This window comes from Xenopus laevis, chromosome 9_10S, assembly GCF_017654675.1.
Source record: "Xenopus laevis strain J_2021 chromosome 9_10S, Xenopus_laevis_v10.1, whole genome shotgun sequence".
Lineage (NCBI taxonomy): Eukaryota > Metazoa > Chordata > Amphibia > Anura > Pipidae > Xenopus > Xenopus laevis.
This window is the reverse complement of record NC_054388.1, coordinates 72,777,690-72,849,778: the sequence shown is the minus strand read 5'-3', so window position 1 is coordinate 72,849,778 and position 72,089 is coordinate 72,777,690. Positions and strand designations below refer to the sequence as shown.

Genomic DNA, 72,089 nt, shown 5'->3' with positions numbered 1-72,089 from the left:
AATAACTGTGGATTTATTTAGTTCCAACAAACAGAGGCTCTATACTCCAATGGCAAGCCTTCTCTTGGTAGCATCCCCAACTAAAAAACCCACTTCTCCTGGCCATCCCTTAATACCCTGCTCAACACAATTAATAGGAAGGTAGTTCTGTATCTTAAGGCAGAATCATTTTCTCAGTAAAAATCAGTAAATCCTCAAAAAGCAAAATGGGTTGTTACAGAGAAAAGCTTGATCTTAACTACTTAATTGATATGTAGAATTAGTCTTGGTTGCTGTTTATAATTTGCCAGTTACTACAAATTTGCAGAAAAGAAACTAGCAATAGCATCATCATTATTCTGATTTTTTGTGATTCTAGACAGAAAAAAACCCAAAACATTAAAGGTTCTTCACTTAAGACTTATAAGATATGTGTCTGATGCAGAACGGAGCTTTCCAAACACATCTAGACATGGATAAGAATAGATTAATCATTAACACCAGCAAAACAGAAGCTTCATTATCATCACAGGGCAACAGCATATAACAATAAATCTTACCTGACTCCAATGTCAAGATCTCTAGTATCTATCAAGCTGGCAATCTGCCTAGATCCGATAAATCTGCTATCTACTATCTGCTACTTACTAACCTTACGATAAGAATGTATTGTATACAGGTGATGGAAAGCCACATAATATTTAACTACTATTTACCAAGTAGGCCAAATTATACACATAGTTTCAGGTAAAAATTGTGGCAATTTAATTCCAGGAATTGTTGTACAGTAAGTTTCTCTCTATAACATTTATTGGAAACCTTTGTTTGTGAGCAATAAGGGTAAGATTATTACTTGCAGGGTTGGACTGGAGCCTTGGGGGCCCACCGGGGCTGCAAAACAAAGGGCCTTCCTGACAGTCCCCGGGGTTCCCTCCCACCCTCAAAACTCCAGGTCTCGGTGCACGCATGCTTGAATGACGCTCTGTGTGCATGAGCGAACACCGATGCGGCGCAACAATGGTACAAAAGCAGCTGTTAATGGGGAACCTGGAGGAGCAGGTCTAGCCGGCGGGGGCCCATGAGGGCCTGGGCCCACCTGTTTTTTTTTGCGGTGTCGAGTTGGCCCAGTCCAACCCTGATTACTTGTGGGATACTAGCAACATTTTTATAGGTGAATAGGTAATGTGCCACCCTGGGCAACAATCATTTCCCATTAAGAGAGCTGTATTTCACGTTCTCCAGTGAGCTTAATGGCTGAGCTATAAGGTAAAGGGCATAGGAAGAAGCAGCAGCCGATAGGGAAGAGTGTTTTGATTGCTTTAGTTGCCTTTAGCCTAATCTCTACATTTCCCTAAAACAATTGTACATTTGTCGAAGAACAGCCTATGACTACAGGGCTGTCCTTGTTGTTCTTTATTTAGAATGTGCAAGCTTAGCCCAGTTGTGGAGCTCAAATCAAACACACATACATAGAAAAGTAATATTATGTACACACAATAAGCTATGCCTTCATACTTTATGGTCTGTTTAAGAGAAAATGAATGGAACACAAACACCACCTAATAACAGGCATTTTTTAGAGCTGTGATTGTTCCAACTGTGCTATTTTAGGCGAATTAAGCCTCTTATTGACAAGCACTTATAGTTGTTTATTCAGTACATTGTCCTGTCCAGGCCTGACTACAAAAATTTACTAAACTTTGTCTTGCCAAGTGCCCAGACCAATAGTCTCCAGGAAAATTAGAAAACAGCTGTGATGTCACAATAGGTCATAGTTGATAAAGAAAATGTATACACAGATTGTTGATGTATCTAATGTTCATAATAGATAATTGGATAACAAAGCTCTTCAGTAACTGGATAACAAAGCTCTTCAGAAACAATTTTGATTATTTATGATTAGAAATATGATTATGAAAGAGCGACAAAAATAGCTGCACTCACTTTTATAATTAACTGCCTGGGTGCACAATGCATATAGGTATATAGTTACATAGTTAAGTTGGTTTGCAAAAAGTCTATCAAGTTCAACCCCTCCAAGTGATCCCCAGTGCACATTAACACACACTCACACCGACCCCTCCATACACTCACATAAAAGGTATATATCAATATCTATACCAGTTGTACAATAGCCTATGATATTATGCTTAGCTAAACTCCTCTTAAAGGAACAGTTCTTGTTTTACTTGTGACAAGTAATCATTTCCCATCACAAGTGTTTTTTTCCCAGAGGAAACAACCCAACCTTGACAGTATACCCTCATAATGCAAATCTTCCATCTCTTTAACCAAGTTGCATGTCTCTGTACTTTCTCCAGCTCATTAATTTCCTTCTTGAAGGGATCCTGTCGTTGGAAAACATGTTTTTTTCAAAACGCATCAGTTAATAGTGCTACTTCAGCAGACTTCTGCACTGAAATCCATTTCTTAACAGATTTTTTTATATTAAATTTTGAAATCTGACATGGGGCTAGACATTTTGTCAATTTCCCAGCTGCCCCTGGTCATGTGACTTGTGCCTGCACTTTAGGAGAGATATGCTTTCTGGCAGGCTGCTGTTCTTCCTTCTCAATGTAACTGAAGGAGTCTCAGTGGGACATGGGTTTTTACTATTGATTCAGATTTCAAAATTGAATATATTAAAATCTTTTTGTTCTTTTGAGAAATGGATTTCAGTGCAGAATTCTGCTGGATCAGCACTATTAACTGATTCATTTTGGAAAAAAAATGTTTTCCCATAACATTATCCCTTTAAGGGCTGGTGCCCAAAACTGCATTGCAGGCCTTGCCAGGGACCCATAAAGAGGCAAAATGATGTTTTCATCCCTTGGATCAATGCCCTCTTTTATTATTATTATTATTATTAATATTATTAACATGTATTTATATAGCGCCAACATATTGCGTAGCACTGTAAAGTAAATGTGATTATACAACTAAATCACATGAATTATATACATAGAACATATGGAGTTACATACATCACAATCAATACAGGTACAAAAAGGTGAGGAAGGCCCTTTGCATAGGCATACACTCTAAAGGGAAGGGAGTAATACACAAGGTGTGGGAGTGGGCAAGATTGAATTAAGTGAGTGAGAAATGTGGTACTGTTTGTGGTGTTGCATTTGGTGGTTAAGCAGAGTGAGGGTAGGCTTCTCGAAAGAAGTGCGTTTTAAGAGATTTCTTGAAAGCAGAAAGGTTGGGAGAAAGTCGGACAGACCGTGGGAGAGAATTCCAGAGGAGGGGTGCAGCCCTTGCAAAGTCTTGAATGTGAGCATGTGAGGAGGTAATGAGAGAAGAGTTGAGTAGCAGGTCAGTAGAGGAGCGTAGTAAGCGGTTGGCTGAGTATATAGAGATGAGTTCAGAGATGTAGGGTGGGGCAGAGTTATGAAGTGTTTTGAAAGTCAGTGTCATTAATTTGAATTTGATTCTGAAAGGTAACGGAAGCCAGTGCAGGGATTGACAGAATGATTAGGCAGAGGAAGAGCAGTTGCGGAGGTGTATGAGCCTTGCAGCAGTGGTCATTATGGACTGGAGAGGTGACAGTCTCTGGAGGGGAAGGCCAATTAAAAAAAAGAGTTACAGAAGTCTAGACGTGATACGATGAGAGAGTGAATAAGAATTTTGGCAGCATCTTGGGTGATAAATGATCGTATTTTGGATATGTTCCTTAGGTGGAAGTGACATGATTTAATAAGTGACTTGATGTGAGGAGTGAATGACAGGGCAGAATCTAGGATAAGCCCAAGGCACCGGGCCTGGGGAGAGGGGGTGATAGTGGAATTGGAACTATGATGGATACTTCAGGGATGTTACTGGTGTTAGTTGGAGGAAAGAGAACCATTTCAGTTTTAGAGAGGTTTAATTTAAGGTAGCGTTGCAACATCCAGGTAGAGATAGCGGACAGGCAGGAGGAGACACCAGTTAGGAGTTCTGGGTTGAGATCAGGAGATGAGAGATAGATCTGAGTATTGTCAGTAGTGGAAATCATACGAGTTGATTAATTTGCAGAGGGAGGAAGTATAGAGGGAGAATAGTAATGGTCCCAGGACAGAGCCTTGAGGAACTCCAACAGAAAGAGGTAGGGGAGAGGATGATACTCCATTGTAGGAGCCACAGAAGGAACGATTGGTGATGTAAGAAGAGAACAAGGACAGGGCTGTGTCAGGAAGGCCAAGCGAATGGAGGGACTGGAGGAGGAGAGGGTGATCTACAGTGTCAAATGCGGCTGAGAGATCAAGCAGTATTAGAAGTGAGAAATGATTGTTGGCTTTAGCTAGGTCATTAGTTAGTCAAGACAGGGCAGTTTCCGTGGAGTGTTGTGGCTTAAAACCAGATTGTAGGGGGTCCAGCAGGTTATTGTCAGAGAGGAATGAGGTTAGTCGGTTGTAGACTAGGTGCTCAAGTAGTTTAGAGATGAAAGGTAGCAGAGAGGTAGGTCAGAGGTTGTCAAGATTGGCCTCTATTATTATTACTTGGGTTAATTTTAGAATGTGCTGCACTACCATACACAGTCCAAACATTTATTTTCTATAAATGTTGGGGTTAATGTGGGTGCTAGGTTGCTGGAACACACTATACTTTTTGGCTGCAGGAAAAAACAGTAAAGGATCCCTGCGCCGACCCACTTCACTGAGCACAAATGGCAATCTGGTACTATATAGAAGCCCACTTCCAACCTGACTTTAACACCCCCTTATCCTGGGGTGAAAACCTTTCCATTTAAAGGTTAACTTTGTAGCACTAAAATGCGGTCAGCATCTACAAATTAACCCTATAGCTGCACATAAGCCATAAGCATCCAAAGTATTTACTCTGTATACAACAGCAATGTATTGTCAGACAGTCACAGACATGTAGTTTACATTAGGAGCGCCATCAGAGTTTTCCATTTGACTGAAAAAAATGAGGATACGGTGGATATGTGTTTTGCAATAACAGCAGAACATTAGTCTTTAAATATTAGACAGCTTAGAGCAGGAATTCCCCATTTGACAGCAGGCCTCAAAGAAGTTCTGATAGGATCTTTGGCCATCAGTTTTCAATGTTTAGGTTAGGATCTGTTCCCCAGTGGTGCCTGTTTTGCTCCTATCCTCAGTACAATATCTTAGAATTGATGATTTATAGCCATTGGGATGCTCTGCAGGAATTGCTTCTCTCCTATTCTGATGTCTGCATCTCAAACCAGTCAGGGGCCATCTGAGCACTCACAACTTCAATACATAATGTTGGCTTAAACTTCCTTAAAGGCCAACTAAAGTCTAAAATAGAATAAGGTTAGAAATGCTGCCTTTTGTATACTGAATATAAACATGAACTTACTGCACCAGCAGCCTAATAAGACAAATTATTTATGCTTTCAAAGTTGGTGCAGGGGGCTGTCATCTTGTAACTTTGTTAGACATTTCTGCAATATCAAGACTCGCACATGCTCAGTGTGGTCTGGGCTTCATTTGGGCGGTTAAGCTTAGGGATCGTCATAAATTATAAAAAACAGCACAAGTCAAATAATATTTGCCATAGAAGCCAATACAGTAAGACTGATTAATAATCAGAATATAAAGACTGCACTGAGTCTCTGGATACAAATCTCTACAGGGAATCCAACAATGCTGCTCGAGTTCTGGGAAGTAAGGTGGGGGGGCTCCCCCTGCCATTTGAAAGTATGATCGTTTACCTGCACAGCAGTTGGGGACCGTCCTATCCACAGCAGTAAAAGAAGGGAGATTTTCACTGCTTACAGTAAGATTTATTATAAAAACAGTAGAAATTTTTTAATTAAAGTATATTGGAGATAGATTTCTTTTTCATTAAAGAAAGTAAAAATGGGATTTTATATTTTTGCCTTTACATCCCCTTTAAGACTGAAATGATCTGATGTACGTTGGAGGGTAATGTATTAGTGCTCTCCTCAAGTTGCTGGCTGTGATATGTTCTTGCGTGATTAAGACAAGGGTAGGAAAACAGCCAAAATGTCTTTTCCAGAAATATTTGTAAACCTTTACTGCATATCTCAGTGATCATATATTTAAACAAAATATATATGCTAAGTAGTGTATATTTGATTTTGGGTTCATCTTGTTTGTTTTTAAATAATCTCCGAGCATTAGGCTGCCACATTTGCCATTTTACCTGCCAATACCATATACTTCAGTTTGTGAGCTTGAAAACACAATGGGGATACATGGGAAAAGACACAAGACCAATTAAGTCAATTGGGGTGTCTAACATATTGCCACCCCTTAGTAATATTACATTTTCTTCTGCTTTATGACTTTCCCACTGAGCTTTTTATATAGTTTGATCGTGAATCAGAGGAGCCCATTGCCTGTGGCTTGGACTTTGTATATATTATTTACTGGGAGCAGAGTTGCTACACCACAAAGCCACTAGACCAAGTTTTATGATACAGAGCAATTAGATTACTACACATTTTACAAAAATACTTGTGAAACCTGATTGAAATGTGAGTGCATTTTTTTATATATTCTTTTAAATATTTATTAAAACATACTACACAATATAAGTCTCTATTCTATGTACGAGTGACTACATGAAGTGACGGAGGAGGAGAGGGGAGCAGTTACCATTATATGCGATCTAAAGATCAACTTCTTGTAAGTAGCCATTTTCGCCATCTCTTGGTGGAAGCCACGCTTGCATGCTGAAAAGTAAAAATAAATATAGTCCCCTAAGTGGATTACAAGAAAGGAACTTTAAAGGGGAAACAATAAAACACAATATAAACTTTGTATACCAACACATGCATGGTGTGTAACTACCATTTTGGAAATACTACACTATATATCCATTTATTTTCTTTTCTCTTTCTGGCGTGCTTAACTCGGTTGCCATATCCTATGTGAGGTCAGGTCAAGAATATGTAATATTTAAAGTGCCACTGAACACCAAAGACTGACTGAGGCTTTATTATTTAATCTGCAGCTACTTAGAAAATAAATACAGTATATTTACACAAACAGGATAGAAATCAATTGTAGATGTCAAATTGGCCATTTTCATTTTTCATATTAAGGGTCATTTATTTGTGCGCAGCAACAAGCCTTCAAAACAAGGGTTACACCCTACCATACTGCATAGTATTATATATATACTTTTCATATATGAATATGTCTTGCAGCTTGGGAATTGCTTTGTAATGTTAAACCTTCTGTTTGACATTTTTGATAAATTGGTACATTCCAGACTTCTTCCACTGCTTATATATTAGTTGGTTAGAGATTAGTTTATTTTGCTTACTTTTTATATTTTTCTACTGATTTGAAGAGAAGAAAGTCTCATGGATTTGTAAAGGAACCACAAAGCATGCCTGCCGGTGCTCTGAGACAGCATTCTTTCTAGCAAGGCAAATAAACTACCCCATACTATAAATAACAAATAAGAAGAATTCTAAATTAGTGCATAGAATGTGGTTATTTCAAAAACGTCCTGCCAGTCTTCTAAATATACAAAGCTCCTCAAGCCCTTTCACACATATTCACGAATGGAAGGTATTGTTAGATTTGCTAAGATAAAGAAATGAATGAATACAAGAAATAATTTCTTTTGATCCATAACCATTTAAACATACTCACTCCAAAAATTTGCATTCATGTCTACGTCTAGCCCCTGGGTGGTGGAACCAAACAAAGAAATTGTAGACAGAGGAAATAATCTAATAGAAACAATTTATTATAATTATGTAATGCCAAAAAAACCACCTTGAAATAAAATCCTTGAGTCCAGACAGCATTGCACTCATTATGCGCATGCGTGCCCTGTGCCCCTACACGGCCGATCCAACCGGGAACTCCCTCCTGGTGCGGTTGGCCTAGCACTAGCGAGGTGCCATTTAAAAAAAGAAAACTAATGTTACCCCTAACTGGGTGTGGGCACTATTAGCCCGCATCATTGGTTGGGCATAATATTTTTTTGCAGCAGGTGCCCTTTAAACTAATAATGTTAAAATGATTTCCTTCTTCTCTGTAATAATTAAATAGAATATTCTACAGGTATGTGATCTGTTATAAGGAAACCCATTATCCGGAAAGCTTTTTTTCTGGTAGGTCATTTGAGGGCAAGTATGTGTAATATCTAAAGAAGCACTGAACACAATAGACTGGTATGGGAAATTGGTTGCGTCAATGTCCATTTCCATATTTGTAATCTGATCGTTTAACCCTAGGGCCAAACAATCGGATTAGCCTGATATTGTCCTGAATTTGGTGGGCATATCAGTAGAAAGATCCACTCGTTAGGCGACCCTACGAAACAAGCGGATCTTATAGTGTACGGTCACCTTTAAGGTGTGCTGATCTAAATTATGGAAAGATCCCTTATCCAGAAACCCCAGATCTCATGCAATCTGGATAACAGGTCCCATACCTGTACTTTATCCTAAGTCAACTGTAGGAACCGATATTGGTGGCAGACTTAAGGTATAGTAATCCAAAACTGCATAATTGTTTCGGATTTTGCACCGGACAGCTATGTTATATTTCGTAAAACCGCCCGAAAGCTACGGTTTTTTTGTGGAAACCCAGCGCAACTCGGAAAATCTTCCATTGATTTTTACATGTTCTCAGCAGGTCTGAATTGGAGTTCTTTTTTTATCAGACTTTTAACACCAACGGACTTTAATAAAACCCGAAGAAATCAAGTGTTTTTTCTCCCAAAAAATTGTATTTTCACATTTAAAAGTCCAACTAGAAAAATTCAAAGCTTAATAAATAACCCCCTTACTGTACAAGCTCAAGTGCATCCAGAGTGTGTTTAGCAAGTATGCATAATTCAACAATATGCTCCTTTTATGAGTTGAGTTTTCTGCTGAGGTTTAATGCCATCTGGATTTTTATAAACCAGTTGAACTGAAATTCTTTCACTGCTGTTTTTTCCTTATCTTTATCATCTAGACTAAAAATAGATGAATGTGTTTTTTAAACAATTACTAAAACTGTTCCAAACCAGAAAGCTATGACAATGACCTCCATTGAGTGAAATATTCAACAGATGTGTATTCATTGTATTGAGAACTTCTGAGCCAGGCTGATCACAAAAACATTAAGTCAGCTTCATAATAGGAATAGGAATTTTTGTCTGAAATATCCATAAAATTCTGTAGGTGCCGCCTTATTATATGATGTGTGTGGGTTGGTCTAGGAATTGTGCGCATTAAGGCTACTGATTGTTGGTTATATCCTAAAATAAAACTACACTCTAGTAAATGTTGTAAAGCTATGTGACAAATTGCAGTTGAGTTGTAACATCTGCCATATACCTTCTTAAACTGATTCATCTGGTCCCATGGCAGTAAACCTAACAATCTGCCATTGCCTGCTTTGTGAAGAATGCCACCCCTTTGTCAAAATTGCTAAAACAGACCAGAACAAGCTTTAAGCTTTTTATAGTGCACATTTTGCATTCTTATGAAATTGGTATTAGCTTGTAGTGGTTTGTTTAAGTCTAGAACTTCTTATGGTTCAATTTGTTATATTTGTACTACATAATAGTACTTATAGAGTTCACACAACAAATAGTACTGCCACAAGGGTAAACAGAAAAAAATAGCCTGCAATGTAAAAGTAGGGAGGGGTGTATGTATGGCTGCTGGGTTTTCATTTGGAGGGGTTGAACTTGATGGAGTTTGTCTTTTTTCAACCCAATTTAACTAACTATGTAACTATGTACCAAGTTTGATTACAATTTAATATGTTGATGTATGAACCAGCATGTTGGGATTTCCTTGAAAAGGTACTCATACATAACTGCACTATGGTGTTACTAAACAGTTAAGAGCAAAAAAGTTCACTGGCACACAGGTAATGATTCATTACCTGTGTGCCAGTGAACTTTTTTGCTCTGCACTATTGATGGGTTGCCGATACCCAATTTGCTGAGCACCAGGGATTCGTTCTTCAGGAGGGCCAGGGTGTGCGTCTGCATTTGGATATCTTCCACAATGTTAGTAAACAGTTACTAAGCTAGTATATTGCTCAAGTGAGAGGAGACCTGCATATTGTCTCCAAATTTTAGAAGAACCAAATGTGTAGTAAGAACTTTATATGATACTGATAAATATATGCACTCGAAAGATGTGAGGGTTCATTTACTAAAGGAGGACAAAGAGTAAATCTTTTCCCACAATGCAACATTAATTAACAAAACTCGAGCATAAATGCACATGCCACAATCAGGTACTTAATTCTGCTCTAGATACTAGAGGCACAAATAGTAACCCATTAAAATATATTGCATTATAATGGGTCTAAGTTGCTCCTGCAAGGGAAGGAGTGGCACACATGTAGGACATGTCAGATATTTAGATTCAGTTTAGATTCAGTTGGGTGTAACTAAATGAGTTACATGAAAAAACACATCAGCTACAAATCAACAAAGTACTGTGATCATCAGCATCTTGTTTTTTGGAGGTCAAGATAAATAACTTGTCTTGATGTTATAAGACCTCCACGGACCTCACCTTCTGGTCTGGCTCATGCCCCTTACAAGCTCTGCTTCCAGACTGAACTTTGAAGTTACAAATGAACAGGTGCTGAAACAGTAGCACAACTAGCAGTGTCAGACCTGGGTGTGGGATGTTCATCCAGGCCCCAGCCAGACCCCCCTTACTTGCATTCCTCATCCTTCAGGCAGTTACCTATGCTCTTCACATTATGGGTCTATTGTGGCTTCAGCAAGCCCAAATGGGATGCAGGCACCCTTGGTGGTTCCACCACTGTGCTGCAGTTTTTCACCTATTGGTTAAATATATTATGTGAAATACTGCCCAGGGAAGCAGAGGATAGAGCTGGCCATAAACGTAAAGTTCCTGTTTAAATGCCAAACTACAAATGGCCAAACCTTCAATTCACATGGTTTGGACAGAGCATTTCAAGCTTTGAAGATTGGGGGTTATAGGGCAGTAATTAGACAACGTGGAGGGGTCAGCAGGAGCTTTCTTAATTTGCTATCCTTGCATAGGAATGTTAAAATCAAAGTGGAAAGTTTCAGAAGATGGAGAAGAATTCAATATGTGTGTGATATTGTAGGAGTAAGGACAGCAACACAACATTTGAGTGAGTAGGCATGGGGGTCAAAGGAGTAGGCATTGCAAGGGGAGGATACACTGATAGTAAAGCAGAGATGAAAGAATGACATGATGAATACGATTTAGGTGAAAAGAGGCTCAGTCTGACATAAGAGATGGTAATGTGTTTGAAGATGGATTTATTTTGCTGATCAAAATGACAAAAATGTCTGCAAACTATCTTTGTGCACTTTTACAACCACTGAAAGTTGTAGGGTACATACAGTATCCTTGTTTTGAATACAAAATTATATCAGTGTTGCTGTCGGCAGTGATTGTATTCACTTGTTATCACCTGTTTGTAGAAAAATGCACTGGCTCAAGGTACTTCTCAGTGAGCAATCCTTTTTTTCCCCTTCTTCTTTCTTCAATGCCTGGTCAAATGCATGTACAGTACAGTGAAAGAGCCGGCTGTTACGTCAAAGTTTGGCTTTTTGTTCTACTGCGCATGTGTGCCTGTGTGAAGAAGAATGAAGCAGGAAAAATATTGCTGCGTGGTGCTTGCTGAGAAGAACACCAGGCCGACACAGTTTTCTGCTAACAAGATCACTGGCCTGGGGTAACATTTGGCACTCCCCAGTGATTTAGACTTTACTTCTCCTTTAAATAGTGAATAAGAAAATATAAGTAGGAAAATAAACCCTAATCCAATACAACCTCAGTTTCCAAAGCAACACTTACACATCTACAATCACCATCTTCTATTTATAGAGAACTGCATTTTCCACAACTCTGAGTTCAAATGGAATAACAACATTTATACTAGAATGAGCAGATGTGTTTAAAGGGGACTTGTTAATTACAGTATGTTCCCTTGTCCCTAGCCCACTCACTGCCCCACAAAAAAACTCACATCATGTCACATCTCCAGCGAGACTCTGTTAGTGTTTTTGTTCTTTTACCTAAGTAAATGCGTTGGCTTTTGGGAAGTTTGACTTCTATCTATTACTCATTCTAAACAAATCCCATTTCTTTGTGCTGCCCTTTTCACAAATGATGTATTGATCAAATATATTCATGAGAAATCCTATTCCGAGGAAAATAATGGAGGGTGAGCTAATTGTGGCACAAGTACATTGAGTTCTCAAGCCCACAGTAAACAACCCAGAATAGTATGTGGAATTAATCTCTGCATAGCCCCAGGGAGTGGACTGCAATGTATTGCATTTAGACCCTAATTAAAGGTGCAGCTCTCCCAAAGGATTGTTGTAAAGATATCTGCAGATAAAGACTGAAAATGATTTGCTTCCTGGCAGTAAAAGGTTGGCCAGGAGCCACATGTTAATGAACCGTGTAATTATATAAGGGGAGGGTTCACAGACTTGGCATCAGCAATTCCCCTGGATGGCAGCTTCAGATTCTTTAAGCAAAAACGTAGGAAACCTTCATTTTGTGTGTGGACTTACTGATCAAAGACTTAGTGGTATCCCGATCTTAAATTCAATCAATGCTATGCTTCCGGACTCCATGTTCTTTGAATGGCACTAATCATCGTTTATTTATATAGCGCTGTCAACTAATAATTCTCTTCTCATATTGCAGGTACAATATAGGCTGTTAAATTGAATGGCTCTTGCTGTAATGTGGCACTGCTTAGTCGTCAGGCAACTTCCGGCGACTTCGGAAAACAAAGTGCTCCGAGTGCCATCCTGCCAGCGATTTTGATTCTAGCCAGTGGGAAGGCTTTTTGTGGAGATTAGTTGCCCAAAGAATAGGTGTTTAGTTGCCTGGCGACTAAATCTCCCCAAATCTTCCTGTGTGTCTCTGCCCTTAGAGTAGCAAAACAGTGCGATTTATCACATGAAGCCTCAATGGAAGTAGCATTGGACTTGTTTGCATTAGTGCCTCAGAGCACCCTGGGTAAACTCTACAGAGCTGGATTTTGCTGAAGTGTTTAAATAATTTTAACCCTAAGACCTATAACACACGCAGTGGATCTCATTCACTCCTATCACTTTGCATAAGTAGCTGAATTTAGTCTAGTAGCTCACATACCTTAGCACCGCAAGTCCCATGGATGACCTATCCTTTCGAAACCCCTTGATGATGTGACAGGTTAGCCTCTCCCTTTAATGGCAATATCAGATGGGATTTGGCAGAAACAGTTTTGAAAATGTTGGATCAGGTTGCAGACAGGTTAATGCTGAGTGGGTTAGAGACAGTTAAGGTTGCCACTAGGTATTTCACCGGCCTAGGTGATAAAATAGTGGCCAAGGCCGGGCCAGTATTACATATTTACCGACCGACCGTACTTCCTGGTAAATTTGTTATACCCTCTTGTGCACATCTGTTTGCAGCAATTTTGGCCAATACCTCTTTATTTAGAAATACCAATTATACTTTAAGAATACTTTAATTAACCTGACAGTGAAAATTCCCTTTTAGGCCTATGTCACAGCATGATCCTGCTCAAATAAAAACAGCAATCTGGCTAGCTTTTAGCAAAGGAACATTTTCCATCAGTTAGCAACAGCACACGGCATAAGGTTCTTTGGATGCTAAAATCATTGATTCAGCTTCAATGGCCAGAAAGACAACAGGCTGCATGTCAAAGGTTAGCAAGAGAAAAGTCACTTTCCAGGCTATTTATGCTGGTTTAAGTTGTTTTTTTAATCATTTGACTTTCAAGCAAACATTATTGCTCATTTTCTTTAAAGTGTTCAATTGAGAGAAACATACAAACATAAAACAGTTTCTCTTTGGAAGGTCTGTGTGCTTTGCTTCAGCACGTACCTTTTGCGTGAATATCCTTAAACCCGCATTAATTGACCTTAAAATGAAAACATAAAAAAAACATAAACCATAAAAATTAAAACATAAAACATTAAAGTTTACAGTAGATGTTAAAAATATTTAAATAAATAGTTTTTAATGAAGGCAGAACTTTGATCACTTTTTGGCATCCCTGTAGGGAGTGTGAATCCTCAAAAAGCTGGTTATGTTTTACAAATGTATTTGTGCCAATGATGTTCTTAATTAAGCAGACTGTGATAGCGTCATTACTGTCAGCTAGTAGGCTACTTATGGCCACTTGCTCAGACAATGTTATTTCAAAGTCTTGTACTGAATAGCTACACTCTTGTTCTGTTGGCCATCTCATGCTTATTGTGACAATAGTGTTTATAGTGTACTAAACACCATTTACTGGAGTTGGGAGGGCCATGTTTTGTTCTATTTTAAAGTTTACTACACTTTGCCTACCAATGGGATACTTGAGAAATAGATCAAAACTCCAGAAATAAACTAGAACTAGAAAAAATAAACAACATACTGACCCAGCCCACAAGATTAAACTTATTGGGGAGTGCCTAAACAACTGAAAACCAACAGTGTTTTAACCTTTAGCTCTCCTTTAAAGGAGCACAACTCTAAAAACAAGCTGATCATATGGAAATAAGTACTTTAACAATTCTAGGTTTCGCATTTAGTAAAAACACCGGGAACAATTCATATATTCAGTTACTGGAAACCATTATGTTTGTTGTTCTATTGAATAACTAAGATTTTCAGATATGGTACCATCCATTATATGTGTCAAATTAAATATGAACAACATTGTTGTACTAAGAAAATGAAAGAATTAGGAATTAGTAATAAAAATAGCCTTAGACTGTACAGAACTAACAACAGACAAATGATTGCCACGGGGCTGGGCTAGGCCGGCTAGTTGTCCCAGGCAAATGTGTCGCCCCCACCCTCTTGCGCATGTACACGCACAATCAATTGTATGCACACAATCTTCTGTCTACCCCTAGTTCTGGTCCTGGATTGCTGCATTAGGTGACTAAATTATCAGCCTTCATATTCTACTGTCACAGCCAGGGCCCAGTGAGTAATGTCAGGGGCCACTGGTCATAGTCAGCCACCTCCTGTGCCCCCTACACATGCATAAGCACGTCATTATTTTACCATAGTTACATAGTTAGATTGGGTTGAAAAAAGACAAAGTCCATCAAGTTCAACCCCTCCAAATGAAAACCCAGCATCCATACACACACCCCTCCCTACTTTTAATTAAATTCTATATACCCACATCTATACTAACTATAGAGTTTATTATCAAAGTAGCCTTTGATATTATGTCTGTCCAAAAAATCATCCAAGCCATTCTTAAAGGCATTGCACACTCAGTCTTAAAGATACAAAAATAATTTTATTAGACACTTACATAATAGCAGGTAGCCCTTCTATTATGTAAGTGTCTAATAAAATTGTTTTTGTATCTTTAAGACTGAGTGTGCATTCCTTAATTTTTTGAGCTGATATATGTTAGGAGGCTTCTTTGGGCTTACCCCCCTAGGTATTAGCACCTCAGCATTTGTTTTTGGGTGTGCGCCTTCTGAACTGCAATTTATTTTTGAAGGCATTAACTGAATCAGCCATCACAACATCACCCGGCAGTGCATTCCACAACCTCACTGTCCTGACTGTGAAGAACCCCCTACGTTGCTTCAAATGAAAGTTCTTTTCTTCTAGTCTAAAGGGGTGGCCTCTGGTATGGTGATCCACTTTATGGGTAAAAAGGTCCCCTGCTATTTGTCTATAATGTCCAGTAAAGTACTTGTAAAGTGTAATCATGTCCCCTCGCAAGCGCCTTTTTTCCAGAGAAAACAACCCCAACCTTGACAGTCTCCCCTCATAATTTAAGTCTTCCATCCCTCTAACCAATTTAGTTTCACACCTCTGCACTCTCTCCAGCTCATTTATATGTCTTATAAGGACTGGAGTCCAAAACTGCACTGCATACTCAAGATGAGGCCTTACCAGGGACCTATAAAGAGGCATAATTATGTTTTCATCCCACTAATTGGCTCCGCTTCTCCCACTGGAACTGTTGAGCGAAAGCCAGTGCAGAGCGGGAGCTAAAGCAGAGAGGGAGCTTGCTATGCAATAAACCTTTAATATTTATGTGTTTATATGTGTTTATATGTTATTCTATGTAACAGACGTAACAGAAAATTATTGAGCATTTTCATAGGTGGATTTTTTATTAAGGCCTGCCAAAACCTAGCTGACAGTAATAAAAATTAAAAAAATAATTTAAAAACAAGAGAAAAAAGATGCTCTGACAAGCAAAGTAAATGGAAAATAGGTGTTTATCTTACTATAAAAAGTATATATTTTGTATTATAGCTACCTTTAAGCATAGCTAGATTTGCATTCAACTCTGCATATAACATCTTTAGCCTCCCCACACAAAAATATCACCTTGCGCCTATTTACTTACATCTTTGCCATATAGCACCAGTGCAATTTCATAAAGCTAAACTGTGAGCGTTTAATGTTGTTTGGATTTCCCTCAAGGCTGTTCCTAGGTTCCTAGGTTTTAAACTTGCCTGACCGTCTTCCCATCACCAACTGGTAAATGTGCAAGGCAGTTTGTGCATTGCAAATAGTGGGGTGCCCCTATCCACATTAGCTCTGTTGCCGGATTAAGACAAAATTGTCCAGATCGTTTTTTTTCTATAAATGCACTTCAATGCTGCCTCCCTAGACATGGGCTACATGTTACAATATGGCCCTGCTGTTTAAGTTTGTCTCTTAGATGTTAGGAAATGTAAAGTAATGATATTAAAAATGATATTAATCATTAACAGTTCTTATTGTCATTTTAATTTTTACTTACAATATTCCTAAATTTACAAATGCCAACCAGTTCTGTAGCAGCAACCAGGTAATAGAAGAAGGTTGCTATGAATGTCAAACAGACAGTGAAATAGAAAAGCATTGCATAGAATACGTATATATAAATAATGTCTAATGCACAGGGTACAAAAGCTATGTCCAGCCTTCTGTTTTTGATCTAACACACGACCAAGCACTGGGCTCACTTAGTTTGGTTATTACATTCCATTTGACGTGTAACTAATTGACACCCTATTGTGAAGACTTGCATTTCTGTTTTCAGCCACATCCTTCTCTTCTATCTGACAAGGTATTATGGGGTCCTCATTAGACAAACAGTCACAATGCAAAGACAATAACGGACACATCTGAAAGAATCTGTGTTTATCTTGAATAAAATAGCTTTCCTTGTTATTTACATGACATGCCAGAGTTGCTTTCACTTTATGGTTAATTAAATCTTCTTAATGGACTTAATTGACTCAGTTTCATGCCAGTGTGTGCAGGTGCTGTTGATTTTGGGTGGTCACACAGTTAAAGGGAAAGCAGGAAGAAACCAAACATTAGTGCTGGTAAGACACTGACTGAGGAAGTCATTAACTGGTGGGAAACTGCAATCAGCATTAGGAGGCATGCAGCACTGGAAGACAATTATCTAAATCCCCTGGTGGGGAAGCGATTGTTACAAGCCATTTTGAGATATTTCTGGTCTAAGTGATTAGCAGTGCAGTTAAAATTCTTTAATAAGTGTTCTAACATATGATACAAGTGTACTGGACAGCAGAGTATGGCTGATTTTCTCATAAGCACATACACATACTGTATGTATAAGTGCACCAACAAGGTCTACAAGCCAATATAGTGATATTTTTGGCCTTTATGTTCGTTTCAGCCTGGATTGACATATCAGTGAATGTTTGCTGCTGCAATTCAAAGAAGGAAATTTAAAAAACTGCAAAGGAGAATTGATGTGTGTAAGGCTGGAACTACACGATACGTCTTCATCAGATCCGACACGACGAGAGGAAACAAATGCAACGAAAATAAGGTAAGTGATAGAAATGTTGGATCTTTTCGCTGTGTGCATCCAACACAACACAACACAGTCGTGTCGGATGCACGCAGCGGCAAGGTCCAACATTTCTATCACTTATCTTATTTTCGTCGCAACCGTCTCGTCGCATCGGTTTCCTCTCATTGCTTCGGATCTGATAAAGACGCATCGTGTAGTTCCAGCCTTATAGTTAATCAACAGCCTGAGGACTAGTTTTACTATGGGGGCCATTTTGTTTTTATCTTTATTTTTATTTATTTGTAGTGCAACACACCTCCTCATGATTTATACCTTCTGCTTTTTTAGTATACAGAGAGAAGCCTAGAGCAATTCATTAGCATATATTAAGTATTTACAGGGTCGGACTGGGCCCAGCCGGCCCAGATCAGCCACCTGGATTTCTTCCCGGGGCTTCTGCCTCAGGGCCCCCTCCAGACCCTGAGGGCTACTGCATCAGGGCCTCCCATCTGGCAACTGTGCATGCACGTCAGCACAGCTTTTTGCCGCGTTCAAATAGTGTGCGCTGCCACGCATGCGCGAGTGTGCACACTCGTGGGGGGGGTGGAGTTTGCAGGACGGGAGGCAGTGAGGCAGAAGTCCTGGTGGGCCCGGGCCCCCCAGTCTGACCCTAAGTATTTACTAATGACTTAGGGCTAATACACACAGACATTTTTTTCTGCAGTTTATTTAAGCTTAATGAATGTTTAAACACAGGTTAGAGTGCAAAGAAAGGTGATTTGTTGCTTTAAAAAATATGTGCTTTTAAAGCTTAGAATACCTTAAAATGCATTTTAAGAAGTCTGTCCATATATATATATCTATATATATATATCTATATATATATATATATATATATATATATATATATATATATATATATATATATATATATATTAGGGATTCACCGAATCCAGGATTCGGTTCGGGATTCGGCCAGGATTCTGCCTTTTTCAGCAGGATTCGGATTCGGCCGAATCCTTCTACCCTGCCAATCCGAATCCTAATTTGCATATGCAAATTAGGGGCGGGAGGGAAATTGCGTGACTTTTTGTTAGAAAACAAGGAAGTAACAAATGTTTTCCTCTTCCGTCCCTAATTTGCGTATGCAAATTAGGGTTCGGATTCGGTTCGGTATTCGGCCGAATCTTTCACCAAGGATTCGGGGGTTCGGCCGAATCCAAAAAAGTGGAATCCTACTATATATATATAGTCAATTTGTAAAACCGGTACTCACCATCAATCAATCAAATCCCGGGTGCTTCTTCAGGAGAGAGCATAGAGGTATAGTTAAGAGCACTCACGGGTATTGTGAAAAAAGGCTTTTATTGGAGTATTACAATCTACCCCACATCAACGCGTTTCGGTTCTCTCTGAACCATCGTCAGAAGAGAACCGAAGAGAACCGAAACGCGTTGATGTGGGGTAGATTGTAATACTCCAATAAAAGCCTTTTTTCACAATACCCGTGAGTGCTCTTAACTATACCTCTATATATATATATATATATATATATATATATATATATATATATATATATATATATATATATATATAAATATATATATATATATATATATATATATATATATATATATATATATATGGAACATACTGCAAACATTTTATCCTTAAAAATTATTTTTAGCATCATTGAGACAGTAACAAGTGTAGCAAATTCAATGATGTTGGTTTGGATGTGCGTAGCCTCCCCAAGCCATACTTGGCTGCTTAGTTGGTATGCTAAGTGGGACCATAGTAACCAGATAGCAGTTCGATAGATAAATGAAGCCACAAAGAATAAAAGTTATAGACCATTTATCCTGCCATGTGTTCTGGTGTATTATACATGGAACTGGACCTATACCATATGGAAACATAGCCTTCCCAAACACAAAAATAACTCTCAGCCTATTCAGGCATTAATGTCAATCAAACACTGAATAGAAGAGGGTGTTCAGATATGTACAGGGGCGGGATCCCTTAACCAGAAACCTGTTATTTAGAAAGCTCAGAATTACAGGAAGGCCATCTCCCACAGAGTCCATTTTAAGCAAATTATTCTAATTTTTAACAATTTTCTGTAATAATAAAACAGTACCTTATACTTGATGGTAACTAAGCTGCTTGAATCCATATTGGTGGCAAAACAATACAATAAAACTTTAGCTTCAAAATATATCTGCGGTGTGGTTGCTGAGAGCCTATAATATCTCAGATTTCATGTAATAGACAGTTTGAACAAAAAGGAAAATTAGCAAAATAAACAAAAAGGGCCAACTGTAAACTGTGTCAGAACAACAATGTATGCAACATACTATTTTTAATTTAATTTTAATTTTCCTTTTAAAAAATGACAATTGCCATAATAACTTCAAGTGGTTTTTCATTATTATATTGCAAGTATTTGCAGCGTATTAGCATAGTAGTTCATTCTTTGTCACAGTCTGGGTTAGTCTCACACCAGAAGACACTACGTGCTATAATAGTTGGGAAGCAGTTTAATGATTGGTAAGATTGATTATTTTGAAATAAAATGTGCAGAACAATAGTGAACAAGTTGCACTTCTGTCTCCAGAGAAATACTCCACTTCCTTTTTCCAAAATTCTATGGACTCTCAAGGGAGAAGCTGTGAATGCTTCATTTCCCATGCGCTGAATATAAACTACTTCATAATTCCTAGAGAGGAAAAGAGCCTTTTGTAGTTTTATACAGGAAAAGTAGGCCAGCAGAGTGTTTATAGGGGAAGCCTTAGAAGCATGTCTTGTACACCAACATCCAGTCTGTACTGTACCCTGTAACTCAGTGTATTTCCTATGGCATTATTGTTTATTATGCGTAGTATTACAAGTGTGTCTTAACCTGCTCTTTGCATGCGCATTAGACAGCCACTTTAGATACAATGCATCATCTGTCTATCCTGCAGCTTCTCTCTGTCCTGTTCCAATAACAATCCTGTTTGGCCATACTATCTTGATGGCCATTAGCCCTGAGAAAATGTAAGTTAAAACACTAGGGATTATTTATGAATGCATCCCCAATTAAGCTTGCTCTAAAATGGATGCAATAAAGAGTGCATATTGATGCAATCAATTAAGGTACGTGTGTCCAAAAACACTCCTGTGTTTCCACAAGGTTGACAATGTATCCTTCCTGATTCTTCCGATGAATGGTTTGCAACTTCACCTATTGATGCTGGGGAACCCTGCAATTGATGGCTGAATCAGAAGGTGCACCAAACTTGCAAAGATGTAAACTTTTTAAAGTCACTTACTGGGTGAGTTGCAACCGCAATTGTGTCTGTTTTCTGTTCATCCGGCACAATTGTGGCATATGCAACTCAGACTGCAGAAGAAACACTGCATTATGGGGAAAATGAGTTGCATCTGAAGGTGTACACTGCATTAATTGACAGCATAGCTCGCAACACATCAAGAGAAGTTTGTTTCACAGCCTGATGCAGTCCTTTTCTGACAAAAATTTCCAACCTTCCCAATCAATATCTTGTAAAGCCCTGGGTCAATCAGATATTGCTCATGGAGGTCACTGTTTTGGCCCTACACATAATCCAGTACATGGCTGTCAGTGGCCACTCAGCAGATACTGGTGGCCAATAATTAATGGTAACAAGCCTGAAAGGTGTTAGGTGATGTGTGTATCAGCCTGCTGAATAAAACCACCATCTCTTATCCACCTGGAGTGTCATTTCTCAGTTGCTTGAATATTGGGTACAGCTGGTGTCAGAGCACTCAGGAGGACAGCGGCAACCTAGAGCATCTGGGGACAAACGGCAGGACACAGAGTATGAGTCTTGAGAAACTTTTTTTCCTATGGAGAGCCAGCTTAAGCCTGACAAAACAGAAATATCGTTCCAAAGGAACCTCTCTGACCTGCCCTATTAACAGCCAATTTTGAGTGTGTTCTCCTAAATGTTTGCCAACTACCTGTGCACACCTCACTTCCATGATAAAATACTAGCACTCCTTGGGGTACCAGTGTCGTTATTTAAATCTTCATAGAAAAAAATACTTAATTAAATCCTTACTGGTTACTTTTTGATGATTTTTCCTTTAATTCTTATTTTTTTATATATTGTATTGTACAGTGGAGCATCATTTTTGTCTGATATTAACAAAACAATCTACATTTGAAATAATAACAAAGGAAATGGCTGAAAGACAGGAAAGGCTTACTGATGAGCACTTTGTGATGCCTGTCACTTTCCTCTGAACCACTACAAAGCTTGCACTCCCTGTCTGTCAACGGCCAGATCCTTGTTTTCTCTATTTTGTTATTGTACTGAGATGTTATCTCTAGGGACACAAGTGTCCTCCATAGGAATGGGTGTAACTAATTAGAACCCATCTGATCATCCTTATTTAATTTAATGTGGCTTTTCCTTTCACACTCATGCAAACATATCTTCTCCAGATTTCCTTTTTAATGCCTCTATGTTTTTGTCTGCTGATGTTTTTCATTTGCCCTGTCGTAACCCAGCCCACGCCCTCACTGAGGGTATCGATATAAACAGCAATGACATATTAGTGACATAATGTGTTCCCGCTGGGCAGGCTGTTGAGAAACACCAGAGAGATTAGCCAATATTATTTGGCTGCAGAACTGGTCATTTTGCAATACTTCCTAACTGTCAGGGTGTAACCCTCATTCATGTTCTTACCAGTGGTCTGAGACAATAAACTCAGTGGAATAATCCTTCTAATCTTGCAAATCCATCAGTAATTTATAGATGGATTCTTCACACATATAACTTTTTTTAATGCATTATGGTTATTTACTTGTGTTTTTAATGCTATGCATGTTGGTTCAATGTAATGGAGATGATGCTATTTCAACTGTGGAAATGTTAGCCCCACTTGTGCATGATTCATGAAAACCAGTGTGTGTATGGAACATCAAGTGACACCCCGTTTACTACCAAGTGAGAAATGGAATGAATGATTCATGCTTTTGGCAATGCAACCTAAACATTACTAGTGTTACACTCCAATACCGAGGAGGGTATTGTGCCACTTGATATGAGTTAAACTTTTGATTATTATATAGTTTTAGGGTTCATCAGTCCAGGCTTTCTGGTCTATAAACCACATGTAGATCTCATAGGAGAATTTTTAAGCTGCTCTGTTCATGAATCACATAGCTCCAGGCCCGAATTTGTGGCGAGGCCTAGGGCGGCAAAGCATTAGTTAGGGGCGGCATGCCACTCCAGGCAGCTTTCTAGAGAGCACTGGGGACGCACAGCTCCCCAGTGCTCCGTCTCCTCCTCCGTACTCCTCGAACGGCGCAAGGTAGTGTGGGCACATGCTAGGAACGCGTGGCCGTCTCTAGGACCGAGCCGCTTAGGGGCGCCCGCCCGTCAAATCCGGCCCTGCATAGCTCGTCCCTCTGACAACTGCTTGGATACATTCTTCATAGATTTTTTTTAACTATACTGACCAGGGAACAGTATAAATATAATACAGGAATGGGATCCATTGTGTGGAAACCCATTATACACAAAGCTCCAAATTATGGAAAGGCTGTCTCCCATTGACTTCATTTTATTCAAATAATTCACATTTTTAAAAATTATCTAATTCTCTGTAATAATAAAACTGTACCTTGTACTTGATCCAAACTAAGATACAATTAATCATTATTGGAAGCAAAACCAGTATTTAATACATGATTTTCTAGTAGACTTAAATGTATAATGAATAAAGGAGCATTTACGAAAAGGGAAACTAGAAAGGGAAATGTGTTTTGTATTTTAGGGAGAATATGGAAAAAAAACACCTTTTTAGCATTAGACGATAATAGAGGTCTCTGTGGAGATCATTGCTTAATGTGTTCTGGAGGAGTGCACATGTTTTCTTAGGTAATGAAATAGCAGTTTACACCTTGGCAGTTGGTCTTGTCGGTTCTCAAGTGAATAGAAAGTCTTACATAAATGAATAAAAAGCCATAATGTTACATAGTATAGCAATACAGTTTTTTGTGTTGTTGATGAGGCGAGACTATAAAGGAAGCAGACCTTTGAGGGGCCCTGTGGGGTATTGACTGAAAACATTTCGTATTCCCAAAATGTAGGGGTTCCCTGAAATGATTTTGCTATCGGGTCCAGTATCTTTTAATTCTGGCAGGGGTTCAGCTACAGCTGGATTTAGATGCAAAGCAAGTGCACAGGTCTATCTATCTGGGAACAGAAATTCTCAAACAATTATAGGGAGACCTGAGTTAGGGAAAGATTGAGCTACAGAATAGTATGCAGGTAGCAAGAAGCATTTATTAGGACTACTAATAGTAAATAAAGAAGAACAGGAAGGAAGTCCCAAAGCAAAGAGTCGTGAAATTGCCTACCCGTGCCACATAATATCAATGCAGGGCCTGGTACAGGATAGAGGGCTATTCAGGAGACAGTAAGGTAACTAAGCAGCGGTGGGCCTGGGTGCAGGCCGTGCCCTCCACCCCAAAGGGGCGAGGTCCCGGTTGTGATAGCTCCCCTGCACCCTTGGTAGTTACGCTCCTATCAGGAGGGCAAAATATATATGCTTTCACTCTATATACCAATAAACCTTCACCATTGTATACACAACCCTAGAAGCTTCAAACATTATATTATCCTGCAATCTTGGCAAAAAAAAAGTCTAACCCAACTTTTCCATTGATTTTTTTTTGCCATGATTTATTTAAAAACCTTAAAAATATACAATCACGCCATCTATAACCAAAATCGACTGTTTTGCTCAGGACTGCAGTCTGGGGACATATGGTTTATGCACTGTTGTTGTACCCATTTACTGGCCTGAACTTTCTGAAGACAGAGCTTGTAAATACACTGGATTAAAAACTTTTTACAGCTCCTTCTTTAACACAAAAAATGATCATCAGTAATTTGAAATGATATTAGTATTCAAAATATATGATAACATCGCCCTCTACTGTCCAGTGTCCAGTATAATCTTCTACAAAACTAACCCTTAAAGTGATACTGACACTAAAAGACTACTTTTTAAAATATGAATGTACATAAAAAGTTACCTATGGGTCATGTTGATGAGAGGTTTATTTTTGTAAGTAATTGTTAGTTGAAGTTTCTAAACCTGACTGTTTTCCCATCTCAGCCTGTCAGTTAAAGTTTCTAATGCTAACGGACTCCTGCTGCACAATATATGGCAGCCCCTTCATACAGGAACATAGGACATCAGAAAGGTAATGTAAAAGCATCCTGCAAATACTTTATGGCAAAGTAGCTTTCAAAGAAAATATTATGATATATGTAAAAAAGAGTTGAATTTCTGGTGTCAGTATCTCTTTAAGGAGGGATTTACTAACAGTTAATTTTAGCCTCGGAAGGCTCCGCCACACTTTGCAGTGCATACACTTATTCATGAGAATGCAAAGTTACGTCTCAGCAGACAAACGGAAATTTGTGAGCACGAACTTTCGCTAGCGTTATTTTCTTCCTAGCAAAACTTTGTTAACTCACTTATATTTACTTAAATATATATTTTGTATAGACTCTTTATTAGAGATGTTGGTAAAATCACTTGAAGTGGCCACTTATTATTAAAAATGTCCAAGGAAGCAAAATAAAGACAAAAGAGATCCTCTATTGTTCTAGACACGAGCCCACCTAAAACAAATGTGGCATGACCTTCAAACGGTTAAAAAAACAGTTACAGCTTTTAAACACAATCCCAATTTAAAATATGGAAAAACGCCAGCGTTTTGACTTTTTTTATGACTTTTCGGCATACAGGATATGATGTCACTCTGAAGAATTTGCTATCATTCGCCTAAGTGAAAATTCGTCTGGCGAAAGGGCACAAAACTTCATTAGCACTGAGCTCATTTGCTAGCGAATTGTCCTTTGCGCCTTTTAGTAAATTGGCAATGTCCCTGTGGATATTCTTTTTGGCGAATTTTTGCTAGTGAAGCCCACTTCACCCTTTAGTAAATCTGCCCCTTGGAGTCAGGAAGGATTTTTTTCCCAATCTTCAGCAGATTAGAGAGGTTTCAGAAGGGCTTTTTTTGCCTTCCTCTGGATCACCTAGCAGTAAGGCAGGTTTTACTGTATATAGATAGAAAAGTTGAACAGGATGGACGTGTCTTTTTTTAAACCTAACTTTCTATGCTTCTGTGTAAGGGTTTATTAATGAATAAGGTGTTAAATTGCCAAAGTGCGGATGTCATTATTGACCAATCAGCAATATAAATAGCAATATATATAAAAAAAAAAGCAAAAACAAGACATTGAAACATTTCATCATTTATTGTCTGAAAAAAAGGATTTTGTACAAAATCATCAAAGTGGTTTGTTTGATAAGTCTCCATTGTAGTTCATTCCCTGAAGCCAGTTATCCAGCTGCTTTTTCCAGTTTGAGGCAGAAGTCAATGTTTATTGGTAGTATTCCTCATGCTGGCTGGCCATGAGATCTGTAAAAAAAAAAGAGATTTGTTAGCCATGCAGAAATAGCTACCCCTAGTCTACTAAGACAAATCATTGAAACATTAATTTAACCCAATAGGATTGCTTTGCCTCCAATAAGGATTAATTATATCTTGGTTGGGATCAAGTACAAGGTACTGTTTTATTATAACAGAGGAAAAGGCAATAATATATATATATATATATATATATAATTTATGTTATAGACATTCCATTGCCAATTTCTCCCATGCAGAATTCGGGACACACAGCTATGGAGGTAGACATATCAGTCCATTCAAGATCATACAACCCAGCAATCATCCACTGTGCTGTCTAATACGACCTTCACCATTTATGTAAGTGGTTAACCCTCCACAGATTAATGAAACCATTTTAGTACCCTAAGTAAGCTACTCTACTAGCACCCTTTTAACTAGCCATGCCATTTTTCTCTCTCCATGAAGAGAGTGTAACAGGAGGGGCACCCTGATTGGTAGAGCTTGACTTTACCCTCAATAGAGCAGTGATATTCCTCAGCCATCGTACTCTGAGTGAACAGGCACTACTATATGCCTTTCGCAAAGGGGTATGCCTTCTTCCCCACATTCCCCACAGTTGAGCTGGCACTATCGGATGGGACAGCAAAGATCATCTTCACTTTAGGCTTGCTTTTGGTGTTGCATAGGAATGGAAGGAATAAGTGTGCATGATGTGTAGCATGGTGTGTATGTATTAGTGAAATACACACTGGGAAAAGAGTATTTACTCTACAAAGCATGATAGAAAAAAGCCTACCTTCAGTTATGTAGACGTGCCATCATCATTTTGTTCCATGCTTTCTTTCCCAGGCTATTCCAATAAACACTATTCAGAGCTGATTTAGTAGAACTACAATGTTATTTTCCTAAATTATGTCCCAAGTGCATCTATGCTGCACTGACAAAACTGATAAAATCCAGCACTGCAACTGATGATCCTGAAACTGCCTGCCAGTGGTTATCTTTCAACTATCACTTTTGTTTACTTATTCTCTTTTCATACAAACAACAGTGACCTCAGCCCAATTTAAAGCTGTTGAGATCTAAGGACCAGTAACACCATTTATTGAAGTCAACCTCAATTAGTTAACTTACTTTAGTAAATTTAATAGTGGTGCTGGCTCATGGTTATCCCGAGGATAAAGAAGATGCACAAAACCGCTGCTTTTCTGTGCACTCCAAAGGGTCCCTTGCCATCTTGCAGCACCAGATATCTTCTTCCTCCATACGTGTGTGCAGCAGACAACCACTTCCAGCTTCGCACACCAGAATGTCCAGTTTTCGTGATGTCACTTCCAGAAGTGAAGACATTACCCTGCCATGACCGGTGTATTCATTTCCCTACCGGCTTTTGAAGTAAACCTAAGTAAAGCCTTCCCCTCTGTGTTCTTACACAGACTTTCCCCACAGCGTTCCTGTCCCCCAGCCTTCCCTCAGTGTTTCTGTCACATAACTTTTTCCATGCCCCAGCCAACTGTAACCCGGAAGTCCTGTGAGGAGGAGAGCCATTGGGAGCGCGCATGTACTTTCATAGCAGCAGGGTTTGTTGCCCTATCGCTTTTTTTCAAAATGCATTAGATAGTATGGAGAGGAGTTTTATTGTTTTTTGCTTAACACCAGGTAAATAAATAACATACAACATGACATGGGTATTATTTGGATAGCATAGCTTTAATGTTTTTGATAAAAAATTTTGATCTCACTGTTTCTTTAGTATTCCAAAATGGAGTAAATGTGGCAGTTGAGACTAGTAAATCAGAGAAAATACCATTTGCTGATGTCCACACTGAAAGGCAGGAATTAAAACAGAACAGACGTGAAAAATAAAGCAAATTCCCTGGGACCCACACCTTTCTTTCTTTTTGGGGATAGGACTGCAGCTGTGAGATAATAGTCATATGGGGTTACTAACACTTTCTAATTTTCAGATATGTCAGCTAATGGATTTTTCACCATTATAACTCTAATTTAACCCCTCACTCAGTGACAGTCAGTAACAGCGCAGGTACCCACTATAATTTGAACCCTAATTTTTGCTTACATTGGCCACTGAAAAGTATAGAAGTGGCTCCCAAAATCCACAGAAGCAGTTAGAGCAGGGCATGATCAGGGCTTGTGTGGAGAACAGAGGCCTGGCTAAGGTGGACCGGGGCCTGGTAAGGGGAATAGTGGGTGTGGCCAAGATGTAGAGGGATATCTATAGATCTAAGTTGATGTGTAGGTAGCATGCCAGTGCTCAGGGCTTTGTGGAGAGGAAGCGTGAGAAGTTACACAAGTTGTGTTCCAGGACTGTGGAGTCACTTCCACCACTAGCGCTATGGTTGAAAAGAGACTTCAAAGTGCTACTAGGCAGAAGTTAGTGACTCCTCCTATAGTGAGAGCACCTCTGGGAGTCTGATAGTGGGGCATATGCAGAGGGACTTAAGGTATGGGGGCATGAAGGATGCTAATACAGATGCCCAGCAAGTTATGGCCACTGCCACCAATGTGTATTACAATAATGATAATAATGTAGAGCACCTTGGGGAATATGCAGATGATGATGGTGAATAGAAGCTGCACCTAAAACACAAAAAAACTATTTCTAGACATGATAGCAGAGCCATAAAGGGTGGTGGCACCTATAATCTAAGGAAATGCCTGCAGTAGGGGTTTCAGTTAACGATGCACTTGATAAGGATTAATGTGAGGTCCAGTATCAGTCATCAGGCTTTACAGATAGTTATAAAACTACACTGATGGCACATATATAGAATCAGCTTTCATCATTAGACCCAGAAAGTTCTTGTACAAAAAGTCTGGTAATACAGCTATAGCACACTACAATATTTAGACGATTTCTTCATTATTGGCCCAAAGTAATCTGAAACTTGTTACAAACACAAACACTATTATTAGTGGTACCAGTTGCAGAGGAAAAGACAGCCCAGCCTACTACAAAACTGACATTTTTAGGCATTGGAATCGATGCAGAGGCAAATAGATGTCGACTTCCTATGGAGAAAGTAGGCAGTCCACAGGATTATATCAGCCAATAAGGTATCCTTGAAAGATATTCAGGTATTACTTGGGTTGCTGAATTTGCCTGCCAAGTAATCTCAATGGGTGGCTCAGAAAGTCCACAGCAGGGGTAAAAAACATTTTAGAACTATAGGCAGAAGAATTCATAACAGAGCCATCAAGTTCTTATGTGACAATATGGGAGTAGCGCATGCTGTTAATAAGTTGTCATCAGATTCAGGCCCAGTGATTAGGCTATTGACACATCTGCATGCAGTTTAATATTTCCTTCAAAACGCAATATGTTCCACGTGTAGAGTACACAATGACAGTTGCACTGTCTAGGCTAGGGAAAACAAGACTTTTTATTTAGAATTGACCCTAATGCATCAAAAACGCCTCATACATGCTCTGATAATTTATGGCAGTTGGTGATCCCATCCTTAAAAAGCTACACACAAGGTCTGTATCAGAAAAAAAATATATTTTTAGCTCCAAAAGTGCATGGAAAAGATGGCAGCTATTTTCTGATAGTCATAAGAGTTAATGCAGCCTTAAATACTTGTTGGCTTTTCTTAATAATGTATTGGGAAGGTAAATTGAAAGCTCTATATTAATTGAAATTTCACTTTTTTCCTTGGCCCAAGATATACAGGGCAGTTCTGTCATCACAGATTTAGTATGACTGGGTAGATTTCGATCTGCCCTCCCACTCTCCCTATTATGAAAATCTACAAATCACCCAGTTTTTAGTTGCCTATGTATTTATATAGATATTGATGAGATAATATAACTCTTGTTGTCACATCAAAAAGATCCCCAGTGCCATGGAATGCTGCAATTTTATTGGTCAGATGGGTATGCAGGCATATACCCATTATTTCCTGGTAAACAGATCAGGATTGCAGGCAAATAGATGCATAACGATGTTCAGCATACTTATAAACACCTATGTATGCAGTTTCTACTTTGTAATGATGTATTGCGGGTAATGGTGCAGTCTTACTTGGGAAGGTATTTGATTTTGGGGTAAAAGATGGTATGTTGAAGACTTTGTTCCCAGGCTGCACTAATGGCTCAGCTCAATCTAGTCAGTGGCTGACTCGGGATATGATTCATAAAGTTCATAAAAATGAATGTAAACAAGGCTCCAGGGCCTGATGGCATACACCCCTGGGTTCTAAGAGAGCTTAGTTCAGTTTTAGAGCAGCCCCTATTACTGATTTTCTCAGATTCACTTTCATCTGGTATGGTGCCTATGTATTGGAGAAAAGCCCATGTTATTCCAATATTTAAAAAGGGATTACGATCTCAGCCTGACAATTATAGGCCAGTAAATTTGACATCAGTGGTGGGCAAATTATTTGAAGGCTTGTTAAGGGATCACATTCAAAAGGTTGTCCTAGTGAATGGCTATATTAGCAGCAATCAGCATGGCTTTATGAAGGATAGGTCAATAAAGGCATTTTAAGACAACAAACCAATGACTGGTGCCGTCTATTACTACAATTTGAATTGATGAACGGATTGAGGTTGGGAACCGTTGGACGTGCATCACATTAAAGTACTTTGGAGGTGAGGGTGCTGACTGTGAAAATTGTGAAGGATAGGTCATGTCAGACAAACTTGATTGCTTTTTATGATGAGGTAAGTAAGATGCTGGACAGTGGGGGGCAGTAGATGTGATCTATTTGGATTTTGCCAAAGCGTTTGATACTGTGCCCCACAAAAGACTGCTTTCTAAACTAATAGCTGTTGGGCTTAATGAAGTCGTTTGCACGTGGATCGGGTACAGAGGGTGGTTGTTAATGGGACATTCTCTACTTGGAGTAAGGTTCTTAGTGGGGTCCCTCAGTGCTCGGTATTGGGTCAACTTTTATTTCACTTGTTCATTAATAACTTAGGGGAGGGTATTGTAAGTAATGTATCAGTGTTTGCAGACAACACAAAACTATCAAGCCCAGTTAATTCCATCTAAGATGTGGCATCCTTGCAACATGATCTTGATAAACTGGCAATCTGGGCAGCTAAGTGGCAAATGAGATTCAATGTTGATAAATGTAAAGTCATGCACCTGGGATGGAAAAATATCCAAGCCACTTATACCCTTAATGGGACTGCACTAGGCAAATCCATTATGTAAAAGGAACTTCGAGTCCTTGTAGATGATAAACTTGGCTGTAGCAAGCAATGCGAGTCGGCAGCATCAAGGGCAAATAAGGTCTTGAGCTGTATTAAAAGTGGCATAGAGTCACGGGAGGAGGGGGTCATTCTTCCACGAGCACTTGTAAGGCCCCATCTAGAATATGCTGTACAGTTTTGGTCTCCATCACTCAAACAGAAGATTATTGAGGGTACAGGGAAGGGCAACTAAGCTGGTGAAAGGTATCCCCAAGTGCTAAACTACTTTCCTTCTACTTTAACAAACAGGGGTTAGAAAATAAAAATTGGATGAGGGCCCTAACCCCTTACAATCTATAGGGGTTAAGGATAATTTAAAACATAAGTAAACACACTTGGTGATTTACGTCAAGTTGATTCCTGATCAATACAGATGCAGTGAATCTGCTTTCCAAACAGATATTTACTGGTATTTAAGGATTGATCATCTGACATTACATTTACAATTAGTTAGTTATTGTACACAAACTTAGTATAGGAAAACAGGTTGCTTTTAATTGGTGACTTTACCCAGCCCCTTTTTATAATTTCCTGCAGATGCCCATGTGGTAGTACATAGGAATCAGGACATATGGATGGGTACAAAAGTGTATGTGGATTTTACATATATAAAAGGATGCATCTGGATATGATGGTGGGTTGTACATATGCATCTGGAAATATGGATAAATATGCAAGTGTTGCACTGTATGTATTGAATTCATCTACAGAAGGTTATGCAAGTGTATATGACACCTACATAGACTTCTAAACATATGGATCATGTGCAAATGGATATACTGTACAAAATGTGCTACATATGCATTTGGACATACAGATATGCATACAGGTATGTGAACGTGTATAGTGTGGCTTAGGGTTGCCACCTGTCTGGTTTTGACCCGAACAGCCTGGTATTTTGAGGGGCTGCCCGGGTCTATACTTCCTGCCCGGTTTTCCAAATAAGGAAAACCTGGCGGGATTCCCTTGATTGACACAGCGATCGGCCAATCGCTGATTGCCGCGTCATAGCCCCGCCCACTGACATCACGGGTCCGTCCATTGACGTCACCGACACGCCCACTGACGTCACAGACCCGCCAGGTCTCAGCCAGACATAAAGGTGGCAACCCAATGTGTGCTGTATGTATACAAATGCATGTGAGTGCAAGTGGATATGAATTGCACATATTCACCTTGACATGAGAATAAGCATAAAAGTGTATGCTGAACATATGCCTACAATGTAAAAAAGCACACTCTATAAATTCATTTGGATATTAGGTTGTGTGCGCAAGCCCTCCATATATACGTAAAGCAGTTCTGGATATTTGACCTGAGCCTTTTAAAAAAAATAAGAATTTACCAGTGAATTATACTCATTTAGATATAGAAGAATTGTGCTTTAAAAAGTAGTGTTTCAGGCTGATTTATTGAATATTTCTGCAAAAATCCTAATAATCCCTCCCATCTCTTCTGCATCCTGCTCCCGGGATTCCCAGGCTGTGCAGGGGAGCAGGTGGCTCTCAGCTCACTGCACTGTAGGACAGGAACCAATCAGCAGCTAGCAGGACCTGATAGGGAACTGAAGCCTGTCTGTGCTTGTGTGACTGCAGGGTTGTGATTGGCTGTCCCCTCCTACTGTGCTTCTGGCAGGGACCGTTAGGACACGCCCACCCCTCATTTGAAACACAGACAGGGACCAGTGAACATCTATAGGGAGCTCCAATAAAGGGGCAATTTTTAAAGATACTATTCATTTTTAGCACCATGTTAAAGCAACACCATATATTACTCATAATTGCCTAAAAAATTAGGGGTTTTTCATTTATCCTAATGTATTTTACCAGCCTGTCCGGTAAAAATGATGGTTGATCCCAATGTTATTAATAGGTAAAAAAGATAAATATATAAGAAGTCCGGTATTTTTTTCCAGAAAAGGTGGCAACCCTACGCTATATGTCTTCTTTAAATATGTGCGCTGAGAGTCAAATAACATTATCATGTTTTAAGTATAACTGAGATCAAGGCAGAACACGAACATGCCCAAATAAAGCGGCATCGACCTATGGCAGGCTATATTTGCCCCTGGCTACCACCTCATCGCCCTATACCCTATAAACTGCGTCGTCCACATAAACGTGTTCAGTTCCGCGTTTTCAAACCCAACAGAGGTCAGATTTGCATGGGGGCTTGGAAAGTTTGTCAGAGGTGAACCTTTACACCGTACTCGCTATCGGACTGGCATGGGAACTGAAAAAACGGCTATAACGGCTGCCTTAGGCTAACCAACCACGTGATAAAACGGCTTCAATACAGGAAGCGGCTCACGTTTGCGTTCCAACACACACCAACCAATAAGAAGCCGGGTGCCGCAACTTATCACGTGATTTAAACCGGAAGCGGGAAGTTTTTTTTTTGTTGAGCGGGACTGAGGTCCCGGGAGCCCCGCAATGAAGCTGCCAGAGTCTGTGATGGCGCAAAATCCTGTGTCTTTTCAGAGGCTTCAGGAACAGTGCGAGGAACAAGAGTTGGAGGTATTCTGGTTCACTAAATGCTGCGTCGCGTGGGGCGGAGTGTAACAGTGTAGCGCAGCAATGCAGAGAGAGTGCAATATGGGGATATGTCATTTATGGCGCATCGATAGTAATTCTTGTTGTTGCTGCTGTTACCTTGACGTTTTATTAAACTCGCTGTCATTGTCTCGTTGTTCTCACAGGCTCCAGGTGGTATTGCCAGCCCTCAGGTGTACAACCAGCTCTTGGCATTGTACTTGCTGCATAATGACTTGTAAGTCTCCTCATTTCTTTCACTTGATTTATATCTGTGTCAACAGTACCTCGTGGAAACCCCTGGGCTAAACGTTACATTGGAACAGAGCTCCCCTACCTTTTTTTTTTACCCTAGAGCCACATGTAAAAAGAGCTTGGGGAGTGCTAAATAAGAGCTATGATTGGCTATTTGGCAGTCATGTGTGGACTGGCAGCATAAAGGAGACTATACTTGGGTTTTATGCAACTTTCCTCTTGCCCTGGATTTAAAAAAAAAATAAAAAAAATCCAAGGAGGTGGAATCCATGCAGTAAGTATAAGCTTCAAGCAATCTTGTGAAATGCATACAGGAATAGGATTCGTTATCCAGAATGCTCGGAATTACGGGAGGGCCATCTCCCATAGACCTTATTTTAATCAAATAATTCACATTTTTAAAACTGCCTTTTCTCTAATAATAAAACAGTACCTTGTACTTGATCTTTGAAAACAGTCCTATTAGTTTTAATTAATTAATGTTTAAATGATTTTGCAATAGACTTAAAGTAGGCAGACTCTCTTCAATACCCAAGGTCCCAATCATTCTGGATAATTGCTCTCATAGCTGTATTTGTTTTGTTTTTAAATTTGCCTAAGAGGCCATATCAATAGGGATATCAAAACATTGATTTATAACAAATACAAGTTCAAAATTCATCTTCATTTATTTATATAGCACTAGCAAGTTACTAAGCTTTTTACATTAATTTGCAACAAACTAAAGTCTATAATTAAAAGGAGAAGTCGTTTAGCACTAACGGGTGCCAAATGTTATGCACTACCAAGTGAATGTAGCAATTGACCTGAATGTATTTACTTACCTGAGCAATCTAAAGTCTATAATTTAAAAGGAGAAGGAAAGTTGTTTAGCACTTGGGGGTGCCAAATGTTAGGCACCCCCATGTGAATGTATTTACTTATCTGAAACCCTGGGCCGGTGCTCCTATCAGCAGAAAACTGCACTGGCCGGGGTTATACCAACGACTTTGCTTCTACTTTCACAAACAGGGATTAGAAAATAAAAATTGGATGAGGGCCCTAACCCCTTACAATTTACAGAGGTTAGGGATAATTTAAAACATAAGTAAACACACTTGGTGATTTACGTCAAGTTGATTCCTGATCAATACAGATGCAGTGAATGTGCTTTCCAAACAGATATTTACGGGTATTTAAGGATTGACCATCTGACATTACATTTACAATTAGTTAGTTATTGTACACAAGCTTAGTATAGGAAAACAGGTTGCTTTTAATTGATGACTTTACCCAGCCCGTCTGTATAATTTCCTGCAGATGCCCATGTGGGTAGTACATAGGAATCAGGGCATATTGATGGATACAAAAGTGTATGTGGATTTTACATATATAAAAGGATATGTGTCTACATGTATATGGTTGGTAGAAATGCATCTGGATATGATGGTGGGTTGTACATATGCATCTGGAAATATGGATAAATATGCAAGTGTTGCACTGTATGTATTGAATTCATCTACAGAAGTGTATATGACTACTACATAGGTTTCTAAACATATGGATCATGTGCAAATGGATATACAGTACATAATGTGCTACATATGCATTTGGACACAGATATGCATACAGGCATATGAATGTGTATATTATGTGCTGTATGTATACAACTGCATGTGAGTGCAAGTGGATATGAATTGCACACATTAATCTTGACATGAGGATAAGCATAAAAGTGTATGCTGAACATATGCCTACAATGTACAAAAGCACACTCAGTGAGGTGTGTTCTATAAATTCATTTGGATATTCGGTTGTGTGCGTAAGCCCTCCACACATACGTTGCTCTGTGTGACCTCACAAAGTAAAACAGTTCTGAATATTTTACCTGAGCCTTTTAAAGGGACGTGTAAAAAAAAAAAAAAAAATTATATATATATATATATATATATATATATATATATATATATATATATATATATATATATATATATATATATATATATATATATATATATATATATATATATATATATATATATATATATATATATATATATATATAGTGAATAAAGTACCCCCTCTTGTAAAATATAAGGATATTATAAGTTACCAAGGAGTTTCATGACCATATAAAAACACGAGGCCGAAGGCCGAGTGTTTTTATACAGGTCATGGAACTCCGAGGTAACTTATAATATCCTCATATTTTACAACTGGGGGTACTTTATTAATTATAATACACAAATTTTAGTGAGTCATGTGACAGAAATTACATCACTACTCACCGTTTATAACTGATGACATCACTACTCACCGTTTATAAGGATATAATTTACAAGATATTCATGGCTTTTGTGTATTATTATATATATATATATTAGTGTTTCAGGCTGATTTATTGAATATTTCTGCAAAAACCCTAATAATCCCTCCCTTCTCTTCTACTTCCTGCTCCCTGGATTCCCAGGCTGTGCAGGGGAGCTGGCCGCTCTAAGCTCACTATACTGTAGGACAGGAACCAATCAGCAGCTAGCAGGGCTGTGATTGGCTGTCCCCTCCTACTGTTCTTCAGGCAGGGACCGTTAGGGCACACCCACCTCTCATTCAAAACACAGACAGGGACCAGTGAACATCTAAAGGGAGCTCCAATAAAGGGGCTATTTTTATAGATACTATTCATTTTTAGCACCATGTTAAAGCAACACCATATATTACTTATAATTGCCTACAAAATTAGGGGGTTTTTATTTATCCTTATGTATTTTACCAGCCTGGCCAGTAAAAATGATGGTTGATCCCAATGTTATTAATAGGTAAAAAAGATAAATATATAAGAAGTCCGGTATTTTTTTCCAGAAAAGGTGGCAACCCTACGCTATATGTCTCCTTTAAATATGTGCGCTGAGAATCAAATAACATTATCATGTTTTAAGTATAACTGAGATCAAGGCAGAACACGAACATGCCCAAATAAAGCAGCATCGACCTATGGCAGGCTATATTTGCCCCTGGCTACCACCTCATCGCCCTATACCCTATAAACTGTGTCGTCCACATAAACGTGTTCAGTTCCGCGTTTTCAAACCCAACAGAGGTCAGATTTGCATGGGGGCTTGGAAAGTTTGTCAGAGGTGAACCTTTACACCGTACTCGCTATCGGACTGGCATGGGAACTGAAGAAACGGCTTAGGCTAACCAACCACGTGATAAAACGGCTTCAATACAGGAAGCGGTTTCACGTTTGCGTTCCAACACACGCCAACCAATAAGAAGCCGGGTGCTGCAACTTATCACGTGATTTAAACCGGAAGCGGGAAGTTTGTTTTTTGTGTTGAGCGGAACTGAGGTCCCGCAATGAAGCTGTCGGAGTCCGTGATGGCGCAAAATTCTGTGTCTTTCCAGAAGCTTCAGGAACAGTGCGAGGAACAGGAGTTGGAGGTATTGTGATTCACTAAGTGCTGCCTCGCGTGGGGCGGAGTGTAACAGTGTAGCGCAGCAATGCAGAGAGAGTGCTATTATGGGGAAATGTCATTTATGGCGCATCCATAGAAATACATGTTGCTGCTGCTGTTACGTTGACGTTTTATTAAACTCGCTGTCATTGTCTCGTTGTTCTCACAGGCTCCAGGCGGTATTGCCAGCCCTCAGGTGTACAACCAGCTCTTGGCATTGTACTTGCTGCATAATGACTTGTAAGTCTCCTCATTTCTTCATCACACATTCATTTAAAATGTTTGGATGCCCTACCCCCTCTCCCATTATAAACAATTTGTTTAGACATACTTATCTGCCTTCAAAGGGGAACTGTCGCCAAATCCTATTTTATCACATTAGTCAAAAAACTCCACAATCCCTAAACTACAGCCTTTGAGCAGCTCACCATGCGAGGACTATTCAGTCATCACTTGGGGGTGCCTAACTTTTGGCACCCCCATGTATAAAGACCTTTCCTTCTCCTTTAAATGAAAACTATACCCCTAAAATGAACACTTAAGCAACAGATAGTTCATATCACATTAAGTGGCATATTAAAGAATCTTACCAAACTGGAATATATATTTAAGTAAATATTGCCCTTTTACATCTCTTGCCTTGAGCCACCATTTCGTGATGGTCTGTGTGCTGCCTCAGAGATCACCTGACCAGAAATACTACAACTCTAACTGTAACAGGAAGAAGTGTGGAAGCAAAAGACACAACTCTGTCTGTTAATTGGCTCATGTGACCTAACATGTATGGTTTGTTTGTGAGTACAGTGAATCTTACGATCTCAGGGGGCTGCCCTTATTTTTTAAAATGGCAATTTTCTATTTATGATTACCCAATGGCACATACTACTAGAAAAGTATATTATTATGAAAATGGTTTATTTACATGAAGCAGGATTTTACATATGAGCTGTTTTATGCAATATCTTTTTATAGAAACCTACATTGTTTGGGGGGTATAGTTTTCCTTTAATGCCAAAAATAACGCAAACATTAGGTCCCCTTAAATCTTATTGACAGATATTCAAGTACAGTGTTGGCAATAAATTGTTTTTAATATTTTATTATCTGTGGATTATTAGCATTTTATTCAGTGGCTTTCCAGTTTGCAATTTTCAGCAAAAGAAGAAAAACAAACTATAAAAAATAAATAATAAAGACCAATTGAAAAGATGCTTTGAATTAGCCATTCTGTAACATACTAAAAGTTAACTTAAAGGTGAACCACCCCTTTAACAATATTAACAGTGTTAAGCACATATCAATAAAAGTTATATTTTATTGTAGATTGAGCCCCATGAGACATGCATTTGTTCTTTAATAAAGGTATATATTAAAGTTCAAGTAAAATCCATTATAAGTCCAGAAGGAATAAGTAACAAACGGTCACCCCAAACACGTCAGTAACATTGATAGCGGTGTCTGCGCATCTCTGAACAAATTCATTCACAAAATTGCCAGTTTTGTTCAAGAAATAATTCTGTATAGTGTTTGAAACTTTTGGTGCTTTTTCTCTTTTTATTAGGAATAATGCACGTTATTTGTGGAAAAGAATCCCGTCGGCAATCAAATCCGTAAGTAATGTTATCAGCTTGTTTGTGTAATAGCTTAATTCTACTACTACTTATCTAATGGTGCATCAGCAAATTCTAATAATGCCTATATTTATTTCTATATTTTGCCCATATTTAAAAGGCTGATATAATCTGCAGAGGTGGGTTGTATACTTTTTTCTGTTTATGCTTAAAGGTGAAATAGCCCTTAGGTCTGTTCAAACCTGAATTAAAGACTCTTTAAAGAACCTAAATTAAGACCTGCTGGACCCCCTACAATCTGGTTTTAACACTTCACTAAAACTGCCCTGACCCGACTAATGAGCTTTTAACCACTAAAGCCAACAATCATTTCTCACTACTTATACTGCTTGATCTCTCCGCTGCATTTGACACTGTAGATCACCCTCTCCTCCTCCAGTCCCTCCATTCGCTTGGCCTTTGTGACACAGCCCTGTCCTGGTTTTCTACTTACATCACCAATCATTACTTCTGTGTCTCCTACAATGGAGTAGCATCTTCTCCCCTACCTCTTTCTGTTGGGGTTCCTCAAGGCTCTGTCCTGGGACCATTACTATTCTCCCTCTATACTTCCTCCCTCAGCAAATTAATCAACTCGTATGGTTTCCACTACCACTTCTATGCTGACGATACTCATATCTATCTCTCATCTCCTGATCTCAACCCAGAACTCCTAACTCGCGTCTCCTCCTGCCTGTTCGCTATCTCTACCTGGATGTCGCAACACTACCTTAAATTAAACCTCTCTAAAACTGAAATGGTTCTCTTTCCTCCAACTAACACCAGTAACATCCCGGAAATATCCATCATAGCTAACAATTCTGCTATCGCCCTCTCTCCCCAGGCCTGCTGCCTTGGGGTTATCCTAGATCCTGCCCTGTCATTCACTCCTCATATCCAGTCACTTCCACCTAAGGAACGTATCCAAAATACGATCATTCATCACCCAAGATACTGCCAAAATTCTTATTCACTCTCTCGTCATATCACGTCTAGACTACTGTAACTCTCTTTTAATTGGCCTTCCCCTCCAGAGACTGTCACCTCTCCAGTCCATAATGAACACTGCTGCGAGGCTCATACACCTCCGCAACCGCTCTGCCTCGCCATTCTGTCAATCCCTGCACTGGCTTCCGCTAACTTTCAGAATCAAATTCAAATTGACCATGATTCCAAGCACTTCATAACTCTGCCTCACCCTACATCTCTGAACTCATCTCTATATACTCACCCAACTGCTTACTACGCTCCTCTACTGAACTGCTACTCCACTCTTCCCTCATTACCTCCTCACATGCTCGCATTCAAGACTTTGCAAGGGCTGCACCCCTCCTCTGTAACTCTCTCCCACGGTCTGTCCGACTTTCTCCCAACATTCCTGCTTTCAAGAAATCTCTGAAAACGCACTTCTTTCGAGAAGCCTACCCTCACTCTGCTTAACTACCAAACGCAAAACCACATACAGTACCACATTTCTCACCCGCTTAATTCGATCTTGCCCACTCCCACACCTTGTGTATTACTCCCTTCCCTTTAGAGTGTAAGCTCTCTGCATAGGGCCTTCCTCAACTTTTATACCGGTATTGATTGTGATGTATGTAACTCCATATGTTCTATGTACATAATTCATGTGATTTAGTTGTTTAATCACATTTACTTTAAAAGTGCTATGCAATATGTTGGCGCTATATAAATGCATGTTAATAAAAGACTCATTCAGGTCTTGAATTGTTTTGAATAGGGATGTTTGAAATTAACCTGTTTTCGCTGGCGAAACTTTGCAAGAAAACTGCTGCCTTCCTCACCCCACCTCTATACAAAACTTTTTTACCTCTTTGTGGGATCCTGGAACTATAATAATTTGACGGTGTAAATGCCCTTTAAAGGAGACCGAAAGGTTGCATGCCCCCCCTCCTGAAACGCCGTACTTTAATTACTCCATTCACAATGGTTTACTTGCACCAACACATTGAATTAAATCACTGCAGCGGACTTTGCGGCCGCCATCTAGATGAAGTGCTCGTCATATCCTCTGTCTCCCGGTCCGAAAGCACGCATGCGCAGTTCTCCCTCATGACCCCTTTGGGTCACAAGGACCAAAGATCGCATTCTTTTACAGCAACAAGAAGCGATCATTGCTGTTGGTACTTCACAATGAAGTGGAGGAGAAGGAGGTTAAAGGAGAAGGAAAGCTACGGAGGCATTTTATTGCCAATAGATTGGCTGCAATAGTGCAAGCTAGAATGCTATATTTATTCTGTAGAATATTTTACCATACCTGAGCAAAAAGCTCTAGAAACTCTCTGTTTGTTTAGAATAGGAGCTGCAGTATTAATGTGGTGTGACATCACTTCCTGCCTGAGTCTCTCCCTGCTCTGGGCTCAGATTACAGTAGAGAAGGGAGGGGTGGGGGGAGAGGAGCAAACTGAGCATGCTCTTGCCCAGGGCAATGAGGTTTAAACTGAGGGCAGGAAGTCTGATACAGAAGCCCATGTGTACACAATAGAAGGAAAGAAATGCTGTTTCTTTTGACAGGGGACTCAGAGCAACATTACTTTGGGGGTTTACTGGTATATTTAGATGGATCTTTCTGATAAGGCTTACTTAGTTTTAACCTTTCCTTCTCCTTTAATGATGACGTTCACTTTTTACATGTGATCATGTGCAAGCCCTGATTGAGCAGTATTCTATCAGCAGAGGGATGTCCTCTGTATTTTATGCACTCTTCAATATTTTTAACCTCAATTTCTACATGCAGCTAAAGGGAATCTTGTATAGAGGCAGCATTATTGTAAGTAGTTCTTCACCTAAGGGGTAATACATAGAGCTTTTTTTAACTTTCCTTCTCCTTTAAGAAGCAATATTTTGGACAGGTTATAATGTTAATATTGGTTGACAGGATGTGTTTATATTAGTTTCCCTTCTGCTCTTTATGAACATGATATTCAGCACTGGTTTAAAATAATTTCTAGGTTATCTTATAGAACGGTTTCCACTATTTCAATAAAGTTCTAATGCAGTCTATTCTTAATCATTTGCAGTCCCACTCTGAGCTTGGTGGGATCTGGGAAGTAGGACAGAAGATTTGGCAGAGAGATTTCCCAGGGATCTACACATCCATCTCTGCATATCAGTGGTCTGAGAACATCCAACAAATCATGGAGGCTGTAAGAGGTATAACCCCATTTAATAGCGGTGTGCTGTAGTCAGACACAATAACTTCTGACTGGAAACTATAACTAGTAACTTGGGAGGATGAAATGTGCTTACCTTGTAGATAATACTGCATTTGCACCTGCTACAGCTTTGAATAGTGGGGAATAATCTCCCACACCAAGATCTTCACATTCTGATGGGCTCTTCAGAATTCTAATTTTTTTTTTTTTTTTGAAAGAAGGCATCCCAAGTTTAATTACATATTCAAGAGAATTCTCCAGTGAGAATCCTCTTTACTAGCTCTCTGTCAATCATTCATTTGTCTGTGTGTATGCCAATCATTATCTGACACAAACACTCTCCCAGTTCATAACATTCATTAATAACATTGACAAAATTAGCAGTTTTACTACAGCATATAACCCCACTCAGTCTTAATAGCAAGAAAACGTTCTGGATGGTCTGCTCATAATTGCCCATACTAAAGACACTTCTTACAGGACGTGTGCACCAAAAATAAAGCCTTCTGCTCCTGTGTCTCTGCGCACTTCCATACCTCATCCTTCTCTCGCTCCTCCAGTGCTCTTGAGTTTCTGCAGAGACTGCGTTACTGGCGAGCGATATAGTAGCGTGGTTCTGAAGTATGAATGAAGAGTGGTAGACAGACTTTCACAGGAGTACAAGTTTAACTGTTTGTGATGATGCATGAGTTTTGGGGTTCTTTACCAGTCAAAAGCAACCACTCAAAGAGCTTCGTTTGCCAAAGTCGGAAGTCTTCGGGAAAACAAAGAGCTCCAAGTGCCATCCCATTGGCGATTTAGATTCTAGCCAGCGAGTAGGCAGTTCAGGATATTAGTTGCCCAAAGAAGAAGCGATTTGTCGCTGGGCGACTAATCACCCCAGTAGCTTCGTGTGCCCCTGCTCTTTAACTTGGCAGCCACAACTTGAAAGCTGCAGGACACCATATGTAAAATAAATTGCATATTGTCTACATTGCTGTCTGCATCATATTACGTTTATTTAAAAGCAATCTACAACTTGATTATTTTGCATATTGCAGCCTAGGAGAAGTTTGTACATTTCATAAAGAGCAAGTTAGAGTATACAGCTATGTTCAGAATAACGGCAATGTGTTTAGAAAAATGAATAAAATTCAAAATCCTTATAGCTTATTTCCATACTTGCAAATGATTTGGGAACACTGCACATTCTATTTCAAATCAAAACATGAAAGTCAATGTGTTCTTTGGCAAATTGTAACCTTTTTTCAACAAGTGGACTTCGCGGGGGCTTCTTGCCGATAGCTTGGCTTCACATAGGAGTCTTCTAATTGTAACAGTACTCACAGGTAACTTTAGACCTTCTGGCAATTTTGCCCATTCTTCTATCCATTTGAATGGTAGTTTTCAGTTTTATTCCACCTGACTGTAAGCTTAAATGAGGAGTAGATATAACTAACCGTACATTAAAAAAAATACTTATGGCAAATATATTTTTTATTCCATAGATGCGACACAACAGCGAGCTTTTGGTTTGGTTTCCCAAGCATATACCTCGATTTCTGCAGATGATTTTGCAGCTTTTGTTGGTCTTCCTGTAGAGGAGGCTGTTAAAGGTTTGTGCATTTTTTTTTTATGAATAAAATGCGGCTTTGGTGCAAGGTTTATAACGGGTATGTGCATAAATTATTAAAGGGGTTGTTCACCTTCAAACAACTAGTTGTTATCAGATAGATCACCAGAAATAACGACTTTTTCCAATGACTTTCTATTTTCTATGTGTCACGGTTTTTCTAATATTGAAGTATAAAGTGTCATTTCTCTCCTTCTGAAGCAGCTCTGGGAGGGGGGGTCGCCGATCCTGTAAACTGTTCTAAATTGATACATTTAGTTGATACATTTCTTATCTTTGTCCCTGCTGAGCAGAATCTCTGGGTTTCATTACAGGCAGCTGTTAGCAACAATTGTATCAATTCTAATACTCCAGAGATGCTGCTGAGAAATGTATCAACTAAATGTTGCAAAATTGTAACAGTTCAGAATCTGCACCTGGATTACTGAGCTGCCAGACTCAAACACCAGAGACAGGAACGTTCAACTTTAAACTTAGATTTTGGAAAAAACGTAAAAAATAAATAATGGAAAGTAATTGGAAAAAGTCATTATTTCTAGGGAACAATCTAAAAACAACTAAATTGAAAAAAGTGTTTGGAAGGTGAACAACCCCTTTAATATATGGTTGTCTCCATATCCACACTATTGTAAAGCAGTGCCTTAAACGGCATGTCAACCCGAAAAATAGAAATCTGCCTAATAAAAGAGAACCAAATTCCAAGCAACTTTTCAGTATATATTTATTACATTTTTCATTGCTTTCAAAGGGCAAATCAACTCAATAAAAATGTGCCTTATAAAAGAAAATGTAATTCTAATCAATTTTCCAATATACATTTATTAAAAATTTTCAGTGCTTTTAAAGTTATTTGTAAAAACATTTGCCATTGAAAGCAGCATTTGCTTAACTCCTGGTTGTTAATTTAAGCATTGTTGCAAAAGTCTTTGTTCCCCATCAAAGACAGGTCTGTTAATCAGCTGACTTGCATCATCAGTCTGAGCCACTAGGGCAGACACTAGACAGGGGGGGTCAAACCCTGCTTTCAATAGCAATACATATACAGCAGGGAAAATAAGTATTGAACACGTCCATGTTTTTCTCAGTAAATATATTTCTAATGGGGCTATTGACATGCATTTTACACCAAATGTTCGTAATAACTCAAGTAATCCACACATACCAAGAACTCAAAACAAAAAAGTCCGTAAGTTATGTGGAATGACACAGGGAATAACTTTGTTGGTATTGACCACTTTAAGATGTCTTCTTTATGAAGAAACTACTCGTATGCATTGCTCAGGTGTGATTTATTTATTTATTTATTTTTTTGTCTCCTTCTTCCACGCTGTTTTCAAATCTTGGCGGTTCCAGGGGGCTTCTTCAATAACCTCTGATCTTCAGTTCTTTCCATAGATTTTTGATTGGATTCAAGTCAGGTGATTGACTGGGCCATTCTAGCAGCTTTATTTTCTTTCTCTGAAACCAATTCAGAGTTTCCTTGGCTGTGTGTTTGGGATCATTGTCTTGCTGAAATGTCCACCCTTGTTTTATCTTCAGCAGATTCTTATCAAGAATGTCCTGGTACATTTCACTTTCATCCTTCCTTCAATCACATGAAGTCTGCCAGTATTATCTGCTGAAAAACAGTCCCACGCTATGATGATCCCACCTCCAAACTTCACTTCTGGGGTTTATGTGTATGGTGTATGCAATGACATGCAATACTTTGTGTTATTTCACTTTATTACACATAACTTAATTTATGGACTTGTTTAGAGTCCTTTGTAGGTGTGGATTACTTGGGTTATTACTGACATCTGCTGTAAATTTCATGTCAATAGCCCCATTAGAAATATATTTACTGAGAAATACGTTGACCTGTTCAATACTTATTTCCACTGCAGTATAAAAACATAAAAACGTAAAAACCATAGATGTGTAATGAACATATTAGGGGTGCAACGAATCCAGGATTCGATTCGGGATTCAGCCTTTTTCAGCAGGATTTGGATTCTGCCGAATCCTTGTACATGGCCGAACTGAATCCTGATTTGCATATGTAAATTAGGCGTGGGAAGGGAAATCACCTGACTTTTTCACAAAACAAGAAAGTAAACATTTATCCTACCTTTACTTTCTCTCCCCTAATTTGCAGGGGCAAATTTGGATTCTGTTCGATATTCGGCCGAATCTTTCATGAAGGATTCGGCCGAATCCCAAAAAGTGGATTTGGTGCATCCCTAGAACGTATATTGCAAAATTGCTTTGAAATTATTTTTGGAATTTACATTTTTTTCAACACACAAGTTAATGGTTCTGCTGCAGCAGAATTCTACACTGAAATCTGTTTTTCAAAAGAGCGAACAGATTTTTCTATTTAATTTTGAAATCTGACATAGGGCTAGACATGTTAGTTTCCCAGGTGCCCTCAGTCATGTGACTTGCTCTAATAAACATCAGTCACTCTTTACTACTGCACTGCACATTGCACTGATATCACCCACCCCCTTCTATCCCTAGCAGCCCATCAACAGAACAGTGGGAAGGTAACAGGATAGCTGCTCCCCAACACCTGCATTGCTATGTGTAGATATGAAAATACATTGCAGGAGGAGAAACAATAGGTTTTCTTAGGGTCTACAACCCTTTTTTTTTTTTTTTTTTTTTATAGCTGCGAGCCACGTTGAGATGTAAAAAGAGTTGAGGAGCAACACAAGCATGAAAGATGTTCCTGGGTGCTGCAAAATAAGTGCTGTGTTAGCCTTTTCGTAGCTCAATGTGGACAGCCTACTGGAGTTTTTATATGGTAGAATTTTTTATAATGTAAACTGTGTCATTTAGAAATAAAAACTAGACCAAAAAAGTCATGGCAGAATCCCTTTAAAGTTATTTGTAAATACAATTGCTATTGAAAGCAGCATTTGCTTAATGCCTGGTTATTACTTTTTGAACAATGTTGCAAAAGTCTAAGTTTCCCAGCAAAGACAGGTCTGTTTATCGGCTGCCTTGTCAGTCTGAGCCACCAGGGCAGAGAATAGAATGGGACAGACAAACGCCACTTTCGTTGTATACACATTACATACATAAATTAATATCTGTAGGAAAAAAATAATAAATGTATACTGCAAACTTGTTTAGAATTATGTTTTATTTTAGATAGATGGATATGTATATGTGTTGCTCTTGGGTAGAGTAAATATGAATTATCTCCTTTAGCTGTGCTCAGTGCTGACTTTTTTTGTATTCATCCTTTCCTAAACACTTGTAGAGCTCTTGACTAGGAACCTTGCTGACATTCCTTCTTCATCCATACAATCTGTACATTACTTTATTATGCTAATTGATCCTCCAATAGTAAACTTACTATGTCGATGATTAAATAATAGGCTAGCATTTTGTTATGCTGTCCCGCTTGTTCCAGATGTACACAGATAGAAATACCCATTGAGTTCTTCTGCTGTGCAACACGAGCCTCCCCATCAGATAGTATCACTATTAAAATGATTACTACTGTCAATATTGCTGCCATTTCTATTACTGTTATTATTAATAAATGTTCGTGGGGTACCAACTTATTATTTAGCATTGTACTTTAAATGGTGTATATACTGGACATACAGATTTATATACAAAAATAAAACCAGTAACTGAAACAAGAGGTAAAGAGGACCCTGAGTGTTTCAGAACAGAAAAATCTTTTTGCAGTCCTGCCCAAGGCATCATCTAGGATTTGGTACCTACCACAGATTATGCTGAGGTTGCAGTTCATTCAAAGTATAGGAACCTCAAAAAAAGCAGCACAGCTGCTCTTTATGGCACCCTTCTTTTCCTTTACAAACTTGTTTCTATGAGCTGGAGCAAATGTTATATGTTGCTGCATTTGAATGCTTATGATGAGTTTCAAATGGCGAGTTATCCTCAGCTGGATGGGATCATTCCAAATTAATGTTGCTTTTTTTCTTTTGTCAACAGGAGTGTTAGAACAGGGTTGGCAGGCTGATTCAGCCACTGGGATGGTAATGCCAAAAAAGCCAGGTAGGTGGCACTGCAGTTCCACAAGATCTGTTGGGCATGCTATATAATATTTATACAAAGTTCATGATACAAATAAAAAGTATATAAAGTATGCATATAGATTCTCTACTTACATAGTAACATAGAAAGTTAGGTTGAAAAGACACGTTCAACCTCTTAACTTTTTTTAACCTGCCTAACTGCTAGTTATCTTTTTAAGTAATATTAAACCTGTTAACATATTTAGGAGGGTACCTTTACATACACTTTTTCAACATCTATTACAGTAAGTAAAAGTCTTTGTGCCTGTGTAATACAGTGATAAAAATAGTTTTTCCTCCCTACACTTCCACCATTCCTTCACTAAAGGAAGAACAACTTAATGTGGCATATATACGGTTTCTATATTCCTAAAGCCATTTAAGCCTTTTTTAATTCTGTTCTGCAACACTGTGATCAGAAGGCGGTGCTTTGGTCAGTGTAATTTCTCTTTCTGCTCTGCTCATAGATTCTGCGCCCTTGTCTTTGATCCCCAACGAACAGCAGCTGGCCAGACTTACTGACTACGTGGCTTTCCTAGAGAATTAAAGCTCCCTCCTACTTCAAAATCAAAAGGCGCTGGCAGAGTGAAATCCTCTGCACCTCCAAACCCACACACATCAATCATTGAACTTTTTCTCTACTGTGTGAGCTTATGTCTGAAGTTGGAAAGGGTTAACCCAGATGGGAGACCATGAAGCATTCTGTTGGCTTGGGTGCTGTGCATGTGAACCTCTTTACTGTAGCTCTGTGCAGTGCAATTTGTTGTAGGCACCTCTAACAATAAACTGGTTAAGATACTGCATAGTCATGTATGAATGATTGCTCTTTAACACATTAAGTGTTGAATGCTCGTTGTTCTACAATTAGGAGTTAAGACTTACCAGTGAATTGCATAAGCGAGGCATGCTCTTATGGCAAAGGAAGTGTGTTTTTTTTTTTTTTTGGTTTTTTTTTTTTTTTCCATTTTGAACTCCATGAATAAATAGTCTAATACTGTCCCACAGCAAATGTAGACCTGTGTCATATTCAGTAAGCTGTTTTCAAGGTGAGAATTCATCTGGTAGAGGGATTATGACGTGAGCTACTGGCAGTTCTCAAACTGTGAGACTGAGACCCAATGACAATCTGGTGTAAATGTGCTAGCAAATGTTAACCCTTCTGTATCTATGAACCGATGTTACATGGCTGCATCCTTTAAGGATATTTACCATCTATTTAAAGATATTAAAATTGTGACTTCCAACAAAAGTTTTTCTGTTGATGGGATTCAGGGAGTTGTGATTCAGTTGTGAGAGCCCCTGTTGCCCATCACTCTAATAACGCTTTGGCTATTGTCACAGATTGGTTTGGTTCATAAATATATAGGATTTTTATGTATACCCTTAAAATGCACAAGCGAGAGAGATGCCTGTTCCATAAGAAAGGTCTGTAGTGACTCAGTGGGCAGTTACCCATCAACCAATCAAATTTTTTTACACTTCTTTCTATTCAGGCCCTCTCCTATTCATATTTTAGCCTCTTATTTAAATCAGTGCATGGTTACTACGGTAATGTGGGACATGGCAGCCAAATTGCTAAAATTGCAATCTGGAGAGTTGCTGAAGCAAAAGTTGAATAACAAAAAATGAAAACTAGTGGCAAATTGTCTAATAATATCTCACTCTACATCATACTAAAGGTTAATCTAAATGTTTCCCAACAGATTTTACTTTGAGACAGTCTCAGAAATGTTGTCATTGCACCTTATCTTGTTACATGTGAAAATGTGCTTAATAGACTGAGGTTTGAGTAATGCAAGATAACTGCTCTAGCTGAACTATAAATGCAAACAGGATGGCTTTTGTACGTCCTTCTGTTCTTAGATGTCCTTTAAAAGTGACATTAAAACTGTTAATTCCATACTATGGATATGTGTACTTGTTATATATTATTTGAAATGAGTTGCATGCTGTAGTTTTGGAACACTGGAGCTTGCAAGACTGTAAATTGAGAATTTGCTGCCTCCTCTTTTGCAAAGACTATATCCGTGGCATGTTGTTCGCGTTAGTAGCCCCATTTGCTATATACAGTTAGGTCCATAAATATTTGAAAAGACAACTTTTCTAATTTTGGTTCTGTACATTACCACAATGAATTTTAAATGAAAGAACTCAAATGCAGTTAAAGATTACATGAAAATGTGAGGAACTAAAGCCTTTTTTTAATACAATCACTTCATTTCAGCGGCTCCAAAGTAATTGGGACAATTGACTCAAAGGCTATTTCATGGGTAGCTGTGATCAATTCCTTTATGTCATTATCAATTAAGCAGATAAAAGCCCTGGAGTTGATTTGAGGGGGGTGTTTGTATGTAGAAGAATTTGCTGTGAACAGACATGTGGTCAAAGAAGCTCTCCATGCAGGTGAAACAAGCCATCCTCAAGCTGCAAAAACAGGAAAAAAAACCCATCCGAGAACTTGCTACAATATTAGGAGTGGCAAAATCTACAGTTTGGTACATCCTGAGAAAGAAAGCACTGGTGAACTCAGTAAAGCAAAAAGACCTGGACTTCCACAGAAGACAACAGTGGTGGATGATCGCAGAATCATTTCCATGGTGAAGAGAAACCCCTTCACAACAGCCAAACAAGTGAACAACACTCTCCAGGAGGTAGGTGCATCAATATCCAAGTCTAACATAAAGAGAAGACTGCATGAAAGTAAATACAGAGGGTGCACTGCAAGGTGCAAGCCACTCCTAAACATCAAGAATAGACATTTCTGGAAAAACATTCTTTGGACAGATGAAGCCAAGATCAACCTCTACCAGAACGATGGCAAGAAAAAAGTATGGAGAAGGCATGGAACAGCTCATGATCCAAAGCATACCACATCATCTATAAAACATGGCGGAGGCATTGTGATGGCTTGGGCGTGCATGGCTGCAAGTAGCACTGGGACACTAGTGTTTATCCATGAAGTGACACCGGAAAGAAGCAGCCGAATGAATTCTGAGGTGTTCAGAGATACTGTCTGCTTAAATCCAGCTAAATGCAGTCAAATTGATTGGGAGGGGGTTTCATAATGACCCAAAACATACAGCCAAAGCAACCCAGGAGTTTATTAAAGCAAAGAAGTGGAATATTCTTGAATGGCCAACTCAGTCACCTGATCTGAACCCAATTGAGCATGCATTTCACTTGTTGAAGACTAAACTTCAAACAAGAAGGCCCACAGACAAACAGTAACTGAAAGCCGCTGCAGTAAAGGCCTGGCAGAGCATTAAAAAGGAGACACAGAATCTGGTGATGTCCCTGAGTTCAAGGCTTCAGGCTGTCATTGCCAGCAAAGGGTTTTTAACCAAGTATTACAAATGAACATTTTATTTTGTTTTTTTTAATTTGTCCAATTAATTTTGAGCCCCTGAAATGAAGTGATTGTGTTACAAAAAGGCTTTAGTTTGTCACATTTGTATGCAATCTTTTTGTTCAACCCACTGAATTAAAGCTGAAAGTCTGCAGTTCAACTGCATCTGAGTTGTTTCATTTAAAATTCATTGTGGTAATGTACAGAACCAAAATTTGAAAAAAAGTTGTCTCTGTCCAAATATTTATAAACTTAACTGTAAGTGCAAAGTATTTTTTCTATGTATTTTGATTAAACTTTGGGACATTATATAAAAAGAAGGGTGTTTCTACTGAGCAAGACAATAACCACACACCTTAAAAAGGTTGTTTTTTTGTTTTGTTTTTTTAAATGCACTGCATACTTAGTATTGATAAGACCTGCTCTGGAGATTTTACACTAATGGTACAGCAATGAAGAGCTAATTTGTAACTGCTTCGCTTTGTCCTTGATGGGTGACTTAGAACAGACTGATCCATATAACTGCATCTTCCCATCTATCCAAGAAACTCTTGTGTAAAACATACCTTTTAATAAATACTGTATTTTAAAAGGATATCCAAAAGAAAGAAAAAATTAAGATTGGGGGGGGGGGGGAAACGGAATAAACTAGAGGCAGTTCGCTGACAGCATATAAATAAGCTGTTGTGAGAGCGGGTATTAAACCTGCCTAACCAACACACTGTAATCCGAAATGCAACCTAAAGGCATGATCTAGCAGTTTTATTTTAGGCGATTGAGTATACCCATATTATCCACATCAACCATCACACCACTTCAGTCACATAGAGTCCCCTCCCAGGTCTAAAATTGGTCTTCTGCACAACCGACACGTTGCATGCGTGTTATCGCATGGCGACATATCGGACATCAACGCGCGGCGGAGTTCAGCCATAATCCTATATACTAAAGTTGAAGTGTCTCTGCATCCAGTCCCTGTGTCCGTGGGATTGCGCTACTGCGCATGTGCCCCATGGACCATCTCTGGCGAATTCGTCCAGTCCCTGTGTCCGTGGGATTGCGCTACTGTGCATGTGCCCCACGGACCGTCTGACTACATATGTTCTAGCGCCCGTTAATTTAACGGGCTTAATGTCTAGTAAGGATATAGTGTATAACATAATTATGCATACATGCTCACACTTACAGCGCAAGCGAGACGTTCCTTGTAAGATGAAGAAAAAATTATCTTGGCACGTTTTGTTTCCGAAGGAAAAAGACAAGAGGGAGTTACATATGTTGTGTATCAGGCATTTCTCTGAAACATTACTTGGAGCAAACTACTAAAGGAATTTTGGAAATGTCAGATCTATGTTTAATGGTTTTCAGACAATAAAGGACAGTCCTGTTTAAACAAAACAACTGTCAGATGGTTAGTTAAGCAGTTAAAACGTATTACCAATGAGTGAACTTGTCATTGTTAGATGGGCTGAAAAAGTTGATCAGGCCACTAAGGTTATCTACTCCTTTAATATAAAACAGCTGGGATCCAGTCTTCATACACTTACTGCACATATACGCTCAGGCTGGCATGCTAACAATACCCACTGACTGGCCAAAGTAAAGCAATCACAGATTATTCCAAAAACATGTTCAGAAAAAGCCTTATGCATTTCATGCCTGCTGGCAATTAATCACACCCAGGTCTATAATTAAGGCCTGTGTATATATAAGTACAGTGATTCATCCTCCTAGCTGAATGTTTGGGGGTTGGCACCAGACCCTCAGAGCAAGCATTTTACCATGTCTGGGGAGGGGTGCACCAACAATGAGGCAAGATCAAAACCTTGTCTCAGGCAGCATTTCCCCGCAAGTTACCAGGGACGGCAAAAATCCATTCCTGGTAACTTTAAGATCTGAATTTGCGAGTTTTAAACTCCCATATTCACATACACTTGTCAATTAGCCTTCACTAAAATAATAAATATTTAGATTAAATGAATTAAATTGCAGTTAAAATAAATTAGCACGGTCAGTAGAAACATGCTGTTTAGTGGCTTGTGACATGCTCATAGCACTAGAAAATGGTCACCTTAAGTTACTTTCCCATGTTTCTTCTAATGGTTTGGCTCTGTAAATTCTTCAGTGTTTCAAATTAAGGCTGAAATTCTAGGTTTTGTTTGCCATAATACTATATGAAGACACACTGCCCATTTCATCAAAGTTTATTACATATTTCAGAAATGAGAACTTGCTAATGTTTATTGTTTTTAAATTCAGAAACAGCCCTGATGGCATCAAAGTATTTTTGTGAGAAATATTCCTAAACATTAGAGCCAATATTTTACATTGCATCATCCAGACTGAGAATTAAAATAGGCCCTGGCATTTCAGGTACAAGGAGGCCCAATCAGCCCACACACAGGCCCAAACAGCCCACACAGAGGCCCAAACAGCCCCCATCAGCTCACTAAATAGTGACTTTCTATGGCACCTTATAGCAGCCCCTCTGGCATTTGCCAGAACCCACAGATTGCCAGTCTGGGCTTGCAGACGAGGCACTTTTATGCGGGCTTCTCAAAATATCTGCAAACTCTTACCAAGCTGCAGCCAGATGAGTAAATGTCACCTGAAATATTTACTTATGAATGTGGCTTTCCATCTATCTATAGGAACAGCTCTAATTAGCCAATCATGGCTTGCCATTGACCCTTTGAAGAGAGTATCAACCTTTTCTGAGTGTTGCCCAAAGTAGAATTACCCATTACCCATTGCTGGACTTTCTTAAAGGAATTTTGTCATGATTTTTATGATTTACACTGCAAATAAGTTACTCTACAATATAAAATGTCATTCCTGAACCAGCAAGTTTATTTTTTTAATTGTAATATTGGTGTGTAGGCAGCCATTTCAGGTCATTTTGCCTGGTCATGTGCTTTCAGAAAGAGACTCTTTAGGATGGAACTTCTTTCTGGCAGTTGTTTCTCCTACTCTATGTAACTGAATTTTACTATTGAGTGTTGTTCTTAGATCTACCAGGCCACTGTTATCTTGTGTTAGGGAGCTGCTATCTGGTTACCTTCCCATTGTTCTTTTGTTAGGCTGCTGGGGAGGGGGATGATATCTCTCCAACTTGCAGCACAGCAGTAAAGAGTGACTGAAGTTTATCAGAGCACAAGTCACATCACTGGGGCAGCTTGGAAACTGACAATATGTCAGATTTAAAAATTAAATAAAAAAACATCTGTTTGCTCTTTTGAGAAACAGATCTCAGAATTTTTCCCATGACAGTATCCCTTTAAAGCAAGATGAGGTAGATGGACATGACACTCATGCTTAACATGTAATTGTAGCTTGTCTAAATTACTCTGTAATTCAATATTAGAAAGAAACAGACACAACAGTGATGGTTATGTGTGTTTTCTTCCTCTAATCTTCCTGATGGCATTCACTGAACATGTGGGATTAGGAGGTGCCTTCTGGCCAGTGGCATTTCCAGCTCTTATCTGTGATAGTCACAATAATTTGTTTTTGTGTATCTTTACTCACACATCTGCTGTACATAGGGTACATGGTGAACAATTGTTTTTAGCATGAAAAAACGATGTGACTGTGTGAACCATTAAACCGTCTCCATCTATATATTTATTTGGGGTTTATCCCATCACATGACTATTACATACACAAGGGGGTGCAGTGAGCCCTGGTGAAGCCTTTAGCATGTTTGACTTTACAGTGCTTAGTGGTTGTGTTGGTGTCAGATATTGTAAGAGATTTATGGGAAAATGTAGCAAAAGTCTGAAACTGGAAACAGGGCCTGTAGTAAGCAGAATAGGCAAGTGCCTAGGGCACATTGGTGGGGGTAACTAGGCATGAAGCTCTGCTGCCTCTAAAATCCTGCATTCAGTTTCAGTTCTTGAAGCAACAAAGGGGTTGGCAGAAGAGAGTAAGTGTTGCAATGACAAAAAGTCAAAGTTGTGAAGGAAGAGAGTGTGAGTTGCTGAGTGGGGGTGAGTTAAGAGAAAGAGAGAAGCTGAGTGAAGATTTGACGAACATCGGGGGAGGAGGGGATAGGATGGATGACGCAGGGGGGAATGCCTTGGGCACCCTTCTGTGTTGGCTCCGCTGTGACTGGAAAATTTTTTCATAAATTAATTGTTATTATTACATTCTTATTTAAGACCTCTTAAAGGTGTTGTATTTTAATTTTGGCACAAATACTGTTTAATGCATCATGGGTTCTGTTTATGAACAACCTGGGCAGTAACCCATGGCATGACTTTTTCAGTTAGAAGTTTTATAATATACAATCCACAATGGTACAAAACACAAGATTCACAATTTCTTTCCACAAGCAAGGCAAGTCACTAAATACTTTTATTAGTCCCCAAAATCTATATTACATACAGTACGTGCAAAAGAAAACATCTTAGCACAAAGGAAAAACTGTTCCCAATGGCCATATGAACATTTTTCTTTTAATGACTTTTATTGCATATAACTGTAAGTTTCTTTAAGGCAAAAAACACTACTGAGGACACCTAACCCAATCTGAACAGACTATCCAATCAGTAATGTGTGTGATATATAGAGGGATGGCATGCCTGCCAATGACTGAAAAATAAGATGAATTCAACTCCAGTAAAAGAAGTGAGGCAACTTTCAGTGATCCTACTTCCACTGCCTTCCAGCTCATTATATTCCTGCCTCCCACATACTGTAACTTCAATGGTGTGTGTCCCTTTCTGCACAATTTTGTTTTTGTCACAGCACCTTACTTTAGTGATTGAACCCTAAAATGTAATATTAGGAGTACCTTGATGTATAGAAAAGTACACAGACTGCAGCCACTTTGCTTTATATAATTTCAGCTACTCAATGACATGTATCCTTATATCTAAAAGCAGGGGGTCCAGTATCCATTATAGCAGTGTTTTAGCTTTAAATGAAAGTAATAACTGCCCATCGAACTGCACTAATGTCAGTACCTAACACTGTTTGTACTGTTTCTCCTGTCTTTAGTGATGGTTAGGGTTTTAAAACAGGGTTAAAAGAGAACTTTAGTTGAAAATATATTAGAGATTGATATACTGGAGCTTCCAACATATGTTTTTCCTTTATTTTCCCATAGGATCCTACGCATATTTTTATACTGGAATGGAAGTATATTGACATTTGTTGGAAAACTATCTGGACAAATCACAGCAGATAATTAAAGTGCTATAAAAAGTGCAAGAGTGTGGAATAAAAGTCAGGGACACACACACACCCCCCCTCTCATCTGTAATTTGTTTTAGAAAACATCTGGAATGGGTTAAAATGTATAAGTGCAGAGAGAGTCTGCAGAGCTTTAAATATTTGAGTTTCCTGGCAACTGATCTCTGCAACTATGCATAGGGAACCTAGATAATAAAGAAGCACGAAGCACCGCATACAGATACTTTTTAGAGTGTGTGCGAAAGCCTTATTTGTTATGTAGGTGTTTAAATGTTCTGTATTGATCCCATGTGAATGATCATCCTCAAGACAATTGTTTAGATATTAATCTAAAGGTGGCCATACACAATAAGATCTGCTAGTTTGGTGAGGTCACCAAAGGATTGGATCTTTCCCTGATAAGCCCACTAACAGCAGGGAGGTATGGGGTTAATTTGAATGTTCTGCCCTTGGGCCAAACAATCAGATTACATTAGGACAAATATCGGCAGCTTTACTCTCCCTGTGTATGGCCACCTTAAGCTGACCTCGTATGGATGGAGATGTTGCACTGATCCCACCAATTAAGCTGCAGCCATTGGCGCCAGAAGATTGCTTGCATTCTCCTAAAACTAAAAGCAGTTTTGCCAAACTATTTCATGACTGACATAGTAAGTAATCCCAGACTATTTCATGACTGACACAGTGTGTAATCCCAAACTTTTTCATGACTGACACAGTATATGGCCCCAAAGCATTTCATGACTGACACAATGTGTGGCCCCAAAGCTTTTATAACTGTCATAGAGTGTGGCCCAAAAGCATTTCATGACGGACACAGCATGTTACCTCAACAGTAAAGTAACTAGAGGGGGGTGGGCCCTGGTGCGAAACGTGCAGCCGGACCCCTGCCCCCCTCCGTACGCTATTATCTTCCCAGAAATCGGTGGGGCGCAAGCTGCCGGGGTGCCCTGAGGGGGTGTGGGCCCTGGCCCAATTGCAACCCCTGCTCCCCCGGTAGTTCCACCACTGTACCTCAAAGCATTTTATGACTGCCACAATGGGGGTTATTTATTAAAGTCAGAATGCCAAAAACTCAAAATTTTAGTGGAAATAAACAGAGGGTGTTAAAGGTGTTAATTGTCCAAATAAAAAAGTACTCCAACTCAGACTCCCAGTTCATATAGAAGTCAATGGGAGAAGTCCCAAAGATATGCTGATAGTTGTGGGTTTTGTGCAATAATCCGAAGTTTCAGTAGTTTTTGGGCAACAATTTGAAATAAATCTAAATTTTTTCTCACACAGGAAGTTTTTTGAAAATGTATTGTTAAATAAGGGGGAAAAAATCAGTGCGGATTTGGTCGGACTATTTTATGGAAAATTATCAGAAATTTCAGATTTTGTAAATAATCCCCCACATGTGGCCCCAAAGCATTTCATGACTGACACAGTGTGTGACCCCAAAACATTTCATAACTGACACAGCATGTGGCCCCAAAGAATTTCATGACTGACAACTGACAGCATGTGGCATCAAAGAATCTCATGACTAACAAGGTGTGTGATGCCAAAGCATTTCATGACTGACCCAGTGTGTGGCCCCCAAAAATGTCATTACAGACACAGTGTGGCCCCTTAATATTTCATCACAGACACAGAGTGGCCCTTAGTATTTCATGATAGACACAGCATGGGCCCTTAGTATTTTATTCCCTTTACCTCCTCTATCATTCATTAATTTATGGTAACTTGTTCATTTGATAAATACTCCCCTCTAATGTACTGTGCTGCAGAATCTGTAGGTGCTTATAAATGCATTAATAATGATACTCATTAAATTAGGAATGAAGGCAGATTGAAAATTAAGAAGGTTTCAGGCTGTGATCTCTGCAGCACTTCTCAATGCAAATTTAACACACATAGCCTCTGTGCACCACCCTAGAAAGCATTAAACAAACTCATTTGGCCGATTCATTGATAAAGGTGCCCCAATAACCCCAGGTGTAGTATTAAGTCAAAACTTGCATCGGTGCAGCAGTATGGCAGCATTCCAGTTGTGCATTATATGCAAGTATTCATGCCTATAGACTGGCCACTGAAAAGGTTTGTTACAGGGAGTACAGACTGTCACCTACTGTTGCTGGATAGCTTACAATTCCCAGGACCATAGTAGCTTCCATCACAACCTCTGGGAGTTTTAGCTTGGCAGCAACTTGTAGAGACTTTCAACCTGTGGCCTTTGATTTGCTCATACAGCCCCTATTTATATGCAATGACCCATATCTCATGACAGGCTCCAGGAGCTCTCAACAGTGAAGGTGAGACCTACAGTCCAGACTCCCAACTCCTTCATCCACAATGCCCTTTGCTAACATGGCTTCCGTTGGACATGACCCACCTGCCCATATTCTGCCTTCCTTATTTAGTCTTCTGCTAATGAATCAGATAAAACCAAAATGTTGTGTTTGGGTAGGCCAGTTGAACGCATCACCTTGTTTTACACCTGTGTTTGGTGGAAATTCTAAGAGCCCTTGAGCACTTGACAAAGGGGCAGGAACCCCCGAAACATTGTGTGGAGATCACAATAAAAAACAAAAAGGATTTAGCACAATTGCTGTTGTTAGTGCCATCTGATTTTTGTTTGTTATATACTATGAGGACTGAGGCAAAACTGCAGTAGGAAGTTGATGGCACAAGGGCATGTGCTTACAATATAAGAGGTTAGCCTGCAGCGAGGGTCAAGCACAATGGGCTGAAAGAGCCAAGCTACCCTAAAGCTAAACAGATGAGGCAGCTCCCAGCCAACAGAACTGGGGCTGATATTTGCCATTGAGTGGCCTGGGAGAGAGCCATGAGAATAAGGCACTAGATATACTAGACTAGATTCAGTCACTTCTGCCAAGCATGCACGTTTGGTCACATCTTAGAAACAACGGCTCTGTGCATGCGTGCAAATGCGCAAGAACTCATGTTTAATATATGATAGATCGGGCTGAAGCTCCACTGCTTCTCACTGTATTTAATGTACTTTGGGTGCCACTACTTCTGTAGTTATTGTTTATAGAAGTCAGTGTACCATTATTTAAGTACATACTGTGTGTATTTATCTATATTTCCTTTACTGTACAAGCTAACTGAGGCTAATGGTACATGGAACAGTTTTTCCATAGTGTATTTTAGCTGGCAGAGAAAAGCCTGAAGCCACCCTAAATAAAAGGGAGGCAGTTTTCGGCAGATTTGCCTGCTCACCCACTTGCTAAAGGCAATATCAGTTCAGGCAACTGATTCCTTCAGCAGATGTGTCAGATAGCTGCTATTTGGTTACATAGTTACATAGTTAAATCGGGTTGAAAAAAGACAAAGTCCATCAAGTCCAACCCCTCCAAATGAAAACCCAGCATCCATACACACACCCCTACCGACTTTCAAATACATTCTATATACCCATACCTATACTAACTATAGAGTTTAGTATCACAATAGCCTTTGATATTATGTCTGTCCAAAAAATCATCCAAGCCATTCTTAAAGGCATTAACTGAATCAGCCATCACAACATCACCCGGCAGTGCATTCCACAACCTCACTGTCCTGACTGTGAAGAACCCCCTACGTTGCTTCAAATGATAGTTCTTTTCTTCTTCTAGTCTAAAGGGGTGGCCTCTGGTACGGTGATCCTCTTTATGGGTAAAAAGGTCCCCTGCTATTTGTATATAATGTCCTCTAATGTACTTGTAAAGTGTAATCATGTCCCCTCGCAAGCGCCTTTTTTCCAGAGAAAACAACCCCAACCTTGACAGTCTTCCCTCATAATTTAAGTCTTTCACACCTCTAACGAGTTTAGATACACGTCTCTGCACTCTCTCCAGCTCATTTATATCCCTCTTAAGGACTGGAGTCCAAAACTGCACTGCATACTCAAGATGAGGCCTTACCAGGGACCTATAAAGAGGCATAATTATGTTTTCATCCATTGAGTTAATGCCCTTTTTTATGCAAGACAGAACTTTATTTGCTTTAGTAGCCACAGAATGACACTGCCCAGAATTAGACAACTTGTTATCTACAAAAAACCCTAGCTCATTCTCATTTAAGGAAACTCCCAACACTGCCATTTAGTATATAACTTGCATTTATATTATTTTTGCCAAAGTGCATAACCTTGCATTTATCAACATTGAACCTCATTTTCCAGTTTGCTGCACAGTTTTCCAGTTTAGACAAATCACTCTGCAAAGTGGCAGCATCCTGCATGGAACCTATAGTTCTGCACAATTTAGTATCATCTGCAAAAATAGAAACAGTACTTTCAATGCCCACCTCCAGGTCATTAATAAACAAGTTGAAAAGCAAGGGACCTAGTACAGAGCCCTGCAGTACTCCACTAACAACACTGGCCCAATTAGAAAATGTTCCATTTACCACCACTCTTTGTAGTCTATCTTTTAGCCAGTTCTCTATCCAGGTACAAATACTATGGCCAACATTCCTTAATTTAACCAGTAACCTTTTGTGTGGCACTGCCCATTGTTCTGTTGATAAACTGCTGGAGGGGGGGGGATGATATCACTACAACTTGCAGTGTAGAAGTAAAGAGTGACTGACATTTATTGGAGCACAAGTCACATGGTTGGGGGCACCTGAGAAACTGACATGATGTTTAGGCCCATGTCAGATTTCAAAATTAAAAAACTGATTTCAGTGCAGAATTATGCTGGAGCAGCACTATTAACTGATGCATTTTGAAGAAAAACGTTTTACTGCAACAGTATTCTTTACTGTCATATAAATTGATAAATGCTTGGTTATTCCCCTTCCACATTTTGTGGGCAATGGATTTCTGGTGCCAAATGCTCTAGCTTAATTTGTCAGATCAGTGCTACCTTTCCATCCATATGTGGACTACTTGAATTAATATCTGACCAGTTGTTTTGTGGATACAGAAAAGAGATTAGAAGCAGTAGTGTGTATAGTCTTTTTATAGTCACGTGTAGTTAACTTTTAGTAGGTTGTTGAATGGCTTATTCTTAGTAGCTTCTCAATTGGTCCCATGTTTACAAGAACTAAAAAAATGAAGGATAACTGCAAATTGTCCTCCATGTTCAGGGACAAGGTAGATTACATTAAGTGCAGTGGTACACAGCATGGCACACATCAAAAATACCTTTATACTCAATGAATCTAAAAATGATTGTAGTAAAACACATTAATTGTGTAGTTGTGCAAAGGCAACTCCTAAGGATTAAGTGACTGATATGTTTTTCCGCCACTAATGTACATTCATTGTGTCACGATCATTTGTTTTGCTGACCATTCTAGAGGGATAAGCATGGACAACAAATCATATATCTCTAAACAGAATAAGAGCGGAGAAGATTAAATGTGTAGTTACCTTTACATATTTATGAGATGATTTATAGTTCATGGCTAATCTGTTTCCGTTCTTTTTGTATATGATAATAGTCAATGTCATGTACCTTTTCAAATAATTTAAAACCTTTGCTGATATGATCTAAATAATATAATCCACCTGCCTACTAAGTACTGTAGGTTACTAAGTCTATTGAAGCATGACTCCAAATGCCAGCACTAGATGTCTACAGGGTTTGATAAACAGTGGAGGGAAAACAGACTCTCCAGATCTGGGGCCAAATGACCTCCAAGATCCACAGAGTAGCAGCAAAGGACTGGGACAACCATTTTATTGTGTAAATGAAAGGCCTATATGGTGTGGTTCTGGAACCAGTGGGTGGGCAAAATCTGCAAATTTTTTTTGAAATACTGAATTAATATTATAGAAATATAGATTTGAATACAAATATGGGCCAGTGCAAAGGCCCCCTTTAATTGCACACACAGAATATTATCTGAATTAACATAGTGCCTCCTTCTACAGTTCTTTCTCATACCCATAGTCTTGAGTGATGTCAGTCTCAGTTGGCAGAACTCACAATCCCCTAATCCCTTGGTGTGGAGCATGTGCAGTGCTTAATGACTAAGGTTTGCGCAGGATCCCAGATGGACCTGTTATCATTGCTTTAAAGAGTTGTTGAGAGGGTCACAATGGATTGTATTCTACTCCTACACAAATCTGTGTAGATTACAACAAACAAGAAGTGACACTTCTCTGCTCACACTTTCCACTATAAATATGAAGCAGTGCATCTGCATCACTAACCCAAAACTATAAAATAAGAAGAATCCTTAAGCAATGTGGTGCTCATATACTCATATATCAACAATGTTGGCTAGAGCTTTATACTGTAAATCATATTATCCTCAGAAAGTTATTGGGCAGCAGCCACCAAAGGATATTAAGGTGGACATCCCTGTATTAAAGCAACTCAAGCTTTTTACCCATAATAAGTCACTTTAACAACATCTGGAGAAAAGTCAGGCTCCATATGCTGATAGATGAGGTCACCCCTGCTCACATATCTGGACAGCTTTCATGCATCTTTCCTGCTCTTAATTTTCCGAAGTCCTCATCATCTTATTATTAAGGTGCTTTAATTCTCAGTGTGATGACAGGTCAGCTGGTTCCCATATGTCCCTGGGCAATGTTTCTCTGCTCACAACTGTTATTGGGTCCTACAACTGACTTTGGTCTTTTAGTTACTGCGTGTAGATGAGATCACCAATGTGTTTGCCTTACGAATGTCACTACTGATCATGACCATGCCCATTGGCCCATTACTAGTCATCCTTCAGCATTCAGCATTAGTTGTGCTAGTTGTGACATTTACAAGCTATTGTTTGTTTCAAATGTGTTTTCCATCATTTATTTTAAGTATAGAGGAGAATAAAGACATAAAACCCCAAAATACTTCATGAATATATATATTTGAAAAGCCTTTTTTTTGTAGAGGATGGAGTTCTGCATTTGTGACCTCAATAAGATAACAATAGGGTCTAACGCTTGAGGTTCCTCCAGTATGCCAAATCCTGAGATATTCAATCTCCTCTTAATTGTAGATACCATGTCATTGCTATGCCCTTAGATCCTCATAAAGGATGGCTAATAGCAAAATATACATACACTTCAATCAGTGCTGGGAGAGATTTGTATGTGGTACATAGAACGTTTGGTGGTCACTTTATGCAAACCATTAACAAACACAGTGCAAAGTACTAGAAAAGTAGATTTGTACTGTCAGCAATTAACAGTCCCCACAGAAATGTTTTTCTTCTAGAACTCCCAGTATGATTAACCTTGGAAAAAATGAGCTGTTCTTGACACATGTTTTGTGCATCAGTCATCATCTCCACTATGTCTTCAATATTCCAACTGCTGGGTCTGTTACCCCTATTGTCGAGCCCACGAAGGTGGTTCCCATTAGTATCTTTCATAAAGCTTTTTGTATGGACCAGGAACAGACGTCCTGCTGAGTGAATCATTACCATGAAAGTCTTGTATAGTTTTTATGTCACTCTTATTATCAGTATCTTAAATAATTCTAGCTCCATCATATATAATCATCATGGATAATAAAGAACTTTATTTCTTGACTTTCTACAATTGTTAGTTGATTGGTCCATTATTTAAAGAAACAGTAACACCAACAGATGAAAGTGTTTTAAAGGAAAGACAGTATAATATAATGGTGCCCTGCACTGGTAAAACTGATGTGTTTACTTCAGAAAAATAACTATAGTTTATATAAACAAGCTGCTGTGTAGCCGTGAGCAAGCCATGCAAGCACAGGATACAGAGGAGATACAGACAGATGCATTCTGAAGAATCCCATTGTATACTATAGAGCTTATCAGTTATCTGCTGTGTAACCTGTGCCTTTCTCCTTTTTCAGCTTTGAATGGCTGCCCCCATGGCTACACAGCAGCTTGTTTATATAAAATATAATTGTGTTTCTAAAGCAATCAGTGCAGCACAACAGAAAAATGACATGTCATTTATAACAGTAATAAGCAAATAATACATTACATTGTTATGTTAAAAGGGGTCATCTATAGTCTCAGTTTCCCTGCAGTAATTGAGCAAAAATATTCATTACAGGTACTTATGTTACAGAGCTGCCTTCACTTGCATTTAGTGGCTCTTGGCCCATCTCACCTCCTGTTCCAAAGTGAGCAGCACAATGTGAGTATTGATGCAGACAAACTTTGTGACAAAGTGCTCTTGTGCTAAAGAATGGAGCTCAGATCTTGTTTTGAATTTGATTATTATTTAATGGATAGAATCTGGCATTTTAATGCATCATTCCATTTGCAAACTCAATTACACTGGAATTATTGGGAAATGCTGCATTGTGGGTAAAAAAACATGGTGACTTGCTTTTGAAATTGCACATTGCACAATTTGCCAGTGCTCTTTCACAACAACTAGTTACATCTTTTACATACCTTGCAAATCTGTCCACATTAGGACCTTTGAATAATGAATGTGACATAAATCTGGTAATTAACTATCATCAGCCTGGTTACCAGCAACTGCAACATTTGGGCAATGTGACATAAGGTACAGTATATAGTTGGGAAAAGGGATATATGAAGGTTTTGTGCATTTTGGGATATACTGTTTTTAGTTTTGTAGCCTCCCTGGAAACTCTATGACAGACCTGGGTCCTGCTCTCCCCTCCAGACTGTGGGGCTTTGTGCTTAGAGGGTGCAGGTGCCAGGAAATATTTCATGTGTTTAGGGTGGGATTGAGGAGGGGCAGTGACTCACCCATATCCCAAATAAATTGTTCCTCCTATACGGGGGCAAAGGAAACTGAATAATTTACTGTATAAAAATCAGGTGGGGTAATAAGACACTTACTCATGCCTTTTTATAAAGCCTTTGACTGTTTTTGACTATTGTGTTTGAAAGACATTCAATTGAATATGATAAAAATACATTGAAATAAATATACAAACAGAGAGCAGCAAAAATAATTATATTATGCCGCAAGTTGTTTAAGGACTGAAAAGTTGGTCTCCTTGGTAATCTTCCTTGCTAAACAATTTTCCACCATAGCTTGTCTAGTACAAATGGAAAACACCACCTTTTCCACAAAGTTCCATGGGTAGTAGCTCTCCTACCTCTCACTCCTGTTCCACATTGCTATACTTACATGCCTTTATGCCAACTGAGGAGTTACTGGACCTCTTTTTTAACTAAATTGATGATGATTTATAACAGCTCAGAGAGACTAAGATCCAATTATATCACCTTTAAAACCCTAACAGAATCCTATATCAGTTACATCCTTATTGTATAATTATTTGTATAAACCTGAAGGTAGAAGCAGTATAGACAAGAACCTACCACCCCTTTGTCAGAATGAGAAAAATAAATTGTACTGGCTTACAGAGTATAGGTATCGCTGGAGAACAATTATCACACAAATAGAGCAGGACAAACTATTTATACTTATACAATTGTCATGATCTGGGTCTCCAAAACCCAACATTAACACAATGAAACCAGTATTAGCCAGTATTGGACTTTCGGGAAGTGCTCCTGTTAATTGACCAACACCTGTCTGCTACTTGGGTGCTGCCAGAATGTTAGGTTCTTTGCATAATTAATGAGCAAGCTAGAAACACATTCAGAGAATGGATAAGGAAGTGAGAATGCATAGTCAGATATGCTACTTCAGAGTGGGAATTGCAGTACAGAAAGCTTATACTGTCAAAAAGGCAAGGATCAGGGCAGGCAGCAAACAGACAAGGTCAGTAAAACTAGTACCACAATCAATACACAGAAATGCACCCAGTAGCTTATCACACTAGACCTATCAGGGGCAGGGCTCTCAATGGTAAGGTCTAGCGGGTGGAGACAAACAAATGAACTGCAGCTGTTGGTATAGGTGCGTTTGGTTAAAAAAATGGGACATTGTTGTACACAGAAAGGGAATTCAGAAATACAGGCAGTGATTTGTGCAGCCTCCAGAGGTATTACAGGTACAGGTGAATTCCAAGGCCGAGCATAGAAGCCTGGCCTGGCCACAGCCTGCATGTTACAGTATACAATGCAGTGTGGTATGGTAATAATCCTGGACTTTATGTAAGTCAGCAGTTCCCAAATTGTGAGGCTACCACCTAGTGGGATGCAGAATAGTGGCTGTGGTGGACCTGAACACCAGTTAGGGCAAAATATGGGGAGAATACGTTTGCTTTCCTTGAGGGCTTAGTTTAAAAGTCAATTGAGGGAGAAGTTTTGGGGTCAATATTACATTGGGCCTTGAGCCAAATAGAAACTAAAGAGCACTGATATAAAGTATTGATTGCTTATGTGTCATTACCTTTGGAATCAACAGTGGCAACAAAAATATTGGTGATATTGATGATATGAAGTTGCTGCTTACAATCCTATGTTTTAGCCTGTGATAAAGAATCCCGGTGTACTCCAACATTTGTTCAGGGCAGCCATTATCTCATAATGCAGCATTAGATATATAGAAACCCCATAGAGGAATTGATATAAATCTAGGTGAAAAATATGTCTCATTTGGCCCAGTCTTATGAGTGCATATTGTAAAGGCAGCATTGTGTGGCTTTGCTTTGTCTCTACAGTATTTTCAGGCTACAAGTCATAGATTAGTTATGCGCTTTTATAAGCAAATGCTGGAGGGAAACAGATGCCGTTGACATAAAGCAAATATAAATATTGTTCTCAATATCCCTGGCAGGGACCAAGGGACTAGGGGATTTTATATACACTGAATGTTTTGGGTTTCATCTCATTTCCTGCATGTTACATCCTGAAATCCCAAATTAAAACTTTTGCTGACAGACGGCAAAAGAGAGAAATAAGGGAAAGTAACTCTTTTACTACTAGGGAAGTACTGGCTACTTTGCATCCATTCATTGTTAAATAGAGAAGGGAGTTCTTGCAAATCTAATGCATAATGATCTGGTTCTTAAAAGGTTAAATGTAGAAGAAGAAGGACACCAAATGTTGCAGCAGCAGTTTTTTTCTTTGTCAGGTACAGAAGAGCCAAATTCAAAATGTAAAACTTTTCAATCATTTTAATAACTGTTACTGAAAAACTATAATACACTCTGTGGTCCTCAGGTATGGAAGTATTAAATCACAATGCATTTTGCATCCTTCCCCAATGTAATCTAACCTTGCATACACAGAAAGGAGGGTTTGCAGAAACAACTAATGTGACTATGGTGTTTGTGGAGAAGATGCTATGGAGAATGGAATGGAATATCCAAACAGGATGTGAAAAGGGCAGAGTTACAGTCAGTTAAAGCAAGAGAATTTCATTGTGTACAGAGGTTTAGAAGATAAGAGACTGGCAGACACAAATGGGATTCTAGTAAATAGTATGGATTGAGTTCTAAGGTCCAATAAATTGATACAGCAAAACATACACTGCTGCAATCCCATGACACATGATCAAGAATCCATTTAGTCCATTTTGTCATCAACCTTTCCCAATAGTGCTATAATTGTTCAAGGATTCCCCTTTCTATTAAACATTCTATGGAGGTCAGCATTATATATGTATATACAGTTCTTACTGCATCCACTGGCATCTTAATTTAACTTTGGAGCTTAACCCTTTACAGCAAACATAGAGCAAAACAATGCACTGTAAGTTTTGGGTTTTACAGTACATGAACAGAGACTACAGTAGAGCAGATGTTCCCATCCCTGATGCAGATATTGGAGTTGAGCCAATGCTAAGTGACTTTGTCTGCCTGTATACTTGTCTTCTTGCTGCACAAATCCCTCTCTCAGGGTAAATATTCCTCTGCACCCCCTTCTCTATTGTGTCAGGCTGATGTTTTGCAGCTGGCTGTTGGCACCAATCCAGGTTGGATTGTGGATGGAAATAGAGGCCGTTGGAAGGGACAGGGAAGACTATGGGGGCGGACAGCAAGCAGTAAATATGAAATGTATCTTGTGCCTTTAGAAGAATAATGATGTGAATTAGAAGTTGGACTGCATGACTCATCCTCTCATAAAGTGTCTTGTGCTGGTTTGCTGTCTCTCGTGTACTACTCTACAATAACTCTATAAAAGGGGCAGCTATGAAAGTGGGACCACAGAGCAGGCAAGACGTAAAATAAGTGTTAAACCTCGACACAACCTTTGCTATTAGCTTGGGTGTCAAAGTAAAACTAGCAAAGAATGTCCAGGTCCCAGGCTGTATCCATCACCCCCTGATTTATACAATTTATTGTTTCCTTCTTATTTGAGCCATCCTGTTGATCGTGACCCTCATTCCATCCAATCTTGACAGTTGTAAACTGCTGTAATCTGGTATCCCTGTGCTTGTCATGTTTCCATGCATTTTTATGCCAGACCTAGCTTTTTATGTCCAATCAGCATACTAATGCCCTTTTCTTGTGCTTGTTCCACCATATGATTCACCCTTTCAGATTTTTTTTTAAAAAAGTGGTCATCTTTTATCTTCAAGACCATGTTCCATGACCAAATTCACCCATCCCTATTTAACACTTATTTTACGTCTTGAGGTCTGGCATAGTGCAGAGACACTGGCAAATTGCTAATGTGCTGCCTCTATTCAAAAAAGGATCCCGTTCTCAGCCTCAAAACTATAGGCCAGTTAGTCTGACGTCAGTAGTAGGAAAGCTTTTCGGTTAAGAAAGGATAAGATACTGGACTCTATAACAAATATAAAATAATTTTTTTCAAATAATATTCACAATGCGAAACAATTATTCCTTTGTGCATAAATATTTGCTTTAAAAAGATTTCATACAGCTTTTCATATAGCAAACCCAGAAACTATTGAGTGACCTTATTCACCAGTGTTAGAAAGATTGCACATTTTATAGTTTGCACCTTTATAAATATAAACATGCACAGGGCAAATATATTCACTTTGCAAACCAATCTGCCTTGCGTGAAGTTTATAAATGACCCCCAATGACTCATTTGTATTCTCCTTTGAGGATGTTTTGTAGACTTTGGGGTTGCGCCATAATAGTAAATTTATTTTCAGAATTATTGTGGATATTATGTATGTAGCACACCCTTGAGTGCATTTTAGCTGTGAATTTGTGGATTAGTGTGACCAAGTTAAACTTGTAATGTGCCCAGGACCCCAGTGTACATGTCCAACTCCCTACAACAGGGACCTGTTGCAATGGAGTAATCCACAGCCACCTAGATGTCCACAGAGGAATAGTAATAGTGTTAGACAGCAATAATCCCTCCAGGGAATACACAGTGCTCCAGTTGAGATAATATACAAGATAGATAACTTTGTCAGAGCAGCAGCAATACGAGACTCAAAGGATAATTACCACTCTCACTTGGCAACATCCTTCTTGGTGAACACTAAGGCTTGGGTTTCTCAGCCTGGGGTCTTGTATCTTGGCACCTTATTTAGTCCTCAACTCACCCACTGTATTCAGCCTGGGGTCTTGGGTCTTGGTACCCTATCTGGTCCTCAACTCACCCGCTGTAGTCCATACTCTAGTGGTTTACAAACCATGGGTCCTAACCCCACTACTTCTCCTCGTTGGAGCCACATCTGCTCACTAGCTACCCTGTGCTGACTCTCACTCCTAGAGTGACTATGACCATATTCACTATCACTAAATAACTCTTATCTAGCTTTCCACCGGCAGACCTTGTCCTGTAGTACCACCCAGTGAGGCAATGTCCCAGGACAGACCTTGAGCACATGGGGCTAAACCCCTTTATACTTTAAACTACTGCCACCTAGTGGACAACCCTCTGAACTAATATAGACCCAGGAAAAGGGATATAGCTCCCTGAGTTAACTTAAGGACCATTAGGTGTCCTATTACCAACTGCCTGAGTTAACTAAAGTATCCAAACCTCAGGGTCTATCCAAACCTCAGGGTCCCTGCATGTATTATTAAATAGAAAGTTGCAATTCAGTTAGCCATTTATTTTTCTGAGGTTTGGTTTATTGGTACCTTAATAATAATTTTCTTCTTTATATAAAAGAGTTTGCTTCTGCTTTGCTGAATAAGTTACAAGGTACTGAGTACAGGGCAGTGAGATGCAAGGAAGCCATGGAATTAATGCATGACTTAACAAGTTGTTGCTTCTAGGGCTCCATGTACCTATTCTACATACCCTCACACACCCAATGCTTACATCTGCAGATAGATCAGAAGAGAAGGTGGCTACACCAATAGTATAGTATAGAGAGGGCAATTGCACACGTTGCACTAAGAAAGATTTTTTTACATTTAAAAAAAATCATTATGCACCTGCAGGTTAGCAGCATTTCTGACAGGACATGATGCATTTGCACTTTGAAAATGCATCATGCCTAAGGATGTAAAAATACATATGACAGCATATACTATAGGTTTCTGTATTTAATGCACAAAAAACAAATCTCCAAATGAGACACTAAAGGTGGCCATACACGGGCCGATAAAAGCTGCCGACAGACCGAGTCGGCAGCTTATTGGCCCGTGTATGGGGGCCCCCGACGGGCTTCCCCGATCGAGATCTGGCCGAAAGTCGGCCAGATCTCGATCGGATGGGATTAAAAATCCCGTCGGATCGCGGCCGCATCTGTTCGTTGATGCGGTCCCGCGATCCGACCGCCCGTTTGGCGAACGCTAGGATCCGATCGTTGGGCCCTAGGGCCCACGATCGGATCAGCCCGATATTGCCCACCTCAAGGTGGGCATATCGGAGGGAGATCCGCTCGTTTGGCGACATCGCCAAACGAGCGGATCTATCCGTGTATGGCCACCTTTACAATGCTTTATTGCTGTCATACCTGTCATCAATAAAAGTGTAGTCCTGTTTTCCTCTACCAGTTGCTGCCTGTTTATTTGTACTGGAATTCACCACAGCACAAAAGAAGGACAAACATGAATTTCAGTCGTACAGATCTCAATCTGTACATTATTTTTCCCCCAATGTTTATAAGCAAATTACATAAGGCTTGTTATTTAGGATATTTTTCTGATGATTGCTTGCTTGTTTGTTTCTAGCACTATAAAACAAAGCAATTATTTGTCTTGGGAATGTTTAAATGCCTGAGGACTGGAGAATGGGGCTGGGAATTCCAGAAATAGATGCAACAGGGGGAAAAATCTGCCATGTAGTTTTAAACAGGAAGACTGATGATTTTTTTTTTCTGTATGGGGGTGGGTTTTTGGTGAAAAGCAAAGAGTTTAGTTAAAATCCTCCTCCCAGATGGTAAAGTGACTCTATCAGCTTATGTGGCTATTGTAAATGACACATGCCCCGGGGCTTCAAACATGACAGAACTTGCCTAATCTGTTGGACATTAGAATATCTGTCATTTAAAAGAACAGCTCGCCTCTTTTGCATTAATAAAGGGACACCAAATAATGCTTAATATTTCTTTACATATGTTTAACATTACAGGCTAAAAGCATAAAAATGGATTCGGAGGTATCTCTGTCTAAGGCAATGCAAAATGGTTATAAGTTATCTTTTCTACCGACATGTGTAAAGATGGGATGTTGGGCAATTTAACCATATGCTTAGACGGAACACACAATGGACTGTCTAGATGGCCCTTTCCAGAGATGCCATGAATGCTAAGATGGTTGGAAAGAATGTCCAAA

At 39.2% G+C, this 72,089-nt stretch overlaps 1 protein-coding gene across 3 annotated transcripts; it reads left to right on the top strand.

Annotated features, from left to right (window-relative positions):
* Positions 1 to 33,760: 33,760 nt before the first annotated feature.
* Positions 33,761 to 49,955, top strand: cops8.S (COP9 signalosome subunit 8 S homeolog). Of its 3 annotated transcripts, none has more exons than XM_018237444.2 (7): positions 33,761 to 33,911; positions 34,094 to 34,164; positions 39,177 to 39,225; positions 42,267 to 42,399; positions 43,889 to 43,996; positions 47,968 to 48,030; positions 48,518 to 49,955. In XM_018237444.2, exons 1-7 carry the CDS (start codon positions 33,828 to 33,830, stop codon positions 48,595 to 48,597), a joined length of 588 nt encoding a protein of 195 aa, XP_018092933.1. In that variant the 5' UTR covers positions 33,761 to 33,827; the 3' UTR covers positions 48,598 to 49,955.
* The last annotated feature ends 22,134 nt before the right edge of the window (positions 49,956 to 72,089 follow it).

Coding starts and splice junctions, on each gene's coding strand:
- cops8.S (XM_018237444.2), top strand. CDS start 33,828: ATGAAGCTGCCAGAGTCTGTGATGGCGCAAAATCCTGTGTCTTTTCAG. Junction 39,226..42,266: donor TCCCGTCGGCAATCAAATCC/GTAAGTAATGTT, acceptor AATCATTTGCAG/TCCCACTCTGAGCTTGGTGG. Junction 48,031..48,517: donor GGTAATGCCAAAAAAGCCAG/GTAGGTGGCACT, acceptor CTCTGCTCATAG/ATTCTGCGCCCTTGTCTTTG.